We start from the raw sequence: 72,089 nt of genomic DNA on the forward strand, positions 1-72,089 counted from the left end.
TATGCAAACAGTGTACTGTATACAGGGTTAGCCTTCAAGGCTTCTATCTGGTACAGAATGTCACACAGGTCGTATAACCTTAAGGTGTCTCTAGGTGAAATCCTAGAGAAGTTGGCGAGCTTCTTTTTAATTGAAGTCTCAATGATCGAAGGGGCAGCAAACCTGTCATCCAAGCGCTCCCAAATTCTACTGCACGCCAGGTTTGGATTCTTGGCATTTGAGTTTCTGGTTGTACGGGCCCATTCTCTAGACTCAGGACCTAGGTACTTAACTAACAGGTCTATTTCCTCCTTACGTGAGGTGCCTAACTCTTGCACGACTTCCTTGAAACTCTCCTTCCAAACAGCATAGTCTTCCGCAGTATCATCAAACGTAGACAGCCTGCTAAGAAGTAAATCCTTCCGCAAGAAGAACTTGCTCAAATCAGCAGAATTGGAGGTTGTTCCCAATCTAGGAGATGCACTCCGAGGAGGTTTTACTACAGGTGGTGACGCATAAGAAACATGGTTAGCAACAGGTTGCTGCGCAGGTTGCACAGACCTCACCTTTACTTTTTCGATACGAGGTTCAAAACTGAATGGAACATTGTTAGCAGGCTGTGAGTTAACTCTGAAATCAGAACAGGGCTTGAAAACAGGGCTTTCAGGATTCAAGCCTACCGGATCCTTCTGACTAGCGGAAACTTCGACTATACCACCCTGTTGCTCCACATATAGTTGGGTGCGGGTAGCGACTGTACCTTTTAATTGGTCCCAGTCACTGCATGTTTCCCAATCATCGTCGGCTCCTAAGTGCCTAAGTTCGGCTTCGGCTTCTTCTAACTCCTTTTGCTGTGTCATAACTTTGAACTTGGTCTGCAATTCAGCCTTCTCTTGCATAAGCTGACCCTCCTGTTCGGCAAACTTGACTCTGATACGAGCGGTCTCCACCTTGGCTCGTTGCTTCCTTGCAACACTAACACTGGTGCTACTGGAACGACCTGACCTAACCGACCTTCTTGAACTGCCCTTCATGGAAGGGGGCATACAAAACTCAGAGTGGTCGACGAGGGATAAAGGAACTTGACTGGACTTCGGGTCATCTTGTAAAAACGGTTCAGTGTGGTGTTCCTCTTCCGTGACTTCAACTGAGGAAGAGGAAGCATAGTTACTGATTACCTGACGAAAAGATGCCTGAAAATCCCTGTCTTCGTGCTTCACTGATTCAGCACGAGCCAGACTTTCTGAAGTACGTTCACGCATTAAGAATTCCAGATACCTTTTTACAGTATCCTGGTACACAGCATGGGCCTTATACAACCAAGGACTATGATTCGGTTCTTCCAATAAGGCTTGTACTCCTTCTCTACTCGCCTTTACCCTCTCTTCATGCTGATCAGACGCTCTCTGAAAAGCCTCTTGCCCTTCAGCCGTGAGGACTCTGACCCTACCGGAGACGGGTCCTTCATCTATACTGTGGTTGGAAGACATATTGCCAAGCGAGAGAAACAGTGAGAGACAAGACAGTAATATGATAAAGAAGACAAGGAAAACTCGAACTTAATCGAAAACCACGGAGTACGTTACCACACTCCTAACTATACGACTATTGAGGTAGACAACAACAGATTAAACCCTACATTTGGTTCAATCTAAAAATGCACATTAGTCGCATGCTTATATTAACATATGACAGGATCTTAGGCAAGGTAGCTTGCCTTCAAAAGGAAAAACACATGCTTACATAAATACGATGGGTTTGTTATGTAAACATTAGAAACCGCAACCATACATTGTTGCCACATCACACTCGCGCGCCGATACGATTACTAAGACGACACAAGATCACTACACTTTCTACACTTAACTTGCGCCACTACACTTAACCTGCGCCACTACGCTTAAGCATACACACGCAACTTATGCCAGGAAGGCGGCACATCAAGTTCATGTGGTGACGACGAGGGGAATCTAGACGTGGCAACGGCGTGCAGGGCGTGGTCTGGCCATATCCTCAAGATGGACTTGGCATACTGCATGGCTAACTTTTAACTCCTTCGCAGCGGCTCTTTTCATTCACCTCTTCACGAAAGCGATTTTCTTGGCAGAGAGCGCCAATGGCCATCGTTTTTTCATTGTGGCTTAACAGATTACTCTGCTACGCATAGGGGGTTAGCGTAACGAGTGCCCTCTTTTCTGGCGTTACGTAACGTAAACAACGCGGGGTTAAGAATCCACGGAGTGCTCGTCGCTAACGTTTATTGGCAATAGAAAACACGACTTTCTCATCTTCACACAACAGGTGCTGCCATTGAAACTATGGCAGCAGACAGTAATTGGGAGGAAGAGTAGAAGTAGTAGATGAAAAAACTGTAAAACAATCCAGAGCGACGCTCGTTACTAACAGCTTTTATACAGAATTACAAATAATCTGAACATGAAATACGAGCAGCTTAAGGCTAAATTCATTATGACATACAAGAAACAATATACCAGATCTAAAACTAAATTCGGCTCAAAACTCACCGAGTAGGCCGCGAAGGGAGCGGGTATACAACTGAAGGCGTTTCAAACCACACTGGCTGGAGGTTGTGACGTGACATCACACCACCGCAACCGGTTCTTACACACCTTCTTAAGTCTAATTCTTAAAGTGAACATTGTACAAATAATGAGATGCTATCTTGCAGCACAGCTTGCAGACAACTTACAACGATAGTATTCTTAAGCAGACGAAGCTTCTGCTCGCAGCATACTTAAATTAAAGCATTAGAAAAAAAAAAAAAAACTTGAAACCTCTTCCGAGGGGAAACGAGCCTTACGACAAAAAGATATGTAAACATGGGGATACACGGACATATAAAAAAGCCCCGTTACCTCTCGTAACGGCACAGTTAAGTCCCACATTATTTATGTTACTCATAAACGATATTCTACCCGCTCCACCTCGGAACCTTAAATACTCATTATACGCTGACGACGTCGGAATCTGGCATTCCTCACCGAACGCCAAGTTTTCCGGCTCTCGCGTACAACTGGCCCTGGACTCGTTCCAGGACTGGTCTGACAAATGGGGATTTAAGTTTTCGGAATTAAAGTCAACAGTAATTGTATTTTTACGCAGAGCCCAGGCAGAAATAAATCTGCAATTACATGGTAATCCCATTCCAGTACAAAACTCAACCTTTTTCCTTGGCCTGAAACTGGCCTCCAGGCTAAACTGGAAGGCCCATGTAAAATATCTAGTTGATGCGTGCAACAAGAGAATTAATTTGCTACGTAAACTAACGGGCACAAATTGGGGAGCAGATAGGAAATCCCTGCTAATGATTTATAAGTCCCTAATTAGATCTAAATTAGACTATGGGTGTCAGATTTATGGTTCGGCAACACCAACCACGTTACAACCCCTGAACATCATCCAAAACAAAGGCCTATTACTCTCTCTTGGGTTCCCAGCCACATTGGGATCTTCGGGAATGAGAAAGCGTACACCTTAGCCAAATCTGCCTTAGAAAAAGACTCTATTACAGACATACCCCTGGATATAGGAACCTTCAATTCTATACTAAGAAAACAACTACACGCCCACTGGCAACTCCAGTGGGACAACCTTCACATCTCGTACAAACAAAAGGAACACATAACAGACTGGTCGACATCATACAGAAACAATAGACGGGAGGAAATCGCCATAGCAAGACTGAGGATGAACTCGACCCGCCTCACCCACCTAAACCCATACATAAACGGCGTATTTCCTCCCCAATGCAACACCTGCAACACTATACTATCCATAAGACACATACTCGTACACTGCCACGATATCATTATATTCATTTATTCTACCAACAGTAACCAATATTCATTTCATCTACCAACAGTAACCATGGGAGGGGTGAAGAAGAGGACATCAATGTTGAGAAAACATACGGAGTTGGCAAGGAAATGTAGAAGACGACGACGAGAAGATGCTACCTCTGCCACTCCCCCTACCCCTGCATCCAGCTCCTCGACCTCACTCCGAACACCCACCTCCTTGAACTCGCGCCGAACTACTGCACCTGGCACCTCCACTGCACCCCCCACAACCTCATCTGCTCCTTTTAAACTTTAAGTGCCTCTTCTGAAAAGTTTTTTATATATTTTTTTTTTTAAATAGCCATATCTCTGTTTCTTTTTGTCCGATTTTATTCTTTCGAATTTTGTAAAGAGAAATAGTAATTCTTTAATTTGGCAAGAAAAAATAAAGGAAACTGTAACTTGATTTTTTTTTTTTTTCATTTATCATAGCAGATTTTCACTGAAGTTTCTACTATTCGAAATTGAAAAAAAAATAATTAAAAAATAAAAGAGAGTAGGAAAAAAATTAATTTAGTTAAGGGACCGTCTGGGACCATCATAGGCGATTATTCGAAAAAATCTGGTACATGAACGAATTTTAGGAAAACATTTAAAAAGAATCTCTATGATGGGGGCAACACTCCTACAAAGTTATAGAGCTGTATTTCGTTTCTATTTTTTTTTTTTTTATACAGAATAAAATAGATAGAATATTGGCTACCTCTGGCAACCCCATTGCATAAACAAACATCCTGTATATTGAAATAGCGTCAATATTTCTAAAGCTATTTCGGTTTTTTTTTTTTTTTTGCTACGGAATTGTGTTTATGGAGATATTTGGCAACTCCTCCCACTAGCATAAGTCACAAAGGCAGAAACAGGGCATTAGTACACATTCAAACGTCAAAGTAAGGTAACGTTGCTCATAAGGGCCCCATTCACGACAACGATTTTCAACCCCAACCCAGATTTCGAACATGGTCGGGGTTGGAGTTGTGGTTGGCGGCTTCGCCACTCACTGCAACAACCAATTGTCCAATTTTTCGCAGTTGATCCGCAGTTCTATTGTGATAAGATGTCTGATCTCGACTCTGACGATCTTTTTAATATTGCTGTTTTTTTAGAGGCAGATAGAAAGCGCAAAAAAAAGTCAAAGTGGTGTAAGTCTTGGCTTCAAAAAAGAAACAAGCTATCCCATAATCAATTATTAGAGGAACTGAGACTAGAGCCTAAAGACTATATGAACTATTTAAGAATGGATGAATCCACATTTTTAGAACTTCTGTCCTTGGTAACACCAATCATAAAAAAAAACAGGATACGATAATGAGGAAGGCTATTACACCTCATGAACGTCTCGTATGTACATTACGATTCCTAGCAACAGGGAGGTCATATGAAGACCTCAAATTTTCCTCCATACAGTTCTTAACGAGCCAATTTTTTTAACTACATCATCACGCGTAGCTGCGGGGTTTACTTCCTTAAATTTTGAAACGAGTATTTCATAAGCATTGTTTTTCATTATTTTATTCGAGTATTCTTTACTTTTAACTTTCCATAGGCATGGATGTTGACGGTATATCTGTAGCCAAGCCCTTCCTTACTTAATTATTGTATATATTTATTGTATATGTATCTCCTTTATTGTATATGTCATACTTCATTATTATACATGAGTACTTAATATCAACATATATCTATTGTAAATGTTTTGTATAAGTAAGCCTATGTAGTCATTACAATATAAGTGCCCTATACATAATTATATAACCGAATATACATACGTCATTAGGCGTACGCTAAACGCGTATGCGTCTATGCCAATTGTACACGTCGTAGAATTAAGTTACTAAATATATGTTACCCTTAACCATTTTGCATGCATATTCATCATTATATATAATTGTTCTCTTGTTGCTGTATATTTCTATGTATATACCTAGATATGTTAGTATGTATTGTTTTGCCCAATCTTTTTCCCGCCTAGCAACAATGTAACAGAAAGTAGGCCACGGGCGCGTCTTATGCCCAGCTAGGCCCCCCAAGCATTCGCTTGTGACAGATCACTTCCTGTCTTACTTGTGTGTAGATCTCCGCAATAAACTCCTACCAAAATACTGCGTGTTTGGCACTTACCACAGTGGTGACCTCCCGGAGTGACAGTGCCCAAGTGACCCTAATACCCAGTGCTCCATACCTAAGTGATTTAGGGTCATACACATTACGTGGTTAAGTGCCTATGCGTATTCATAAACTGTGACTCGTCACGCGCATGGAACTACGCATTTACGAACTTCAAAGTGCGCAAGAAATAATCGGAGTGTGCGACATTGTTAACAGTCCTGATCTACACGCAATACGTATACGATACGCAACACGTATACTGGGAAACATCCGACAACAACAACATGAATTCCCCTACTCCGCCTACAACCACTGCAGCCACTTCAACGACGACAGCAGCAGCAGGAAGCACTTCTTCCTCTACGCATTCCACGACTTCCGCCGCCGTCGCTGTTCGACCCCCACCATTCGACGAAGCATCGCCGGCAAGATGGTTTTCGTTGCTAGAGGCGCAATTTGCATTAGCTAACATAACCGTCCCCCAAACTAAGTTCAACCATGCACTTGCGAACTTAACCATCCCTGTGCTCAACCAGCTCGACGACGATGTCGTTACTTCCGGTGACTACGACCGCTTGAAGAAGGCGCTAATCAACGTCCTTACCAGGTCTCCGCCGGAACTCTTCGATGCCTTGGTCCACCAGAACAATATCATGTATGATAAGCCAACGACCTTCCTACGAGAACTTCGCACCATAGGTAAGCAACTCGGTGTCGACGACGACTTCATCCGCTTAAAATTTTTACGTGCAGTGCCAAGTGACATACGACCACTACTTGTTACACATGCAGGTTCCCTTGATGAGTTGGCCCGTGTTGCTGACACTCTCATGGCCCATGGCCACGGAAACAAAGGGATAAGTGCGTCATCGGTGAACAAGCCTGTGCCAAGGGCTCCACGTAGTGATAGTGTGCCAGTGTTTCGTAGTGGTAACCCCACTACACGTGTTTCAACACCCACTACCTTTCCACTCGGATTAACTCCCTTCTATGACGGTCAAAGACCACGAGTGTGCCGTTACCACCTCTTCTACGGCAACAGTGCTAGAACTTGCAAACAATGGTGCATATTGTCCCACACTAGTGCTAACGTGTTGCCCAGTTCACGACCTAACTCACGTTCTTCATCTCCAGGACCTCAGCTTAACACGTCGGGAAACTTGATGGGCAGTCTGTAGAAGTATCCCTTGCAACCGCAGGACTGCCTCTCGTCATTAGTGCCACTATAGGTTGCAAGAACTATGAATTCCTTATAGATACCGGTTCTCAAGTCTCGCTCATTCCCTATGACCCAAGTTTAACTCCACTGCTCCGTTCCACGGTAGTACAACTTACTACTGCTTCCGGTACCCGTATTCGTACGTACGGCGAAGTCGACGTGGAACTTGGGATTCGACGTATCAGACGTTCTCTCCCATGGTCCTTCGTCGTTGCTGATGTTGTCCGCCCAATTCTTGGTACCGATTTTTTAACCCATAATTCACTAGTAGTTGATTGTAGAAATCGCCTCCTCTCTGATCCTTCCACTGCATGCACCATTCCCTTAAGGCTTCTCCTCTCCCTATCTCTTCACATGCGGTACATTATGGGGATATTGATTCAAGAGCCATTGCTCTTCTTTCAAAATTCCCCGTACTTACCGCGCCCCGACAACTGTCTGATCCTCCACCATTAGAAACTACAACCTATCATCATATTGATACAGGTGATTCTTCCCCTATATCCTTTAAAGTAAGGCCATTGACAGGTGAGAAGCTCAAAGCTGCCAAGGATGAGTTTCAATTTTTGCTTAATGCAGGGATCATACGACGCTCCAACTCACCTTGGGCGTCCCCACTTCATTTGGTTCCCAAGAAAGAACCACATTCCTGGAGACCTTGCGGAGATTACCGAGGTCTCAACAATATAACTGTAAATGACAAATATCCCATACCACACTTGCGCTCTCTCACCATGTCACTTAAGAATAAGGTTATATTCACTAAGTTAGACTTACAACGTGCATATCTGCAGATTCCTGTAGCTGAACAAGATATTCCTAAGACTGCGATATGCACGCCATTTGGTTTATTTGAATTTTTGTACATGCCCTTTGGATTGAAAAATGCTGGAGCCACATTTCAGCGCTTTATAGATACCCTCTTAGCTAACGTAAACAACACGTTTACGTACCTTGATGATGTACTGATTGCTAGTGAGACCCTTGAAGAACATATTTCAGATGTTCAAACTGTTCTTTCTATTTTGGCTCAGCATAACATGCGACTTTCTCTTGACAAATGTCAATTCTTCAAGTCAAATCTTACCTTTCTCGGTTACGAGATTAGCTCACAAGGGATTAAGCCACCTAAAGACCGTACCACGGCCATTTCCGATTTCCCTTTGCCTCAGACTTCACAGGCTTTGCGCCGTTTCATGGGTATGATAATTTTTTTTCGGCCCATGATTCCTAATTTTGCAACCGTAGCCTATTCCCTTACTGAGCTTCTTAAACAATATCCTTCTTCAAAGTGTCTCACTTGGACTGACGCAGCAAAGGACTCCTTCAATAATTTGAAGCAAGCCTTACTGGACTGTCCAACCTTAGCTTACCCTTCCCTATTACCGACAAACTACCAACTCGTGACTGACAGTTCAAGCCTAGCCGTTGGCGCCGCTCTCTATCAAGTTATAGACGGCGAGCCAACGCCCCTAGGATTCTACTCGAAGAAACTCTCTGACGCACAACGCATCTATTCCACCTACGACCGCGAGTTATTAGCTGCTTACCTCGCAGTTTTGCATTTCAGGACTCTCATTGACGGACATACAGTTACCCTATTTCTTGACCACAAACCCCTCGTAGCTGCCTTTTACTCTAAATCTCTTGCTAAAACTGACAGACAACAACGACAACTCTCTGTTCTTTCTGAATACGTTTCTTCAGTCGAGTACATTCGTGGCGACACTAACGTCATCGCTGATTGCTTATCTCGCACGTCATGCGCTGTTACACTCGACGCTTTTGACTTAAGTGGCATAGCTCAAAGTCAGACAACAGATGACGAACTGGAAACTTTCAAGCCTAGACTCTCTAAATTCACTTTACCCTCTGATTTAACACTCTGGTGTGATACCTCTACTAACACTCCTCGACCTTTTGTTCCATTACCCTTACGTAATGACGTAGTCTCTTCTTTGCATAACCTTTCTCATCCTGGTGTTCAGTCCACCTCTAAGTTGGTCAAACAACGTTACTTCTGGCCACACATTGACAGAGATGTAAAGACATTTGTAAGACAATGCCTTAGGTGTCAACAGTCTAAGACTACCCGCCACACTTCCTCTCCTGTTTCTCCTATATCTATTCCTACTGACCGCTTCCAATCGGTACACATCGACATTGTAGGACCGTTGCCCCCTGCTACTCTTCCTAACTATCCTTACCCTCTCCCATACAAATACTTGTTGACTTGCATTGACCGAGCTACTCGTTGGACTGAAGCAATTCCCCTCATTGACACTACTGCCACTTCTGTAGCAATCTCTTTTGTAAATGGCTGGATATGCCGTTTCGGTGTTCCACTTCATGTCATCACGGATAGAGGTTCCCAATTCGAGAGTGAACTTTTCTCTAAGCTTTCATCTATCATTGGTTTCCACCATATGCGTACTACTAGTTATCACCCTCAAGCTAACGGCATGATTGAACGTTTCCACCGTTCTCTGAAATCAGCTCTCCGCGCTAGGCAAGATAACTGGTTTTACTCCTTACCTATCGTCCTTCTTGGCTATCGCATGACACCTCACGTCACCAAATTTTCCCCATTTACCGCCGTTACTGGCGCTCATATGTTATGCCCTTCTGTCGCCATTACTCAGGAACACACCCACTCCTCGGATGACACAACCATCCTTCGTCTTATCAAGGAAATGCAGTCTGTCAATTTCCAAGATCTTGCATCCGGTGACTGCCATACACCACCTCCACCCTATCTCCCTCACGACCTTCACTCTTGCTCTAAAGTTTGGTTACGAGTCGACAGAATTCGTAAGAGTTTGGAGGCTCCGTACTCTGGCCCATATGACATCATTCGACGTGAACCTAAGTACTTCATCCTTAACCTACCTCAAGGCGAAACCTCAGTTTCCATTGATCGTTTGAAACCAGCTTTCCTCCCTGTTTCTCCTCGCCCTAAGACCCGTCTCCATGTAACCCCAGACATACCCTCAACACCTTCCACTCCTCCTGTTCCTACTTCATCCACTTCTGACACTTCAACTGTCATCCCACCGAATCCCATACCACCCACAAGTGCCAATGACCTTGGCCACCCTATCACCTCTTCCCATCCCTCCCACCCTCATACTTCCGCTCTCCCATACAAAAGTCGCTCAGGCAGGGCAGTCAGATTTCACAATAAATCTGATTTTTACTACTACTAAAGACTTTCTTTACTGACGCTACACTCTCAAGGGGGGAGTAATGTAGCCAAGCCCTTCCTTACTTAATTATTGTATATATTTATTGTATATGTATCTCCTTTATTGTATATGTCATACTTCATTATTATACATGAGTACTTAATATCAACATATATCTATTGTAAATGTTTTGTATAAGTAAGCCTATGTAGTCATTACAATATAAGTGCCCTATACATAATTATATAACCGAATATACATACGTCATTAGGCGTACGCTAAACGCGTATGCGTCTATGCCAATTGTACACGTCGTAGAATTAAGTTACTAAATATATGTTACCCTTAACCATTTTGCATGCATATTCATCATTATATATAATTGTTCTCTTGTTGCTGTATATTTCTATGTATATACCTAGATATGTTAGTATGTATTGTTTTGCCCAATCTTTTTCCCGCCTAGCAACAATGTAACAGAAAGTAGGCCACGGGCGCGTCTTATGCCCAGCTAGGCCCCCCAAGCATTCGCTTGTGACAGATCACTTCCTGTCTTACTTGTGTGTAGATCTCCGCAATAAACTTTTACCAAAATACTGCGTGTTTGGCACTTACCACATATCTCAATAATCTCTCTTACGAAATCTTTACTGTACGCTTCCATTTTTTTAGTTAGGCAGCACAACTATAGCTACAAACGCACGGTACGAAATTTTGGGCACAAGTGATAGATTTGATTGTCCGCACCCATCCACCACTCCAACCCCAACACAGACATAAAGCTCCGCCCACAAAATATCAGGAAAATCTGAACGACTCCAACCCCAACCGCGACCTGCAAATCGGGGTTGCGATGTAGGTTGTTGGAGCCTATCCACGAGAAAATTTAGTCTGGGTTGGGGTTGCAAATCTGGGTTGGGGTTGAAAATCGTTGTCGTCAATGGGGCCCTTTAGAGCTCTCACCGTGCGCCACAGTTTTGATTCCTCACCCTGTATTATTGCTATAGTCATGGGAAGATTGACGAAAAGCCAGCGAGCAAGGAGGAGGAATGTAGAGAAGGCCCTTGTGTACTGGCTAGAGAAACAAAGAGGTGGAAAAAAAAACGAAGAGGAAACCAGCCAACCCTCACGCAGCACTCCACAAGCTACCAGCTCCGCCCACCTTACACCTCCTCCACCCACACCGCAAGTTGGACCCTCACCTCACACCTCATCTGCAAAAAAAGGAAATTGGAAGTTTGCTATGCATTGCAACCTTCAGAGAAGACAACAGTTGATGACGAGAACTTAATTTTGAAAAAAAGTTATCTTCAAGAATTATTTACACATGTTGCGTGTGGTAAGTGCTTTGGGAAACTAAATGTCAGCTTTATAAATAAATACATGGATTATAAGATTGACTTAGAGTGTGTAGAGTGTGGCCAAAAGTGTGGTAATTTAGAAGTGAAAGACACTCCAGTGACGAACGCCTTAGTGTACAATAAAATGAATGTAGGTTTAGGCTATGCAGGGTTTCACAAATTGACTGAGAACATGAGTATGAAGCCTCTGTATAACAATTATGTAAATTTTCAGTCAGTTGCAATTGAGAAAACAAAAGCAAAGGCAAAGGAAATATTGAAAAACTGGTCAAGTGACCAAAAGCGGGGACTATGAGGCTGGGACCTTTTAAAAATGGTCACGCAAAATTTAAATGCCTTCTCCTGTCCATTTAATGTTTTTGTTCTTTTTGTTGTAATATCTTCGGTTGTTCTAGATGGATTTTTGTCATTTTTGTTTCATTTGAAAGATAACACTATGCTCTTTATTTCCTATGTTAAAAAATAAAAGATTTTTTTCATAAAACCTGAATTTTCCCTCACCCTTATCTTCATGCCGAACTCGTCGATTAACTCTCTCAGGATCCCGAGGCGGCGCTTCACAAGGATCTCTGCAGCCCCCTTCGTGCGTACTCTCTTCTCAGCCGTCAGCACCGAGTTCATCCACCCCGCTACCGTGGCTGAGTCTGTCCTGATCTCGATCTCACGCAGCCCCCATCTCAGCGCTAAATTATTTCTTTGACGCGGCTCGTGCCGCTTAAATTGTTCTTATCGGCTTAAGAAACCTGCACAGCGAAGCTATAGCGATAATCCCATACCACACTCCTGGTCATATGGCCATTTCCCGAAGGTTGAGTGTGGTTTGAATTTTCCGCCAAAATCATCGGAAATTTAAAATTCCCGGCTCTGTGCAGGCATGCGCATTGTCGACTCCACCTCCCCCTCCCTATCCCCACCCTTCTTAGCCGGCTAGCTCGAGCCGGGCGTCGAGTCACTTCAATGAGAAATGAAGGCTTCGCCTGTGGGAGGAGGGAGGGACCCTAAATCTGTGCAGGTTTCTTAAGCCGATAAGAAGAATTTAAGCGGCACGAGCCGCGACAAAGAAATATTATCGGCTGAAAGAAACCTGCACAGCGAAGCTATGCATGAGACGAGGACAGGTGGGAGGAGAGGTGAAGCCTGATTCAAACCGTTATTACGTGTGTCTTTCCTATGTGAGACTTATTAATTTTATCACTCAGTAGAGGAGAGAAAGAAACGTCAAGTACCCACGCTGAAAAATGTGACATGCACAACATTGCACTGTTCACACAATGCGTAAATTATACGAAATTTGTATCCTGTTCAGCGGTTCCTGGCCCCTCCCCACTCCTCGGTCGCCCTTTGCCCCCTCCACTCCCCCCCCCCCGGGGGGGGTTTTTTTTTTTTTTTTTTTTTTTTTTTTTTTTTTTTTTTTTTTTTTTTTTTTTTTTTTTTTTTTAGATGAGAGGGGTGGAGCCGTTTCCATGACGACACATGGGACAGGGGCGACCGAGTGGTAGAGACACCGTGTCCCCAAGGGAGTCGTCGATGTCCAGCCCCTAGGTCCCGCACCCGCTCCACAGAGTGGGTGCGGAGAAACGCCAGCGATGCCACAAAGTCCCTGATGCTGTGGGCGTGTGGGGCATGGCCCGGGTCGGCTCTCTCCCAAAAAGCGGAAAGGCAGGTGCGGCCGGGACCTCGGGGTTAGAGGAATCCTAAATTTCGAGTTGTAGAAGAGATGATCCTCAGAAATCTCTTCCGTGTGGTTCACGTAGTCTTGGAACGCACGGACCGGGCGCAGTGGATGTGGGCGTCCTCCCTCCCGGAAGGACTGTATTCTGAGAGGGCCAATCATGTCGTCCGCTCGGCCGTTCCTGGCCAGGAATGTTGGTGATGGAGAGAGGGTTAGGGCCGAGCTGTCCTCCTCCAGTTTGGAGACGGACGGGTGGCGGGTGGTTGCCTCCAGCTGTGAAGCCCTGTAGTCAGTAGTCAAGGCGAGCAGAAAGACGACACGTTGAGGGAAGTGTTCTTCCTCCATAATGGCCATTTCGAACGCCAGGTACTGCAGAACACAATGCAAGGACCAGGCCAGGACTGGTTGATGTCTCGGCTCTTTCGAGGCGCTGATCCCCTTCATTAGGAGGGTTCGCGCTCTCTGTGGCACTCGGATGTTCATGCCAAAGCGTAGCGGATCAGTGAGGGCTGTATAGTGAGGCAAGATAGTCGCCGGTGCCCTGTTGGTGGAGGTAACCAGCCAAGTCAGGAAGTCCGGAACCATGCTGGCGGAGATGGTCACCATCGCGCGTCTCCGAAGGCAGTTCCGGAATCTCCGTCAGCAGGACCCACACTGCCGCACTGAGGACGGAAGGTGAGCTCTGAGCATCTTGTCTGCTGCCTCTGTAGAGAAGAGTTGGCTGAGAGCTCCCCGTAGAAACTCCAAGCATCAAGTTGGAGTGACGCTTGGAGAGGCGCGGTAAGGCTGTTGGCTAGGCAGGCTGACCCCAGTAGAAGGGGAGAAGGGCCCCATCGCATTAGCTCCCCGAACCACGGCTGGGTTGGCCAGTAGGGAGCTATCAGGAGGACCTGACCCTTGAAGGACCTGAGGGTCTGCATCACCTTCAGGAGGACTAGTGTCGCTGGAGGAGGAAAATGAATACGTACCTCCAGCTATTCCAGTCCTCCGTGACGGAGTCTGGGCCTCCTGTGCGTGTCCTTTGGATGCAGGTGAGGTAGAGGGGGAGCTGGGTCGTGTTTGGGGAGGCAAACAGGTCCACCTCTGGGGTGCCGTAGTGGAGGGAGAGCGACTCGAACACTTGTGGGCGTAGTTGCTACACTACGAAGTTCTCTTGAAACCTGGATAGAGCGACCGGCGTAGGGGCCCCGACCGAAGCCCGGGACGCAACAAGCTGTGGAGTGCTAAGGGTATCGGCCCGGGCAGGTCACGCGGGAGAAGTAGTAGGTTCCTGTCGACCTCCCGTACCAGCCGTCGGCGCCCCAAGCGGCTCAGTGGAAGGGCCGAAGTCGCGAAGTTGAGGTACCCCCCCCCCCCGCCACTGAAGGAGGGAGAACGTGTGAGAGAAACACGCTTTCTTGGCGCAGGGGAGCACCCGAAGAGCGCTGACTGTGTCCTACTCAATCCTGAGCCAATGAAGTCCCTGTATGGGAGCAAGGGCAGACCCGTTCCAGTCCACCCCAAACTCCACGTCCGCCAACACTCTCAGAGCCACTGAGATGTCGGCCGATGCACCCTCCCCGTTGGGCAAATGCATCAACTAGCCGTCTAGGAACCTGAGTGTGGAGACGCTTGCTTCCGTCCAGCGTACGCCTACCACTCTCACTAGTTTCGTGAAGATCCTCGGGGTAAGCGAGAGACCGAAAGGGAGTATGCGAGGCCGAATTCGTTTCCGAGCGACCTCGTCCGTGGGCGTTAGTCAAGAGGCTTCGTCCTGGGTGAAGACGTTCCCTGAGCGTCTCCCACTAAGACGGGCCTGAACCCTCGGTATGTATCCAACTCACCCCAAGTCTTCCCGCGGGAAGTCCTCGAAGCCCGTGGCGAGCGTTCTCATCCAATAGTGTGTTATGGCAGTTTATGACGTCTCTTCACCCACAAGCGGACTTCTATATGTTTAATACCTAGTGACATCATGTGATTATACTGTGACGTCACCGGATTTAATCATGGCGCCATAGGATCGTCTCGTGACGTCACACACAAATTGACGTCATAGGACTACATGACGTCAATTTATCACATAATGACGTCATCTTATCATACCGTGACATCACTGAGTCACAGTGAGCGTTGAAATAAATTTTGACATGGTAAAATTCTGGACCATCATGACTGTAGATTGATTTAATTTGAATAGGAAAGTCATGTTCATTTCGACCTAAGTCACAGTGAACGTCGAAATTAATTTTAACATGGTAAAATTCTCGACGATCATGACTGTAGATTAGCTCAAGTTGAATAGGAAAGTCATGTTCACTTCATCCAGAGTCACAGTGAGTTTTGAAATTAATTAAACATGGTAAAGTTCTCGACCATCATGACTGTAGAATAGCTTAAGTTGAATAGGAAAAGTCATGTTTATGTCGATCTGAGTCACAGTGGGTGTTGAAATTAGTTTTGATATGGTAAAGTTCTTAACCATCATGACTATAGGTTAGCTCATGTTGAATAGGAAAAGTCATGTCCCTTTCGACCTGAGTCACAGTGAGCGTCGAAATTAATTTTAACATGGTAAAATTCTCGACCATCATGACTGTAGATTAGTTTAAGTTGAATAGGAAAAGCCATACCCATTTCGACCTGAGTCACAGTGAGCGTCGAAATTGATTTTAACATGGTAAAATTCTCGACCATCATGACTGTAGATTAGCTTAGGTTGAATAGGAAAAGTCATGTCCATTTCGACCTGAGTCACAGTGAGCGTCGAAATTAATTCTAACAATTTTAAAAGTCTCGACCATCATGACTGTAGATCAGCTCAAGTTGAATAGGAAAAGTCATGGTCCTTTCGACCTGAGTCCCAGTGAGCGTTGAAATTTATTTTAACATGGTAAAATTCTTGACCATCATGATTCTAGATTAGCTTAAGTTGAATAGGAAAAGTCATGTCCATTTCGACCTGAGTCACAGTGAGCGTCGAAATTAACTTTAACATGGTAAAATTCTCGACCATCATGACTGTAGATTAGCTTAAGTTAAATAGGAAAAGTCATGTCCATTTCGACCTGAGTTTTTTTTTATGGTCAAGGCATTTTATCTATACAATACCTAGCACTTTGCGTCAACCTAAACTGTACTATTTAAATAATTTTCCTCTTCTCATTACGCTAAATGTTTGTAGTTTATCTTTGAACCGATTTATACTAATTCTAACACTAGACTCCCTAAGCCTAAAGTTCTTTTGTGTTTTACTTCGGGGTGGAACATCAGGTAAGTCATCTTTAAACTCAAGCCAGGTGAAGTTGATCAGAGGTTGGCTGTGGCTCAAGAGAAGAGCTGTGTGGTAACATGGTATTTATTTATTTAAGAAACATGGAAGGAGGGTGGTGCCGTGAGGCGTTAGACCATTGAAGGTCGGAGGTATGGTGCTGCCGAGGCCTGATGATCCTCGGGGCGCCACCCTCCGTATCATAAGACACGTCCCCTCGTCTTCCGGGAAGCCCGGGTTCTTACCACGGATGACTCGATGACGTATGGGGAACGGATTACGAGTGGAAATGTCAGACTACGCCTAGGGCCTGACAGAGCAAGCCATAAGGCGTTAGAGGGTCATTACTGGTCGGAGGTATGGGGCTGCCAAGAGGCCTGATGATCCTCAGGAGCACCCCCCTCCGTACCATAGGACACGTTCCCACGTCTTCCGAGAGGCCCGGGTTCTACCACGGACGGCCTGAAGACGGGGACGGATTGCGATCGTACATGGTCAAAGTCTACGCCTAGGTCCTGATACAAACCGTGAGGCAATAGAGGACCGATGATAGTCGGAGGTATGGGGCTGCCGAGAGGCCTGAGGACCTTGGGGGGCGCCACCCTCCGTACCATAAGCCACGTTCCCACGTCTTCCGAGAGGCCCGGGTTCTTACCACGGACGGCCTGAAGACGGGGACGGATTGCGATCGTACATGGTCAAAGTCTACGCCTAGGGCTTGATACAAACCGTGAGGCAATAGAGGACCGATGATGGTCAGAGGTATGGGGCTACCGAGAGGCCTGAGGACCTTGGGGGGCGCCACCCTCCGTACCATAAGACACGTTCCCACGTCTTCCGAGAGGCCCGGGTTCTTACCACGGACGGCCTGAAGACGGGGACGGATTGCGATCGTATATGGTCAAAGTCTACGCCTAGGGCTTGAAACAAACCGTGAGGCAATAGAGGACCGATGATAGTCGGAGGTATGGGGCTGCCGAGAGGCCTGAGGACCTTGGGGGGCGCCACCCTCCGTACCATAAGACACGTTCCCACGTCTTCCGAGAGGCCCGGGTTCTTACCACGGACGGCCTGAAGACGGGGACGGATTGCGATCGTATATGGTCAAAGTCTACGCCTAGGGCTTGATACAAACCGTGAGGCAATAGAGGACCGATAATGGTCGGAGGTATGGGGCTGCCGAGAGGCCTGAGGACCTTGGGGGGCGCCACCCTCCGTACCATAAGACACGTTCCCACGTCTTCCGAGAGGCCCGGGTTCTTACCACGGACGGCCTGAAGACGGGGACGGATTGCGATTGTACATGGTCAAAGTCTACGCCTAGGCCTTGATACAAACCGTGAGGCAATAGAGGACCGATGATGGTCGGAGGTATGGGGCTGCCGAGAGGCCTGAGGACCTTGGGGGGCGCCACCCTCCGTACCATAAGACATGTTCCCATGTCTTCCGAGAGGCCCGGGTTCTTACCACGGACGGCTCGAAGACGGGAACGGATTGTGCTCGTATAATATCAAAGTCTACGCCTAGGTCCTGACAATCCAAGCTGTGGGACCGTAGAATTTAGGTAAGGGGCCGCCGACACCAGAAGCCCCCCTCCGCACTACCAGACTCGCAGCAACGGGCACAAGCCGGAGCACAAGAAAAAAGAAGGTAACATTTGGATCACTAAAAGGGTAGTCGAAGAATGGGACAAACCAGCAGCCAAGCGGAAAGCGATAAAACTAACAGACGATTAACCAGCAGGAAACGGGACCGCCTGCTCCCATGTGGGTAGCAAGTTGACCACTCTGTCCCGTTTCCGCGATGTAAGTGACTCGACGCCCGGCTCGAGCTAGCCGGCTAAGAAGGGAGGGGATAGGGAGGGGGAGGTGGAGTCGACAATGCGCATGCCTGCACAGAGCCGGGAATTTTAAATTTCCGATGATTTTGGCGGAAAATTCAAACCACACTCAACCTTCGGGAAATGGCCATATGACCAGGAGTGTGGTATGGGATTATCGCTATAGCTTCGCTGTGCAGGTTTCTTTCAGCCGATAATTACTTTATTTATATTTTAATTATTATCATCACATTCATTACTGTTATTACTGGCATCAAGTCGCATGAGCATACAACATAGCACTGTAGATGTTACTCCCCAAAGTCCTCCATCACGCATACAATAAATGTGACATGCCATGAATATCTGTGTTCAGAGGTTGAAATATGGCTGCAAAACGCAAGATGAAGAACGAGTGGCTGGCGAGTGATGAGTTCCAACCCTGGTTGACTCGTGTGGAAACTGACCCAACCCGAGCATATTGCACCACCTGCAGGAAGGAGTTTAATGCCGAGCTATCAACTATTAAGAGACACAAGGTTTGTGAGACTTGCTTATTGCTGCGCAATGTTGTGACTTAATAATTGATTAAGTTATCATAAACATGTATTTCATTCAAGGGGTCTCGCATGCATGTCCGCAACGAAGCCTGTCATCGGGGTGAAGGAGCAATGCCACAACACGATGTCCAGGGGGATCCCCCCCCCCCCGTCCTCGTAGAGGAGTGGTATTAGTGACCATTCTACTCGCATGCTTCATCGCCGAGCATAACCTTCCATTCAGTACAGCTGACCACTTAGTTGAATTAATGAAGATTATGTTTCCTGACTCTGCTATAGCTCAAGGAATGAGCATGGGAAGAACAAAATGTACTGATGTAATAAAAAATGCTTGGAAGGTGTGTAATGAATGACCTCGTAGAAAAGCTGCGTATTAACAAATTTTCCATCATGATAGATTAATCGACTGACATCGGTACATCAAAATCCATGGCAGTGATTGTCAGGTTTTTCGACAGGTCAGTAAACACTGTAAAGACAGGTATGTTGCAACTTGTCGACATGTATAACCCAGGTCAAGACATGCAAGGTTCCACGGGAGAAAACCTCTGCACACAGCTAATGGATACACTACGCACACACCAGATCCCTTTGGAAAATTTCATTGAGTTTGCAGCTGACGGGGCTTCTAATATCATGGGTGAACTAAATTCATTATCCAGCCGTTTAAGAAGCAATTAGCCTGGAATTACTATAATGAAGTGTGTGCCATTCACTTCACCTCTGCATCTGAGGCTGCAAAAACACTTCCTATACACTGCGAGGACCTGATACGTAATGTGTACACATACTTTTCTCACAGCGCAAAAAGGAAGGTCGAGTTTAAACAATTTCAGGATTTTTGTGAAGTAAAACCACACAAAATACTTCATCCATGTCAAACTGGCTGGCTTTCACTGCATGAAGCTGTAAGGAGAGTGATTGAACAGTGGCAGGCTCTCACAATGTATTTTGAAGCGAAAGATTCGGAGGAAAGACGGAGATCGGTTGAATTAATTGTAAAGGACCCACGCGACCCGTCTGTATATCTATAATTTCAGTTCTTTGATTTCATCTTGCTAGCAGTTAACAATATCAATCTACTGTTCCAAAGGCAAACCCCAACGATTCACTTACTTCACTTCACTGTAAGAAGGCTGTACAGGAATCTAGTAGGATATTTCTGCCGCCCAGAATGCATACACGCAACAGAATTATCTGAAGTGAATCCGTCTGACGAAAGAATTTTTCTCCCAACAAGTCAGATATATCTGGGATAAAAAATTCATGCACTGTTGCAAACTGAAGAATATAGACAAACATGCCATGCTAGAGTACGTGAGAACAAGGTGCCGCACATTCATGGTTACATTGTGCATGCAACTTAAAAAAAGATTCAACATGCAAGATGAACTTTTCCGCCTATGTTCATTTCTATCACCAAAAAATGTTTTAGATATAAACACAAGAACAGCCCTACCTTCTCTCACAAGTTTAGTTCAAGCAGTACCTCGCATTTACGATTTTGATGTCCAAATTCTAGACAATGAATGGAGGAACCTAGATTTCGTAACTTTGCCGCAAGACTTGGTACCCGACTGTAATATTTTAGAGTTCTATGAAAAACTATGGAAAGTAACAGACGACGATGGCACACATCATTTTCAGTATCTGTGTTCCTTTATAACGCAGGTCTTGTCTCTACCAACTTCAAATGCTGATGCTGAGAGACTGTTCTCAAAGTTGTCATTAATGAAAACAAAGACTAGGAACAGGCTGCAGCTACCATCAACAAATGCACTAATTTTAGTGTCAGAGGCTGTCAGGGAGAAAGGTACTTGTGTTAGCTTTAAGCCCTCTCAGTTAATGATAAACTCCATACATTCATCATGTAATCGCATGCGCTCTCTCTCTCTCTCTCTCTCTCTCTCTCTCTCTCTCTCTCTCTCTCTCTCTCTCTCTCTCTCTCTCTCAGGCCTATCTCTCTCACCTCCTGTTTTAGCAAAGTGTTTGAACGCATCCTTCTTGCCCGACTGATGCACCGACTATTGGATAAGCTCTCCCCCAGTCTTTATGGTTTCCTTTCCGCAACGGAGCACACACCACTGCCTTGTTTAACTCTACACACGTCTCTCCCCCACCAGTGTGGTTGCTTTCTTGGACCTCAAATCTGCCTTCGATATAGCCAACAGGGAAATTATTCTTGACCAACTGGTGGACTTTGGAGTTCGGGGGAACCTACTAAAATGGATTCGAGGTTACCTTTGTAATAGAACGTCACGTGTCTACTTCAAGGGGTCGTACAGTTCCTACGAACCGTTCGAACTGGGCACCCCGCAGGGAGGTGTGCTAAGTCCCTTCTTATTCAATATCCTGATGCATCGTCTACTCTCCCTCCTTCCTATCATCCCCGGTACTACTATCACCTGCTATGCGGATGACATTTGCATCCACTCCACCTCACCACATGACCTTCAGCGCATGCTCCGTGACTTCAACACGGCCGCTACCTCCTGTGGCCTCCTTTTCTCCCCAGAGAAAAGCAGGATTTTTACCTCACGCAATACCAGAGCTCTGCCTGCATTCACTATGGGTGGTCAAGACATCCCTCACTGCACACAGTATACATATCTGGGAGCACCAGTCCGAATCACCCCAGCTACACCTGCGCGTCATCGAATTCACCCCCTCGTGAAAAGCCTTCTTGGCCGTCTGGAGTCCCGCTTTGCACCTATCAAGTGGCTTGCCAACAATGCTGTAGGTATCTCCATCCCAGTGGCAAGGACTCTCTATATCCTACTGCTTCGGTCAATAGTCGACTATTTATCCCCTGCCTTGTGTCAACTTCCTAAACCAGCGCTCGAGCCACTTGAAAAATTCCAGAATCGAGTCATGAGGTTTATCCTTGGGTGCTCTCTCTCTACCAGTGTTGTGAACATGCAATTAGAACTCAACCTACCTCCTCTAGTGGAGAGGATTTATGCCATTGTGTCCTATTTCACTGTTAAGTGTCTCCACTACCCCAATCTTGCTCCACACTTCACTGATGTCATAAGTGCGTCACTGGGTCCGGACGCACCAAGACTCCCACTTCGAGCAGGCGGACATACCCTCATCAGGGTAGTGAGTGATATTCTTCGTGGCCTGGACATCGATGTGCCTGCGAGGGCGGAACCCCCTGATTTACCACCATGGCGTATCCCCCTCCCCACTGTCACATTTACACCAACCTCGAAAGATGCCTATCCCCCCCTACAGAAACAATTAGCTCTGAAGACTATTGCTGATATATCTACGTCTGTGCCCATGGCACACCACGTCTACGTAGATGGTTCTGTGCAAGCGGATGGAAGAGCAGCGTGTGCCATCTTCTCCCCAACCTTGGAGCCTCCTGTACCAGATAATTCATGGATTGGCCGCAGACTGCCCACCTCATCGAGCTCCACCTACTGTGAACTGAATGCAATCTTGGATGCTGTGACTCTCCTTATTCGACATCGTGTGAACGGGATAATTATTTGTGACTCCCAATCAGCCCTGCACGCCCTATCCTCGCCAAGACCTATCTGCAGCCGTGTTGTGAATGAAATCCTATGTCGACTTGCTGCTGCAAACGATGCATCTCTTACCATACCGTTTGTATGGATACCCTCCCATATTGGACTACATGGCAACGACACGGTGGATCGTATCGCTAAGGTGGCCTGTATAGCAGATGGACAAGTACGTGATGCCGAGCCCTCCCTCCGATGTCTACGAAACATCATCCACTCAGCTGGGTTTGACATGACGATGCAGAAATGCAGAGAGGGCCAACAGTGTGTCCATACAACATCATGATCACTTTCTCCACAGTCACTACAAGTATCGCAAACGCGGGTTAATTGTGCGAAAACACAATGTAATTAGTGCTCGACTCAGGATGGGGTATCGGTCTTTGTGGCAGGTCGCCCACACTCTTGACATGCCACAGTACACCACCTGTAAACTATGCGACACCCCAAATGCTAACAACCTAGAGCACTATTGTCTTCAGTGCCCCGCAGTAAGAGATCTTCTACCAAGAGGTCAGACCTTGATTCAAATCTGCACGTTCTTGCTCGAGGCTGACAACCTTGACATAATACTTACCCGTTTTCCTCACTTCGGTGGTTATTGACTGTATTATTGGTTAAGTCGAGGGGCACTGCAGAAGAGTGAGGTCCTGGGTCGATTACACTTTTCTTCTGCTTCCACAGCTTGTTCAGCCTGGAGAGGGAGGGCGTCGTTGTGTGATATTGGTTACGTCCTCCTGTGGTATTACACAGCCCATTCTGACAAATATTATTGCTGCTCATATCCATTACCATTTGTATTCCATTAGAATGTTTATGCATCCATACTCAATCTATAAATTGTTTAATGTATCTTTTTCTCTCCCACCCCTTTGCGCTCCTCACATCGGTGACCTTCAGTGATACTGTCAACTATATATGTTCCTTACGTATGTCTATGTACACTGCCATTATGACTTTTGTTTATCGAATGATCATGCCTGCTGTATTATTTGCTGAGTCGAGCAGCACCATAAGAGAATGAGGTCTTGAATCGACAGCATTCCTCTACTTCCTCAAGTTATTCAACCTGGGGGGGAAGGGGCGTCACGTGATGTCGAGTGCGTCCTCCCGTGATGTTACTCGGCACATTCTGTCTAGATTTGTTGCTTCCCACAACCATTATTATATGTATTCCAATTATATGTTTACGTACTCAGACTATACCAAAAGAAAGAAAAGGGAAGGGAGAAGGAAGGAAAAAGGGGAGGGGGGAGAGAATTTTTTTTTTTTCTTCCTTTCTCTCTTATCTTTTGCGCCCTCACATCGATGGCCTTAATGATATTGCGCACTATGTATGCCACTTAGGTCTGTGTATGCACACTACCATTATGTCCTATGTTTGTCAAATGTTTGTGATTGTACTGCGCTTGGTTGTGGGACTTATTGTCCTCACTTATTGTACTCAATGTTATGTTGCTATTACCGATATGATATTATTGAGGCTCTGACTCATATACACTGTACTACTATTGATTTTGTATCCATCTGATGCATTATATTAACATTTTGTACTTGTATACCCATGTACTGACTGACGCCTTGGCGTAATGAATTAATAAAATAAAATAAAATAATCTCTCTCTCTCTCTCTCTCTATGAGAAAGTATATGTTCTTGTACTTTATAGTATAGATATATGCGTACATTTTATTTTTTGTTGATTGAAAGCTTTATGATTCATCCCTCAAAGTATGTTCTAATACTTTGAGTATAAATATGTTGTGTGTATAATGTTTGTTGATTTGTGACTTGTGTATGTCCACTTGTGATTCCACCATCAGAAATTACGTGTATTGTTTCATGTATTATAACGTCACCTGCTTATAATATAAAGTCTATATTTATAGCTTTCTCTGCAAATTTCTTTAAATCATTGGAGGCATAGTGTTGGAGCTACTTTGTGGTGATATTGCAGAAAACTTCTGTGTGTGTGTGTGTCACCGATCTCTCTATGTATTATTTATTTATGTGTTTTCTTTCTCGTCTAATGTTTAGAGAACTCTGTTGGTGGCAACACTCCTACTCCACATTGTTGTGTATGTCCGTTATGCCGATAGAAATTCCGTCAATCACAAACATGGAATAGCTTAGTCACTGTTAAGTTTTCGATCAAAGAAAACGTGTGGAAAAGACAGGTGTGGGATTCTGGCAACTCTGCAGGCCATCAGTACCCATCCAAACGTCAAAGTAATGTTGCGTTGCCCTTAGAGCTCTCACCGTGCGCCATATTTTTTATTCCTCACCCTGTATTGTTGCTATAATCATGGCAAGATTGACGAAAAGCCAGCGAGCAAGGAGGAAGAATGTAGCGAAGGCCCTTGCGTGCCAGATGAAGAAACGAGAAGGAAAAAAAACAAACGAAGAGGACACCATCCAACCCTCTTCACGAGCTAGCGGCCCCGCCCACCTTTTAAATGCCTTCTCATGTACATTTAATGTTTTTGTTGTTATATCTTCGGTTGTTCTTGATGGATTTTTGTCATTTTTGTTTCATTTGAAAGATAAAATTATGCTCTTTATTTCCTATTCTAAAAATAAAAGAATTTTTTTTTTATATTTATGAAACGTGAATTTTGCAGCTTATTTGAAATGTTCAGAAAAGAAAATTCACAAAAAATCAGAGGTATGAGTTTGGTCAAATGTACAGTATAACTTATATTCCCCAGAATATAAGCTTTCATTTCATACCAAGCTTAATTATGTGGAAGGATTTCCATATGATTAATTACAGCTTCACTATATCTTCACTACACTTTATATATACATGTGAGGAATACAATACCCTGGGGAATTATAGACAAATGTAAATGGTAATTATACCTAAGTTCATTAAAGAGATTCAAAAAGTTTTAGGACATGCTCCCTTATAAAGCAACCTGACAGTCCCTAAAGTAAGTCCATTTTACAGTAATAATTTACACATTAATTTTTATCTCGTTTGTATTTTTATGTATCTTGCTGAAACTTTCTACACACGTGAGTAGGTACAAATCCTTTCATCTCATTAAAATTTCATAACAATCTGACCATTATTTAAATTTCCACCCAAATTTGGGCCTACAGTCCCTTAAAAAGATTAAAAAAGTTTTAGGATATGCAACCAGACGGTCCCTTAAGTTGTTCCCAAGACTCTAATCTTTCATTTCCTACATAGGCTGATTACCTATGCCTATGGATACTTCAATGATCACAGATACCATCATAAAAAAAATTAACTACATGTAATATACATGTTACTTAAACAATTTAGTATGCAATAATACTCTTTCCAATAAAGTAAGTATACATAAGTTCACCAGAGAAATTGAACAACTTTTATGACACATTCACCTTTAAGCACTTCCCTCGGTCCCTTAAGGTTAGGTTAGTTAAGGTATTTTTTGATTGTGAATATAAAAAACAAGTTTCAGAGAGGAAATAATTCTTTAACATTGTCTCCAAAATGATAATTCACTGTTTGACTGTGATCCTATTGCACAGGTGTAAACAGAGAACAGTGGCTACTGTTATCTGCATATTACACGAAATACTAAAGTAATCAATCAGATAATCACTTGACACCTGACTCATCACTGTGTCACTACTAAAATATATCTTACATTTATTTGGCTACATCTGTACTTGTCAACAGTTAACTATATGATCAAGCAAAACTAAAGATTAAATATTTTTTTAACTTTCGGCTTGATCACACATGTGATTAATACTTATATTCATATCTCTTACAGGTACTACAGTTCCTTATGAGAGCTGCAATGTTTGGGATGACCACACATATGGAGTTTCTACCCAAAGTGAAACTGTTGCAGAATCAGTATATGTAGCGGTGCAGACTGATCAGTGTAGAACACTTAAAAGAGCTTCACAAACTCATGAACAAGTACATGAGGTGAGTAAAGTATACCTAAGCTACATGTTCTTTTTTCTGTTGTAAAGAGCGCCAATAGTCCTTTCACTGTTGCAGAAAATAAATTACATTGATGTTTTTTGGGGGCTGCAATTTCTTGTCCTCAAGTCTAGCAACTAACAATATTACCAGTACTTGAAATTCAGGTGTAATGCAGTGAGATGGGAGATAAAGCATTAACAATAATGTAGCCTAGAAAAACGAGGATGGAGTGTAGATTGAAAGGAACAGTGACAATGTACTACCAAGTACATGTTTGCATAGTTTTCGAGCCCCCTATAGAAAATTGATTTAAGTACCTACTACAGATATGGCAGGAACTATATTTTCATTTTACATGCAATAATGTGTCCTCCACACTATCAGTCTTTCTTATCTCTTATTTCTGTGGCAATGTAACAATGTTGTAGAAGACGGAGCATTACACAACGCCTATATTCAGAAAATTCTAAGGAATACCAAAGTATTAAAAGATATATGGGCATGGAACAAAAGGATTTTTATGATTTGTTTGATTTGATAAAAGAAAATGTGACTCGCATACATTATTGGAGTGGGACATTTAGTGTCAAGAATGAGCATACACCACCAGGCATTATCAAAGCACATACAAATAGGAAGTTGTCACACTTGGATGAATATTTAATGACCCTAGTGCTTATAAGAAAAGGATATGATTTAGGAACTTTAGGAGATCTTTTTGAAGTAGCACGAAGTGTTGCAAGTAGTATCATCATAACTTGGATTAATGTACCGTATGTAGTACTTAAGGACTGGCTTATATGGCTGACTGCAGCACAGGTGCTTGCAAGTTTGCCAAAGATTTCCCTGAAGAGTATTCTGACACGCGAACAATCCTAGACTGTACAGAGATGTTCACAGTCAAACCATCAAATCCTTCAGCTCAGGCTGCCACATATTCTCAGTATAAACACCAAAACACACTAAAAGTGTGTATGGAGGTAACACGTCAGACCACTATACTGCAGAAGCTGAGCTCATTCATAAAGTTGACCCAGGTGATGCCATAATGGTGGATAGGGGCTTCAACATTGGTGATCTAATACTCCAGCATGGTGCAAAACTACAAATCCCACCATTTACAAGGAAAGCCAGTAAAGGCAGGATGCTCACACAAAGTGAAATTGCTAAAACAAGAAATATAGCAACAGTACGTATACATGTGGAGCAAGCCATTGGAAGAATGAAAACATTTAAACTATTAGGACAGATAGTTCACCAAACGATGTGGCCCCTCATGGATCATATTGTGGTAATAGTTGCAGTATTATGCAATATGATGCCTCCACCTGTGTAGATTTGACTGAGTACACAACCTAAGCATTTTTATTTGCAACTGAAGCAGTTCTTTGATCTTATTCAGAAACAAGCGAGGGTTTATAGAGTGGCAGCTATAAAAAGCTCATTATGACCCCATAAAGCTTATCTTTATTGTTATGTAAATAAAAATTGGGTGTTAAAGACCCATGTGTGAACATCTGTCTATCCCCACACTCTCTACCATGTAACTATTATCACCTATGTCATTTTAAAGGATATGTAAAAATAATAATTTCTGTATAACTATTTATTAATAGAAATGTATTAATCATTGTGGTATGGTAAATCATTATTGAAAATGAAGAACACAGACTTTATTGTTGAAAGAAAATTTACAATGTATATTTAACTAGTAGGATGAGGATAGACAACACAAATTTACTGAACAAAAGGGCCAGAACACAAGAAAAGCTGTTGCAGGACAATTACACAATACAAGTCTTGCTAATGCTTGCACTAACTACAAGAGAAGGATGAGGATAGACAACACAAATTTACTGAACAAAAGGGCCAGAACACAAGAAAAGCTGTTGCAGGACAATTACACAATACAAGTCTTGCTAATGCTTGCACCAACTACAAGAGGAAACATGAAGATATTTCAATTTTAAAGTGTAGGGTGAAATGTACATAGAAAGCAAAATGTAAGTAGCATTAAAAACACACACACACCATATGTAAATACAACACAACAATCAACTATATAGAAAACGAATATGCAGTCAATATGAAGAAAAAAAAGTCTGAATTATTACTTGCCTCTGGAGTTATTTTTGATCTGAGGAGATTTGGCAGGACAAATCTATTATAGAATTCCATGGCAATTTTTGTGTTGCTATCAAAGAAAGCTTTGTCAAAATATATCCTTTGCATTCTTAAATGTGGATTTTTTTGTGTGAACATCACAAAATCACACCAATCTAACTCAAAAACACCTAAATGGGCTTGAATTTGTGTGTACCAAGGAGAGGAATTTTCAAGTGCAATGTTATTATTTTCCCCAATGGTTACATGGTAGGTATTAGTACTAGCTATTTCCCTGCCACTAAGAAATCTATATTTATTACTATAGGGGCATTTTACCTCTAGTAAACCCTTGCCACAGAATTTGCAACTGACAATGCCATCAGGAGTTGCCCTGAGTAGTGGATTGTCTTTATTTATAAAAAGTCCACACTCTAGAAATTTGAATTGATTGTTTTTTTTTTTTTTTTTTTTTTTTTTTTTCCATTTCTTTGGTGTATAGTTTATTTGCTATTGGCTCTATTTCCTTACCATATTTGGTACTCAAATTTCCTTTAAAGCCTGAGAGTCCCATTATTTCTTTTACAATATAATTTTCACTATCACTGCCCTTGTAGCATATTGCCTTATGAAAAGTTGTAGATGTCAAGGCTCCAACTCTGATTTTTCCACTTAAAGGATTTGTACTGGGCATGTGTATTGGATGTATGAATTCAATATCTGCAACATCTTAATGCTGTTTAACAAAATCAACAAATGATATTGAAGATTTTGACTTGCTAAATGCCCCTGCAAGCTCAGTGAAGGTGGGTGGCTGTCTGTTCAATCTATCAGGGAAGAGCACTTCTCCATAACATGTTAGTGATGGATGCTGAGCCATAAATGCATGAAAACTTTCCCCTGGATTGAAGTTAGGTGCAAAGGTACAGGTCCTGTAATGTTCTGAACAAGGGGTTATTGAGCGTTCAGTTGAGGTGTCCATCCTGCAAATCATGAAATTCAATGAAATATTTATGCCAAGGCAAATAAGTTTTCTCCAGGGATGGAGAAGAAAATGTTGCCAACACACAGTAGAATTTATGTATGAAAGCTCACATTGCTGTTAACAAGATGCATGAATAAAAAAAGTAAGAAAGTGGATGTATTAAAATGCTTTTAGTGCTGAATGCCATAAAGATTCATTAGACTTATTACCAGAAACAAGTACCTTAGAATACTAAAGACATGCAGCAAACTGGTTTTCTAAACATTAAATGCAAACCACCTCCTTTCAGACCTCTATGCCTTTCATGCATTATAATAAACATTAGTTTGAGGGAAAGCCATCTGAATTCTGAAATATATTGTTATGTCCAAACCTGGGATGGATTACAGACTTGGTGCTGGGTTGACGACTTCAAAACAAAAAGTAAATCAGATTAAACTCTTACAACCTAGATAATATGAATATTGAGGACAAATTATATTTCAATGATACCAATGCCTAATTTAAAGGGCCTGGGCGTGGTTTGTTTACATACTGACCTTTAATTGTAGCATAACTGTTATTCTGTTTTTTACGCTGTCTTTTTACGATTTTTCGTTATTTTTTAATGATATTACTTAGTTCAACAGTCTGGCGCTATCTGGCATGTTTGTCTTTACCTGTCTGATCTGATTAGCCTCAAACAGACCCTTTAGTCACGTGTCATTTGTCCAGAGTGCATTCAAAGTTATTTATCGCGTGCTCTCACCCTTTATTTTGCCTTATCTATGTGAATACTTAGCTTCCAGTGATTGAAATAATTTAGAACAATGCCTAAAGTGAAGAAACATATACGCCAGAGACATAAAAATCTTGAAATAGCGAGAGAGAAGGCGAGAAAGCTAAAGAAAGTAAGTGTTGAAAGTGAGTGTGTTGCTGTGGATGTGGCCAAATCTGCTAAGTCAACTAGTGCACAAAAAAGAAAAAGTTTGGTTTTAGAGACTGATACAGTGAATCTAAATAGTGTAAAAAGAGAAAATATTATTACTTCTAAGGATGACATAACAGAATTAGTCAAGAATGTTGTGTGTAAGGGTTGTGGTGGCAGTGAAGGCAGTGAGGTGAACATAAAATTTACCCACCACCAGATAGATACCGGTCTCACTAAACGCCAACCAAAGCCGACCAAAATCACACAATGACGGTTTTTGCTCAAATGCACAATTTATATATAAAAAATAGCATATGGTTGCATAATTTGACCTATTTTCTTTAAAATGTGTGATTTCCATGTAAAATGATCAAAGAGAAGTTACGTTTTTATCCTCTGCAAAATTACTAACCGGCAACCAATGCCGACCAAACCCAAACAATGATGGCTTTTGCTCAAATGTATAATTTTAAATAAAAATTAGCATATGGTTGCATTATTTGACCTATTTTCTTTAAATGTGTGATTTCCATGTAAAACCATCAAAGAGAAGTTATGTTTTTATCCTCTGCAAAATTACCAACGTCAACCAAAACCACACAATGACGGTTTTTGCCCAAATGCATAATTTATATATAAAAAATAGCATATGGCTGCATTATTTGACCTATTTTTTTTTAAAATGTGTGACTTCCATGTAAAATCATCAAAGAGAAGTTACGTTTTTGTCATTTGAGCAAAAGCCTTCATTGTTTGGGTTTGGTCGGCATTGGTTGCCGGTTGGTAATTTTGCAGAGGATAAAAACGTAACTTCTCTTTGATCATTTTACATGGAAATCACACATTTTAAAGAAAATAGGTCAAATAATGCAACCATATGCTATTTTTTATATATAAATTATGCATTTGATCAAAAACCATCATTGTGTGGTTTTGGTCGGCGTTGGTCGACTTTGGTCGGCGTTTAGTGAGACCCATAGATACTTATTATACAGTAAAATGTGAATGTGGACATATCATATTTGACAATACTTGCAAAAAACCTGAAATGAAAAAAGGTGAAAAATATTATCCTCTAACCTGTATGCTCGTTTACTGTATGATGTTATTGGGAATAGGTTATGATAGAGCAGATAAACTTATTTCTTTTCTGAATCTTAGTACATTTACCCAAGCAACTTACATTCGTTATGCAAAATTTATTACGAAGATTGCTCTAGATAATACAGATAAGATTCTAAAAGTGTGTAGAAATAAAGTCTATGAACATAAATTGAAGAAAGAGGGTGGTTTGGTTGGTGAAAAAGTGAATGTGGATGTGACTTTTGATGGGTCCTGGCACAAGAGAGGCCATAAATCTAATTTTGGAGTAGGGGCTGCTATTGATGTGGATCTTGGGTATGTAATTAATTATCAAGTTTGTTCGAAACTGTGTGATATGTGTAAAAGTAAGCGCACCCAAATTAAAAATGTGAAAGAAGAAGAGAGAAAGGACAAGGAGGCAGACTATGAGACTTGGAAAGTTGAGCACAAGAATGTTTGTGATGTGAATTATGAAGGTGCCTCAGGTGGCATGGAGAAGAAAATTGCAATAGAAATGTGGCAAAGATCTGAAAATCTAAGGTATAGAACATTTGTGTCAGATGGTGACAGCACAGCTTATAAGGCTGTTTGTAGTCTAAATAATGAGAAAGGCCCATATGGAGAAGAGTGCAAAGTTGAGAAGCTAGAATGTGTAAATCATGTATCGAAAAGGTTGGGAACTGGTTTGAGGAATGCAAAACAGACAAGTAAAGGAAAAATGGGAGGGAAAAACAGACTAACAGATGTAGTGATTGGCAACCTGCAATTTTACTTTCAATTGTCCCTGAAGAGAAAACTAAACACAACACCTGAGGAGATGAGAAAGGAAATCTTGTCTACTTTTTATCATTGCTCATCAACAGATGACAACCCTCAGCATCATATGTCTCAACAAGGCTCTAGTAGTTGGTGTTTTTATAACAAGTCACTAGCCAATAATGAAAAACCAAAATCCCACAATGAAATGCTAGTCTATTTTCGCCTGGAAGAAAAGGAGTTGGCCCTTGTAAAGGCAGTATATGAGAGACTTACTACAGATGAAACGATGAAAAAGTGTCTGCCAGGTTTGACCCAAAATAGAAATGAACATCTTCATTCACGTATATGGCGAATCTGCCCCAAACATAGACCTGCCTCGGCTAGGATGGTTAAATTTGCATCTGCAGTTGCAATATCAGTCTACAATGTGGGTTACCTCAAGAGTAACATTGTCAGCTTACTTGGGGCAGAATTCACTACTTCCATAGAGAAATATCTTATAAAGAAGGACAAATATATGGACTCCATGGTTGCAAAGTATACTGACACCAACGCAGACTAGGAAAGTATAGGATAGGTAGCAGCAGTCCCATGGGCAGCTTTGAGACTAATTTTTTTAAACCTGTGTTTTTTACTGTACCCAGATCTATAAGTTACACAGAAGATATATAACCATATCTTAGAAAAGTTTCATTGATATAAATCCATATTAGGTGAATGAAAATCATATGTTAGTATAGAGTCCAATGATCTCTATGGCCCATTGTATGAAGGAGTGCCTTGCAATAGAATTTTTCACCAAGTGATTTTGTCTAACCAGTATGATGCTACCTCTCCTATACCTTCCTTGAACCCAAATCCTTCAGGATCTGTGCTCATGAACCAACCTTAGCAAACTGTTGCCATTAAAACATACCTGGGATCTAGATTGACTGCCTTCACTTGTTTGGTGTTGCAATGAGGCTTGTTCCACATACATGGTAGATCAGTGTAGGTTGGTCCTGAAGCATGATCCCCTCTATGTGACACAAAGTCTTCTATGCTAAACATTAGTGCCACAACATGCTTGCAGCTCCTCCCATCATCTCTACAAAGTAACAATAAAAAACAAAGTGAAATAGCTCTAATCAACAGTGAAGTTCCAATTTCTGAAAAAAGTAATAATTCTCATGCACTGTCTACTAAATCCAAAATTCATTAAAAGTACCTAATCATTGGGTGTTTTGGGTTTAGTGCGTCTTGCTTTTCATTATGAAGTTTGCCTTAGGCATCCATTTGGTGCAGGAAAGATGTTACAATTAATCTCAGCCTTGTACAGAGGTTTGGTTAGGTTCTATTTGGTTTTGTTAGGTTGGGTTTGGTTAGGTCTCCATGGTTGTTGAAGGGAAGGTTTGTGGGAAAGATATGTGAATAACTAGTGGTGTTTCTTAAGGTATGTAATGAGATACTTTATGGCACATTGTTATAACAAATCTTTACTGGCTGTTTCATATGAAATCTGAGAGATTAAGTTTTCCAAGTAAGAACTTCCTACTGAATCATATCAGCCTACATTATTACTACATACATTAATGGAAAGCTACTATGTTCACAAACACATCATATGTAATGTCCATTGTACTTTCCCTATGCACTGGCAGCCAGCAGCCTCAATCGTTCCTGTGTTGTTCATTGAAAGCCACACTCGGTATGGCTTTTCAGACTGTGCAGTCTGCCTCCTGCACAAGGCCTGTACATAGGTCATGTTGTGGTCCTGTTGCCTCAGTTCCACTTTATCATTGTGCTTCTCCATGAACAGTTGATACCCCCTTTCTTTTTCATAAGATATAGCCCGTTCTGAGGACCAACCTCCCTTGGAAAGGAGATAAACCAGACATTTGGCTGATGTAAGGTGAGGTAGAGATGTTAAGTCTGCATCCCACGAGGTTATGGCAAGTGGGTCTGGAAATAATAATGAATTGCCGTTTATGGAAATTGTTCTTCTTGAGGTAGTAGCTGTCTCATGGTCACTCACCTCAGAGGTTCTCAAAGTGGGGGGGGGGTCGTGAAATAATTTTGAGGGGTCGCGATCGAGATCGTGCAACCCCTCCTCCTCCTCTTCCTCCCACTACCCATCCTAACGCGTCTATAACTCGCTGCAGCAAGAAATGGCCGTTAAGGCAGAGCCACCACCCAATGTTGCCACATCTCCCTCTTACTGTTCTTTCACTTGTATGCGACCCCAAGAATTCCTCCACTGACGGTGTGGTGCAGGAAACGGCAACCTCACGCTCCCTCGCTCATATGCCAAGTTTACAACTGGGAGAAACGAAAACTTCGGAAATACACCAATTTTGTATAGAAACACAAAGAGAGAAAGAAAGACAGAGGTACGGTGATAATGGCAACACTGGGGATTTCATAAACCACGCCCTAAAGGCCATCTTTCGATGCTTTAAGCATAGTACTTGTCAGTAGTGGTCGATGTGCCCGATGTTCGATAATACATCATAAAACCACGTTATGTATGCATGGATGCTTTCTTTGCTGTATTAAGTACGCCTTACTAATAATCTTGTACATACATACATACATATACCAAGGCTTTTTCCCCCTTACAAGGGGGGTAGCCAAAAAAAAAAGTCATAAAGTCATCCCACCCATTCCATCCCTGAATACACTCCACACCCCTCCACCCTCCCTCTTATCTTAGCACCTCCTGAATGACGGGTCATCCCTGCACCTTGTCCACTGCCCTGGGTCAGAAGCAGTGTCGCAAGACACAGCACATCCACAGCAAGGCCGCTTCATCAAATCGGCGACCCCCACTCTCCGTCCCCCCATTGCATAAAATGAGAGGACGGGGAGAAATCCCTTCGGGCTGTGTCAAATTTTGCTCACACATACTACCTCACCCCCCATGCCCCTGCCCATTCCACCTCATGCAATCACATCATCATCCATATACAATCATTCTCCATTCACCCCTGTCTTCTGTCCTCTCCCGTTCTTCCTCAACAGACATTCCCCTCTTCCCCAAAGCCCCCTTCACCCCATCCATCCACCTCATCCTAGGACGTCCCCTCATGTTCACTCCCTCCACATCTGCCTTCCACACCTCTTTTACTAGTCTTTCTTCACTCATTCTTTCCATGTGTCCAAACCATCCTAATATTCTTTCATCAACCCTATCTCCCAGCTCCTTTTCCACCCCTGTTCTCCTCCTCACCTCCCCATTTCTCACTCTATCTAGCCTAGTAACCCCCATCATACTTCTCAGACACCTCATCTCAAACACATTAAAACTGCTTCTCTCTTCTTCTCTTATGTTTCATGTTTCTGCCCCCATACAGTGCTGTTGGCACAATCACTCCATCATACAGTCTCCTCTTAGCATCCATTCCCAAATGTCTATTCCTCATTACACTCTTTAATCCACCAAGGCATTTACTCACTTCTCTCAACCTACATTCTACCTCCACTTTCACTCCACCTTTCCCTGCCACATTTGCACCCAAGTATCTAAAACTATCCACTTCCTCCAGTCGCTCTCCCTTAATGCTCTCTTCCTAAATAATCTTGTAATATTGATAATAGTTACCGCTTTGTAATGTGCGGCCTCACTTCAAAAAGTTTTATTTTAGAATTATTTGTGTAGTTACAGGTGGAATATGCACTCAGTAAAGGCGTGTATTTTGTGAGAAGGCCGTTAGTATCGTTTCGAAAGGTTCGTGTAACTCTACTCTCGTGACATCGCTACTCTTTAGCCTGCGCCATGGAACGGTGGCTAATTCGTAGATCTACAAGCAAGGACACATCAACAGATATCACTGAAGCATCTGATCATGATAATTCCAAGCAACCAAGAACGTCAAGTGGGAATAGAGGCCATGATGGTCATAACGCAAAAACATACCAGTGTGATCGACCATCCAAGTGCCAAAAATATCAGGAAGAATTCATACACTATGGATTTACTTGCTGTACAGTTAATGATATTCATTGTCCTTAGTGTGTTCTGTGCTTTGAGGTTCTTGCACTCGAAAGCCTGAAACCAGCAAAAAAGAAAAGACACTTGCAAACCAAACATCCAGATCATGCTCAAAAGACAAAAGACTTTTTCCAACGAAAGGAAAAAGATCTACAAGGACAAAAGCAGGTGATAACACAGAGAACTACAACTCCTGCCAAAGCTCAAACGGCATCATATGCGGTTGCATACCTAATTGCATAGAGGAAAGAGGCACACACAATTGGTGAAGACCTCATAAAGCCTGCTGCAGTGGCAATGTGTCAAGCTATGCACGGAGAAAAAGTGGCCGGTGACCTTGATACCATCCCTTTGTCAAACGACACCGTAAGGCGGTGTATTCATGACATTGCAGATGATATTCGGTGTCAACTGATTGAAAGAGTGAAGAATGTGAAGTATGCTTTGCAGATTGATGAGTCGACTGACATCTCAAATTCTGCTCAGTTACTCGGTTTTATAAGATACAGTTTTGATGGAAGACTTCATGAAGACATGCTATTTTGCTCTACTCTGGAAGGAGCATGCACAGGGGATGCTATTTTCACAGAGTTAGACAGCAAGCTACATGAGATGGGATTGCCGTGGGACCAGTGTGTCAGTGTATGCACAGACAGGGCTGGGGCAATGCTAGGTAAAAGGAAAGGATTAAGAGGAAAAATTATGCAAGTGGCTCCTAATGTAAATTTCACTCATTATTATTCATCGGGAAGCTCTTGCCAGTAAGGCTCTTGTTCCAGAGCTAAACAGTGTTCTTGAAACTGCAATTAAAATAGTCAATTTCATAAAGTCACGGCCACAGAAGGCCAGATTGTTTGCCATACTTTGTAAGGACATGGGTTCAGACTATGAGGCTTTATTGCTCCACACTCTCACGAGGCAAAGTTCTCACACGCCTGTATCAGGTGAGGGATGAAGTTCGCCTCTTTCTTCTTGAATGTGGGTCCACACTCAGTGTTCATTTGTGTGACTCCATATGGCTAGCAAAACTTGCATATCTTGCAAGCATATATGAAAAACTGAATGAGCTGAACTTGTCAATACAAGGCCCAAACACAAACATTTTGACAATGTCCGACAAAGTAAATGCATTCAGAAGGAAGCTAGAATGAAGGGCTGTGAGATTTGAAGAGGGAAATGTTGAAATGTTTCCCTTGCTGGAAGAATTCGTTGAAGAGAATGAATTACATGCATGTTTGGATAACATGAGAGGAGCCATCGCCACTCACCTTCGAAGCCTCTTTGACCACTTCAAAAAGTACTTCAAGAAAGAGACAACTCTACAACAACATGACTGGATTCGACAGCTGTTCACTGCTACCGGGAGTCACTTACTATCAGATCTGGAGGATGCCCTGCTTGAACTTTCGTGTGATGGAACCTTACGGATGAAGTTTCAGTCGACAACGCTGGACAAGTTTTGGATATCAGTGGCAGAAGAATATCCAGGATTATCCAAGACCGCAGTGAATGTACTGACACCTTTCAGATCGACCTACCTTTGTGAAGTTACATTTTCCACACTAAAGTACATAAAAAAATAAGTACCGATCACAACTCCGTGTTGAGGGTGATCTCCATGTTGTGGTTTCCAGCATCGCCCCAAGGCTGGAGATGCTGTGCTCCCTCCAAGAAGCAAGCCCATACTTCCCATTAATAAACTTACATACGTACATGCATATATGCATACATACGTGCGCACGCACATAAGCTACATGCATACATACATAGAAGGCAAGCAGATATACGGAGACAGGGAAATGCGTTATAGTGATTGTCAGAAATTCGTTGTTGTTGGGGAAGTGGGTCGCGACTCTATTGAAGTAAATTGTAGGGGGTCGCAGCCAAAAAAGTTTGAGAACCCCTGATTCACCTGTGTAATTTCTGTTATGCCTGGGTTAGCAATGGCTTTCTCGACCATATAAGCCAGTTCTACTTTACTGTACCCAGAATAGGGTAGCTCTTGTTTTCAGGAATGTTCTCAATTCTGCTGCAGTCCAAGATAGTGGCGGCAAAAAACTCATTTTTGCCAAAAATGAGTTTTTTGAGCAGTGGTGGGCAGCTACCGGTAAAGTTACTGGTTTTATCGGTAACAATCTTAACAGTAGCTTACAGGCAAAAATTCTGCTACCGTTAAGGCTCTGTTAACCGATAACTCGATAAGCTATACCATAACACTCAGAGAGCGGTAAGCACATCTCGGCTTAGTCGTACTGAGTGACGGTAGTGGTGGGCAGCTACTGGTAAAGTTACTGGTTTTATCATTAACAACCTTGACGGTAGCTTACCGGCAAAAATTGTGCTACCGTTAAGGCTCCGTTAACCGATAACTCGATAAGCTATACAAAAACACTCAGAGAGCGGTAAGCACGTCTCGGCTTGGTGGTACTGAATGACGGTACTGAAGGGCCCAGTGTCCCGCTAATTTTATCAGTTAAACTTTTACCATCAGGCAAGTATGTACCGCTAAGGTCTCAGTAATGTTTTACCATTAAAACCATTTTTTCGGCACTTTTGTTAATTTCTCAATAGAATTAATGTTATATCTGTGATCAGCTTGCGAAACTATATTAATTGTGAAAGTTTCATCGAAAAATTCCGCATGTCGCCAAACAAAGACCCATATATGTATAAATGTGTGTATATATATATATATATATATATATATATATATATATATATATATATATACAGGTAAACGTCGACTTACGATGGCCGCGACTTACGATTGTTCGACTTTACGATGACGACGACGATATGATAATTTAACCCCTTCCATACGGTGCCGCACACGTATGCGTCATGAGGAGCAAGTGGATTCGCGACGCTGCCATATCGGCGTCTTGATTATATTTATTGTAGTCGCCCCTGTGTTTTTACATTCTCTCAAATGATTCATTCTCTGTGGTTTTCAAAATTCGCGGGTGAAAGAGAGAACGATCAATATAAGCGGTGACTATATTTTATGATGCGAGTATTATTACGTCACGTCGTACGGCTGGCATTGGCTGCTGCCCGCGAGATTTAAGTCCCGTACTGAAAATACATATTATAGTGTTTGAATATGGTAAAAAGGATAAAAATGATTAAATAAACTACTGTACATGTTTAATAGGCTATATTCAGTATCTCTGGTGGTTAATATACAGGTAGGCTAGGTACAGTGACCACGGAACAGAGTGGGGATCGACTTACGATGAGATCGTCTTACGATGGCTCTATCGAAACCTAATGCCATCGTAAGTCGACGTTTACCTGTATATGGAAACTAGTATGTTCTAACACATTTGTAAAAGATCACTGTTAACCCACTATCGGAGAAATACTACTTTCCGTTATTATTTCTCCGATAGTGGGTTAACATTGATCATATGTATATATATATGTATATGTGTATATATATATATATATATATATATATATATATATATATATGTATATATATGTATATATATGCTGAAATACTTTCCGTTATTATTTCTCCGATAGTGGGTTAACAGTGATCATATGTATATATATATATATATATATATATGTATATATTATATATATATATACAGTATATGTATATATATATATATATATGCTGTGATGAAAATGCCAATATGCTTCTGTTTCTAAGTAAGAATATGAACTAAATTGTATGAAAAAATAATTGAGGATATAAATAAAAAACATGCTGACAATGAAATCTAGCATATCCTTGAGTATTCACCTTGGTCTTTGGATCACGTGCTGGGCTAATTTGTATGAAATAAGTATTAAAACAAGGGAGCATAAAAAACAGTTTTTAGGAAAACATTAATTACAAATTAGTCAGGTTAGGTTAGTTTTTAGGAAAACATTTATTACAAATTAGTCAAAGCTCATTATATGTGTATGTGTGTGAGTGTGTGTGTGTATTAACAAAACTCCCACTCCCACATGCACCCTTCAAACATGAACCCATGCATGCAGACAGACGCGGACGAAAGTTTATACACTACACCCACCATCAGACACCCTCCATTCACTCACTCGCGCAGTAGATAGTATACTATAGTAGCACCAATTAAAGTATGACTTTTTCCCATTACAATGACATAACAATAAAAATAATATATAAAATAGAACCAGAGATATAGCTTATTAAAGGACAAAAACATTGATTTTTCGAACTCGACTCAAACTTGGGATGTCACTACTACCTCACGAGTCTTTTTACCGGTAAATTGCCGGTAATTTCGGTAATGGTATTGTTGTTCACCGGTATTGAAATTAGCAGTATTTGCCCAGCACTAATTTTTGGTCTGAAGTTATTTTCAAAGACTATATAGGAAAGATGGGAAAGCTTCCATTTCTACTAAGAAGAAATGTCCTCCATCCAGCGTGAATGCGCGCCATCTATCAACAGAGCCGCAAACTATAAATCGGAAGTGGCATAGCGCGGCTTTCAAATCATACTAAACTTGTATTACACAGGTACTCCTCATTTAACGATCTACTCGGTTAACGACAACTCGGAGTAACGACGGGCTTTATGACGTCGTTTAACGTAAATCTCCCGAAGTTACGACGTCGTGTACGATAATTAAGTTGGCTGAGGCAAATTTGTATGATGTTATAAATGAACTCGTACAGTGGATATTAGCTGTGAGATAAAGTGTTCTGAAGCTTAGGTCTACATTACCATCCTGCAAGCTGCAAAAACTACCTGGGGTACAGTGTACTGTATACCGTTAGTGGTAAAAAAAAATTCGACCATGGGCGCAATATAACAATAGAAAATTAATTATTAATTTTGTAAATTATAATGTATCAACGTAATATGCAATTTTGTGAGCGGAAATGAAAAAAAAATGCTAAAACAGATTTCGTAAGTAACGAAGTCATGTCGGACGAATGGTACACCATGTTTGTTATGATAGATGCCGATGCCGAAGAAATGAAAGGATAAATTCATTCGTCTAACCTAAACTAACCTAACCTGTGTTTAATTTATCATTACTTGCAAATTAAATGTCATCCTGCTCGTCCTCGTTGTCGTCGTCGTGAGAGACGTTGGCAGACGACAAGATGGCGTCCCGAGCCTATGCTACCAACTTCGTTCTTTAGCATATTTTCATGTAGCAAGGAATTTTTACTTTCATTTCCGCCCACAAAAATTGCATATTACGTTGATACATTTTAATTTACAAAATTAATAATTAATTTTCTATTGCTATATTGCGCCCATGGTCGAAACTAAAAAAATACCCCGGTATTCAATATGGAATGTCAGCATACGCGGATTTGGTCATATACGGTAATTTTAGGAACCTAACCACCGTAAATAAACAGTAAATAAAGCTTTAATGTACTGTATACAAGAGGGAAAATACACGAAAATAAAGATACATGTATTGCTGGACATTGTACATACAGTACATGTACGTATATGTATACACTTTCGCTTAACGACCAATTCGGTTAACGACGGCGCGCTGGTCCCAATTGTCGTCGTTAAACGAGGAGTACCTGTATATAGTGTTTTTGGACATTTTAAAACTGATCATTTCACTAAAATAATCAACATTTTGAAAAAGTTTTACTTTCTCTTTATAAAACAATGGGTAGTAATTTTTATGACTTGCATGCAAACAAGACTAACATATGCTTTACACATTTGATCATATTTATAAAATCAAAAGTTGGTAAAATACTTCTGCACAATGCATCATTCATTACTAAATATTTGAAATTGAGTAAACAGTTAAAATTTTAAAGGTTATTTTAGTTATATTTATTTTATTATTTCTGTAATATCATGTTTTTCTTGTTTGTGCTTGTGCTTATGTTTGACCTTTGTATACTTATTCAAGTGTCAGTACACAAATTATACAAACAAGGATAGTAAAAGTTAGGTTTACATGAGATTCTTTTATTTGCAACAAAGCAATACTGTCCTGTAAAGAACATATACAAAACAAACTAAAAGAAATAACATTATTCAACTTCAAAAATGAAACATACATCAGGCAAGTAAACATGCAATCAGATATTAAATACCAAACAAAACATAGGAAAATCAGTAATCAAAAACGATAATATGAAACAAAAATAAACAAAGAAGCAGACATAACATGCATATTGATTAAGCAAAAATAAAGCAAAAAATTTTAACAGAACAAAGGAAAATCCCAAAAGCAAACTAACAAAAATATATACATATGTAGCAAGACAGGTACTGTATTGTAAAAAACATAGACGAAAATAAAAGGATGAACATGCAAGAAATAAGTCACAAAATCAAACAAACAAGATTTGCAATCATACATAAAATAAAAAGTATAACACAGAAATATCATTCAACAAAAACAGTTAAATTTTAAAACTACCAAAGAAGTAGTCACAGCCTGCCAAAAAAAGAAGAAACATACATATACCAAGGCCTCCTCCCCCTTACAAGGGGGGTAGCCAAAAAGAAGAAGGCACAAAACCACTACCACCCCCTCCATCCCCACACTCGACACCCCTCCACCCTCCCTCTCATCTTAGCACCTCCTGGATGACGGGCCATCCCTGCACCCTGTCCACTGCCCTGGGTCAGAGGCAGTACAGGCAAGGCACAGCACATCCACAGCAAGGCCGCTTCATTAAATCGGCGACCCCCCTCTCCGTCCCCCCATGCATAAAAGGAGAAGACGGGGAGAAATCCCTTTGGGCTGCATCAAATTTTGCTCACACATACTACCTCACCTCCCATCCCCCCACCCATTTCACCTCATGCATCACAACATCATCCATATACAATCATTCTCCATTCACCCCTGTCTTCTGTCCTCTCCTGTCCTTCCTCAACAGACATTCCCCTCTTCACCAAAGCCCCCTTCGCCCCATCCATCCATCTCATCCTAGGACGTCCCTTCATGTTCACTCCCTCCACATCTGCCCTCCACACCTCTTTTACTAGTCTTTCCTCTCTCATTCTTTCCATGTGTCCAAACCATCCTAATCTTTCATCAACCCTATCTCCCAGCTCCTTTTCCACCCCTGTTCTCCTCCTCACCTCCTCATTTCTCACTCTATCTAGCCTAGTAACCCCCATCATACTTCTCAGACACCTCATCTCAAACACATTCAAACTCCTTCTCTCTTCTTCTCTTATGTTCCATGTTTCTGCCCCATACAGTGCTGTTGGCACAATCACTCCTTCATACAGTCTCCTCTTAGCATCCATTCCCAAATGTCTATTCCTCATTACACTCTTTAATCCACCAAGGCATTTACTCGCTTCTCTCAATCTACATTCTATCTCCACTTTCACTCCACCTTTCCCTGCCACATTTGCACCCAAGTATCTAAAACTATCCAATTCCTCCAGTCGCTCTCCCTTAATGCTCACTTCCAGTCTACTGCCACTTTCACCCCTTGTACATCTCATCACCTTACTTTTACCCACATTTATCTTTAGCTTTCTTCTATCACATACTCTCCCAAACTCTGCCACCAACTTCCTCAATCCCTCCTCCGATCCTGCCACAAGCGCAGAGTCGTCCGCAAACAACAGCTGGCTCACCTCCCACTTTTCTCCATTTTCTTTAACCATCTCCAATCCTTTGCCCACTAAGTTGAACAGCCAGGGCGACATAACGCATCCTTGACGAAGTCCCACCTTTACCTCGAACCACTCACTCTCTCCATTTCCAATCCTGACACAAGCTCTACTATTCTCATAAAAACTCTTGACAGCTCCCAGAAGCTTTCCTACTATCCCGTATATCTGCATAACCTCCCACAGTGCCTTCCTGTCTACCCTATCATAAGCCTTTTCCAGATCCATAAAAGCCCAAAAAAAAAACATCCTTCCCCTTTCCTATAGCTTTCTCACATATCTGTCTTACCACAAAGATCTGATCTACACAACCTCTACCTGTCCTAAATCCACACTGTTCCTCACCAATTACTCCTGTTCCTCTCCTAATCCTCTCAATCAAGATCCTCCCATAAGCCTTCTCAACTACACTCAACAAGCTAATCCCTCTGAAACTACTACATTCACACTTGTCCCCTTTTCCCTTGTAAAGAGGAACTATACAGGCACTCCTCCAGTCCTCCGGCACTCTACCCTCTCTCCAACAAACATTAAATAACCTCACCAACCAGTCCACCATCACTGTACCTCCCTTTTTCAGACATTCCGCATGGCATCCATCCAGACCAGGTGCCTTACCTGCTCTCATCATCTTAACAACTGCCTTCACCTCATCCTTCCTTATTTCTCCTCCATTCTCCTCATTCATCACTCTCATTTTCTTCGCACTTCCCACTGCAGCAATCTTTCCTTCCCTATCCTCCTTCACATTTAGCAACTCCCTAAAATATTCTGCCCATCTTCCCCTTACTGCTTTCTCTTCCATTATCATCTCTCCATCTGCACCTTTTACCTTTTCTTCTCTACTTGATTCGCCTCCTCTTCCTCTCTTAATTTCTTTCCAAAACATCTTTTTATTACTTGCAAAATTTTCTGTCAAACTCTTACCCCAATTCACATCTGCTCTCCTCTTTGCAACCTTTACCTTTTGCTTTACTTCTCTTTTCTTTTCTTTGTACCTCTCATATGACTCCCTCGTCATATTTTGTTACCAATCTGTGAAAACTCGCTTCTTCTCTTCTACAACCTTCTTTCTTTCCTCATCCCACCATTCACTACCCTTTCTTCTATTTCCCCCTGTCCTTCTTGTTCCACACACCATCCTTGCACACTTTATGACTCCCTCCTTGAACCATCCCCATTCCTCCTCCACACCCAGCTCTACTCTACCCTTTACTCCCTCCCACTCCTTCAGCTTCTTTCCATACTCCTCCTTTTCCTTCTCATTCAAAGAGTTCACTCTAAGAACCTCCCTACCTTTTGTCCCTTTCCTCTTCCTCCATCTATCCTCCACTTTCAACTTACCTTCCACCAAAAAATGATCTGATATTCCCCCACCCTCTCCCCTTAGCACATGTACACCCTTAACTCTTCCTATCATAATCCTATTTACCACTACATAATCCATTAGCGCTCTATCTACCACCCTTCCCTCCACCACCCTCTCCCATGTGTACTTATGCTTGACTTTCTTCCGAAACACTGTATTTGCTATCATCAACTCTCTAGTCACATTTCCACCATCAACTCTCCACTACGATTCTTTCCTGGAACTCCACATTTCCCAACCACTCCATCGATTGGACCATTTCCCACCCTAGCATTAAGGTCTCCCAGTACTATCACATTGACATTTCTTCCCAAATCCTCTATGCACTCGTTTAGATCTATCCAAAAGGCCTCCCTTTCTTTTACACTCTTCTCACTGCCAGGCCCATATGCACTTACAAAGACCCACATCTCCTTCCCCAGTTTCACCTTCATCCATATTATCCTTGAGGAAACCTCCTTCCACTCCACTACCCGTTTACCTATCTCTTCACTTACTAGAATAGCCACCCCTTCCCTCCCTCGCCCTCTCTTCACTCCTGATAACCTCCCACTTACACTCCCAAACTTACATTCACCCTTCCCTTTCAACTTAGTTTTACTCAAAGCCAACACATCCATCTTTCTTCTCACAAACATACTACCTATCTCTTCCCTTTTACTCTCATCTGTACCACATGCACGCACATTAAAAGACCCATATATATACATATACATATATATATATTATAGAGAGAGAGAGAGAGAGAAATGAATAAATATATAGATAGCTTGAATCCTAAATCTTGCGCAATTATGAGCGTACATTGCAGAAATATACATGCTATTCAACTTTTTTTTGCTGTGTATTTGGCTATTTATTCAAAATTAAGTAAGTTTATAACTTTACCACTTAAGCTAAGAACATGACATAACTATATCAAGGCTCGGGTTCCGAATAGCGACTGTAATAACAGCGACTGTCAATAGAGCGACTTTACAACCGCGACTCTTTTAAAACAGCGACTGTCACAACAGCGACCACATGATAGCGATTGTATTATAAGAACGATTGTCATAACAGCGACATCATCGCACCAACTGCATGAAACTGCTCAGTAATAAAAAGTTGAAACCTAAAGGGAATCAAAAACATTTTATTTGGACTAGCTATAGAAGTCACATGATTTAAAAAGAAAAAGGCTAGTCTAGCCAAACAACAGAAAGTCATATAGTCAGCCGGAGGGACCGCAGAGGAAGATCTCGAGCAAAGGAGGGGTGGGGTGGGTAAGGGGCGGGGGAAGAACACCAACCCACGGAGGGAGGAAGGATTGGATTTGCCCCAACTTGCGTCCTTTTTGTCCTGCTGTTTTGTCAGATCCTTGATGGTCCTGCTAGAATGCCCCACTACTTGAATATTACTCGGCTCAAGTGTCCGGGTGAGGAGGGAGGTGACGTTGCTGGTTGGTAGGATTAGTCTTCTTGTTGGTTCCTTTTGTTGTTGCCGACCTTCCATTATTTTAATTAAGTAATATTCAAGTAGTGGGACATTCTGTGAGCACCAATGTCAGTGTTCTTGATAAAGCTCTAACGAGCGAAACGTACTACCAATATAGGCTTCGACCTCACATGGTGTTGTTCTTCACATTCTTGTCGGCTTTTGCTATTTGTTGTTGGTTATTGATATCCCCGTCTGGCGACATGTGGCAACTCGCATGCCCGGGGTAGGCATGCATAGGTGCTTAGCAACAGTGCTTGAGTGAGAGACCGTAGAGGGGACGCGGAGTTACGCATGGGCGCTATCTTTGACTCTGTTATTATATTGTATCTTCTTGTAACTGTGTTAGTGTTTAAGGCTGAATGTACTTAAGAACCTACAGTGTGTATTATTAGCCCTCGACCAACACACACATGGCGCAGTGATATATAACAGTCAGTGCATACAGGGCAGTGCAACGCAATGAACTCAGCCTATACCTGCATTATTTTGATGTACCGTGACCCACATATCGTAATTGTGTGCGACAAGGGCTCACGAATGTGTGCAGTCCCAGTGACAGAGTTACACGCTCGTACGTACAACATAAGTGTTTCAAACGACGGCATCATATGCACGTGTTCGTTAGTGACTGGCAGTGCTCCGCCGCCATATTGCGCTCATCTACTTCACGCATTCTGCGTATATGCTTGGAGCCTCTTCGTATGGTGTCTAGTGCTTACACGTGTGGTTTATAGTGCCTCCCCGTATAGTGTCGCAGTGCATTGTGAGTGGTGTTTGTGAAAATCTTGCTGCCTCTTTGTCGGAGAGACGCTTGTATTTGAACATTGGCAGGACGTGTGCGCGATACTTTCCCTCGCTTACACGCCCGCAGGCCTACTGGGCCCCAGGTACCCGCCAGCTTACATACTCACCCGCTCATTACGGGTACTACTAGCTTTATTCTAGCGAAATGCCTAATACTCGTTCAGGAGCAGTCGAGCAAGAGGAGGAAGAATTGCAGCCAGATGTTTCCAATGAGCAACAGGCCACATCCTTCCCACCAACCACACCGACCGACATGCTTTCCCTCGTGAAATGGATTGAAGAGACGAGATTAGCAGAAGACGAACGCAGACGACGAGAAGACCAGGCTAGATTTGACGCCCTGCTCAAATTGATAAACCCGCAACGGCAACCCGCTCACTCTCCCCCAGAGCACCATGCGGCCTCCGATGACAGCCGTCATCGTCAGGCCCCGCTTCCTCCACCCACTCAAAAGGCCACTGCTCAGACGCCACCTCCACTTAAACCAGATGCCACCTACCAATTGTTCCGCGAATGGAAGCGACGTTGGCAAGATTACGCTACCATGGTCGACCTGTATAGCTTACCCCATGAGAAGCAGCTCATACAATTACGTATGTGTCTCACCCTTGAAACACAACGTGTCCTAGAGCATACCCTGCAAATACCTCCCTCTACAGACAAGACCGTCGATGAGGTGGTCGCTGCTCTGGAAGTACACATCAAGGGCTTGCGGAACGAGGCAATACGCAGGAGGGGATTGCTTAGCTGCAGGCAGATGGAAGGCGAAACATTTGCAGATTTCTACGTAAGGTTGCGTCGCAGTGCCGAGGAGATCGACATATGCCCTGGTAAATCGCCAATTTGCGAAGAGACTCAGTTGAAGTCGGTGATTATTATGGGCGTTCGGGATGATGAGTTGATTCAGCGACTCATATCCTTGGACGACAAGTGCTCACTGCAGGACATGGTCAATACATGCCTCTCCTATGAAGCAGCCAGGTGTGCTACGTCTGATATTCGTGCCCATCCTGCACAAGTAAGAGCATTGACCCACCACCAAAGAAGGAAGAAGCAGAAAAGTTTCCTCAGGCAAACCCCTAAGCAACCGACATCGAAGGCAACGGACCCATGCTAGTGCTGTGCTAGGCACCATGAGCCAGGAGCATGCCCTGCGGCTCAGGCTACCTGCCGCAACTGTGGTCGGCAGGGACACTTTCCTTCCACGATCAAATGTCCCGCTAGCAAGACCCAGTGCCGCCTCTGTTCCCGTATCGGTCACTTCGACACTTATTGCAAGCAGGAGACTCGTCAGAAACACAAGCGAGGTGTTTCAGTCTCTGGCGGTGGACATGTTTCGGAACACCCGCCAACCCCACAGCCGTCGTGCCGTCGAGTGATGTCTCCTAGCCCCAGCCCTGCGGTGCCTCAACACGTCAGCGTCCTTATCACACACGGTGGTAAATCGTCATACTTGCAGATGATCCCAGACACCGGTGCGGATATCACTGTGATAGGACCACAGCACTTGAGAAACCTTTCCATTTCAACAAGGACACTACACGTTTCCCCGCAAACCACCACACTCACAGCCGACGGATCTGAAATGACTCCTGCCCTTGGCACGCTCACGGCTACCCTTACTTTAGGTAAGCGGTCGTGCTCTGCTCAGATCCGAGTACACAAGGACATCCAGACCCCACTCCTCTCCTTCAGCCACTGCAAGGCATTGGCCATCATTCCCTAGGAATTCCCTAAGCCAATATTGGAGGTGAAGCACGTTAAGAAGTGTGTGGAACTCCCATTCTCTGCCTCCACACCACCCTCAGACGTGAAGGAGTACTTCTTAAAGGAGTTTAAGGACGTTCTGGTGGCTAAAGCAGCTCTTCAGTCCACACCACTTAAGCCCATGGTGGGATCACCAATGCGAATCCACCTGAAGGATAATGCTGTGCCTTTTGCAATCCATACACCCCGGCAAATTCCCCTGGCTTTCAGAGACCACGTCAAGGACGAGCTCGAGTCCATGGTCTCTCAAGGGATTATTCGACCGGCTGGCGACGAACCTTCAGAATGGTGCCACCCACTTGTCGCCGTAGCTAAACCAAATGGAGGTGTGAGGATCACGACGGATCTGTCCAAACTTAACGCCCAGGTGGCTCGCCCACCCCATCCGTCGCCCACACCCTTTGATGCAGTACGTAGCGTACCGACCTCAGCTCGTTACTTCACGACCATGGACGCTCTCTGCGGCTACTGGCAGATCGAACTCGCCGAAGAGGATAGACACCTTACCACCTTTATAACTCCACATGGTAGATTCCAATATTGCAGAGGACCAATGGGATTTGCAGCAACTGGCGATGCCTATTGCCTACGAGGTGACATTGCACTGCAAGGTGTCAAGAATTGTGTCAAAGTGGTGGACGACATCCTCCTTTACGATGCCGACTACACCACTCACCTTACCCGCATCCACCAAGTCCTCACCAGATGTCGTGAATTTGGCATCACCATTAATAAGGAAAAATTTGAGGTCGCCGCCCCTAAAGTGGATTTCTGCGGATTCACATTGTCAGTGGCAGGTATCGCTGCTGACCAAGACAAAGTGATTGCTATCAGGGACTTTCCAACTCCTGCAAATTTAACAGACCTTAGGTCCTTTATGGGTCTCGTTAACCAGTTGGCTGAATTCACCCCGGAGATATCCGCAGCTGCCCAACCTCTCCGGCCCCTGATGAGCCCTAAGAGACAATTTCTCTGGACACCGGATCATGACGAGGCATTCCGAAGGGTGAAAGCCGCCCTCATCGACCCCCCAGTTCTCGCCTCATTTGATCCAACCCTGCCAACTATCCTCCAGACGGATGCATCTCGGCTTAACGGCATTGGTTTTGCATTACTACAGGACCACGGCAGCGGACGCCTACGCCTAATCCAATGCGGTTCCCGTTTCTTGACGGAGGCGGAGACTAGATATGCCACCATCGAGTTAGAATTACTCGCCGCCGTCTGGGCGATGTTCAAATGCAAATATTACTTGATGGGACTTCAGAATTTTACGTTGATGACCGACCATCGCCCCCTGGTTCCCATCCTGAACAGCTACACTTTGGACGCAGTGGAGAACCCACGTCTCCAGCGCCTGAAGGAGAAGGTGTCCCCATACATCTTCACAGCGGTATGGCGTGCCGGAAAGGATCTTCGCATCCCGGACGCCCTGTCCCGCGCCCCAGTGAGCTACCCAGCGCCGGAAGACTACACACTCTGCACCGACTCCATTGCATCCCTCCATACGATAGCCACGGTGAGAGCTGTGACAGAGTCCCACGTAGATGAAGATAGGACTCTGGAGGAGTTACGTGACTCAGCTAGGACCGACCCAGACTCCGTCCAATTGCATCGCTGTGTGACGTCCGGATTCCCCTCGGACCGCTATGCCCTTCCTAGGCCCTTGCTCCCATACTGGAAAATTCGGGATAACCTCCATGCCGATGGTGACCTCGTCCTCTACGGCATGAGAATTGTGGTTCCTAACGCCCTTCGCCGCCGCATCCTGGCCCGTCTTCATGATAGCCACAGGGGCGTGGAGGCGACAAAACGCCGGGCAGGTCAAACTGTCTTCTGGCCAGGCATCAATTCGTACATTGCAAACACGGTCCAGTCGTGTGAACCCTGCCAGTATCTCCCACCTAGCCAGCAGAAGGAACCCATACTCAGCGACGACCACCCAACAAGGCCCTTTGAGTCGGTCTCAGCGGACTTCTTCTCCGTTGCAGGCAAGTCATTCCTCTTGTCATCGCTGACAGACTCTCCGGCTGGCCTGTGGTCGTCCCTTGCAAAGGCGATACGACGTCGTCCAACACCATCCGCATGTTCTGCAACTACTTCCGGGAGGTTGGTGTCCCCCTCCGCTTGCGAACAGACGGAGGCCCCCAGTTCACCAGCCAGGAGTTCAGGAGCTTTGCAGCACGATGGGGTGTGCGACACATTGTCACATCACCTCACTACCCGCAATCCAATGGCCATGCCGAGGCCGCCGTGAAGGCCATCAAGCACCTCATCCTCAAGGTGGCCCCTTCAGGCAACATAGATTGCGAGGAATTCGACCGAGGCCTCCTGGAACTTCGGAATACTCCCAACTTCAGTGGTCGCTCCCCAGCTCAGGTGTTGTATGGCCACCCCCTTCGCTCCTGCGTTCCGGCCCACCCAGATGCTTTCTCCACAGAGTGGCAGACCAAAGCGGAGGAATGCGACCGCCGCGCAGCAACCCAGGCCAAGGATGCTGCAGCTCGGTATGACAGCCATGCACGTGAACTCTCCAGGCTGCACGTCGGCCAGCACGTTCGGATCCAGAACCCGAAGACCCACCGCTGGGACAAGGTCGGCATTGTCATGCGCGTTGGCAAAGCCAGGACCTATGAAATACGCACCACAAGTGGCCGCGTGTTGCAGCGTAACCGCCACTTCTTGCGACCTGTCACCTGCACCCCTTCCCATCCACACGAGGCCCATAGCGAGGACCCACCTGCTGATTTGCGTCGCTCCAAGAGACTTCAGCGCAGATTGTCCGCCCGTGACTAAAGTCTGCGGGCGCGAAAGGGGGAAGGGAGGTGTGGGTTATTGATATCCCCGTCTGGCAACATGTGGCAACTCGCATGCCCGGGGTAGGCATGCATAGATGCTTAGCAACAGTGCTTGAGTGAGAGACCGTAGAGGGGACGCGGAGTTACGCATGGGCGCTATCTTTGACTCTCTTATTATATTGTATCTTCTTGTAACTGTGTTAGTGTTTAAGGCTGAATGTACTTAAGAACCTACAGTGTGTATTATTAGCCCTCGACCAACACACACATTTGTATTCAAGTCTTAACAACCCAAACATAACTATGACCGACAACCGAGCTACCGACCAGTAAATTCACTTCAGTGAACTTATCTCACAAAGTGAACATAAACATGTAAACATGAGCGATAGAAACATAAGTCTGCGACTTTTTTTAGCATATTTCATTCTGAACCTATCTCACAAAGTAAACACAACTGAACACGTAAATACAAACACGAAAACACAAGCAATTGAAACATAAGTCTGCGACCATTCTGACCGGTTGATAGTAAAGTCGCTATTGTTACAGTCGCTGTTATAATGCGGTCGCCATTATGACAGTCGCTGTTTTGAAAGTCGCTCACCTGATTACGTCGCCCTTATGAAGCCGCTATTATGACTGTCGCTGTTTTGACAGTCGCTATCCGGCCCGGATCCCCTATATCAAAGTTGCTGTGCCTGCCTGGGACTGCCATAAAGATATGGTATGAATTTGACATGATCAATTCATATTTCTAGATATTTGTAAGGTATTCATCTATAATTTTTATTTCCAAGCTAAGTGACACTGCACTGACATAAAGATAAAGAAGATTTTAACTATATTCTATTTTATTCCTCCATTTTCTGTTAAAGTTTCCATGCACTGTGTATGTTGAATCTCTTACCTTTCTATATCTTTAGGAAAAACGTGAAAAATCAGATGGGGAAAGTCATTTTTCTTCTTTTTGCACACCACACATGGATGATAGTTCCGCCCACTCATGATTGAATGTCCCGCTTAATTGTAAACAAACAGATGATGCAGTAAAACTGGTGATTGACGTAAACGCCATCTAGTGAGAGAGCCGCACACTAAAATGTATGTGGACAATGGGGCTCTCCGTGAGCTTTCCCATCTTCCCTATATAATCTTTGGTTGTTTTGTTGTAGTTTGTTGGCAGCAGTTGAGGGTTAGTAATCATACCGGAAAAATTAAGTCTTCGATATAAAATTATATTTTCTATACATTGCATGGATTTGCCTATTGCGTGGTGCATTCAAATGAAAGTATATACAGTCGAACCTCGAAAGCCCGGACCCGGAATGCCCGGACCCTCGTATGACCGGTCGAAATGAACAAAGGGCGGACTTTTCAAGCAAAGTTCCCTATTTGTCCAGTAGGTGGCAGTGACGGCCGTACACGTGTACTCAAGCCCGGCCCAGTCAAGCCGCCAGTACTGTCCCGCGTGCATACCTTCCGATATTTACAGTGTTATAGTGCTATTGTGCATCCATAACCATGCCTCCCAAGCTACTAAAGCCTCACAAAACTACTAAGGTGATGCTGAACCTCCAGCAGAAGCTACAAATATTTAAAAAAAAATTGAAAAGGGAACTACTGTGGCGCAAGTGTGTGAGGAATATGGGTGTAAGAAGCAGACCGTGTCGGACATCAAAAAGGCCAAAGAAAAATTACAATCTTATGCCACTAAATTCAGCATTGACAGTTGAGCCAGCAAAAGTGGGAAGGTAGCTGCAAGAAAATATATGAAAACTGGAAAGATAAACCTATTAGATGTGGGAGTTATTAAGTGGTATCTTTCGCAAAAATATGGGGTTAAATATTAGGGGAGTGGAGATCATAGCCGCAGCACAACAAATTGCCGAAAATCTAAGCATAACGGATTTCAACGGAAGTGATGGGTGGTTGTGGCGCTTTAGAAACCGACATGGCCTTTTTGTAACAACACATGGGGAGAGTGGAAGTGCCAACAGTGAGAGTGTGGAGCCATTTAAATACCCTGTACATAGTGTAAGTGTAAATACATCGTAGGATAAGTTAAATGTAAACTTTTACTTTTTAGTAATACATACATACATATACCAAGGCTTTTTCCCCCTTTCAAGGGAGGTAGCCAAAAAGGGAAAGGCATAAAAACACCCCCACCCATTTCATCCCCAAATACACTCCACACCCCTCCCACCCTCCCTCTCATCTGAGCACCTCCTGGATGACGGGTCATCCCTGCACCTTGCCCACCGCCCTGGGTCAGAAGCAGTGTCGCAAGACACAGCACATCCACAGCAAGGCCGCTTCATTTAGTCGGCGACCCCCCCTCTCCGAGAGGGGGGGGGTCGCCGATTTTTAGTAATACACTAAATGTAAATGTACTGTACCATATCCTATCATTTCAAAAAACAAAAGATTGAGCCCAGTAGTTAGTACCTAACGTAATAAAGATACAGTATAATACACTGTATGTACAGTATATTTACATGACTGTATTAGTCATTATTACAGAATTATTAGTATTATAGTATTATTACAGTATTGTTATTATTATAGTGTTAGAGTATTATTCTTATGTGTTTCTATGCCATATCATACATTACCTATACGTATACCACTACGCAAATCTACGGGTGTTAGGGCGACATTTTCGATTACCTTTTGGCATGACCAGACCGCCCTTCCCCTCAATTAGTCTGGGCTTTCGAGGTTCGACTGTAATAATCAGGCCATCAGCATCCATGACGACGACGACCTGGATGATCTTTAGAATTTGAGGTACTTAATTACTAAATATAGGGTTAGGTGATGTAGATTAGTTACGTTAGGTAGGTTAGGTCAGAGTCGACGAATTTATCATCCTTTCCTTTCTTCAACCTCTTTATCTATCAGAACAAACATGGCTTATCATTCAACTACCGCAACTTCATTCTACACAGTTTCTCACATTAACACTGGGTAAGAATCATGGTTAAAGGGAGGTACAGTGGTACCTCTATTTACATGGAAATTTTCTATTTATGCAGGCACATTGGTGTCCATTACTGTGTGGAGAATCAAATCCTGCACTGCCATCTTGTTGATGTCACCATTCACACACTGTGTTGTGTGCATGACTGGTCCTTCTTTCAGTGCAGTGGTAACAGGCTGGTACCAATGACTAGCTTACACCACCTTCAGTGCCCTTTACAGCCAGTAGGGGGTGGTTTGAGAAGTTTTGGCAATGTACGGGCATCCTCCTTCAGGGGGCAGGGGGTCAGTAAGCCTCCATCACTGCACCACGTCCTCACTCCCATCCCCCTTCACCAAATGCAAGCCTTACCATCATTAGGTACAAAAGATTGCTTTTTTCATTATATTTTTTACCATGTTGGTGGTCTTTAACATTGATTTTTTTACATTAATGTTGCAGGAACATCATAATCATACCTATTTATCTCTGTTTGGTGACAGGCTTCATCATATCAAAGGGAAAAAGGTAGACTTTTTTGAGGTTAGGAGTGGATTGATTGAATTAATATCGATTTCAATGGGAAATAGAGATTACATTTACGCAAATTTCTATTTACACGGAGATGTACAGAACAGATTAATCGCATAAATAGAGGTGCCACTGTAGTCCGTCAAAGCATGTATCCATGCCCACCCATTCCATTCTCATTTTAGCTCCTTGTGGATGAAGGGTCATCCCTGTCTCCTGCCAGCAGCCCTGGTCATAAGCAATGCAGCTTATGACCTGGGCTGCCAGCGGGAGACAGGGATGACCCTTCATCCACAAGGAGCTAAAATGAGAATGGAATGGGTGGGGGTGGATACATGTTTTGACAGACTACAGTGGCACCTCTATTTATGCAGGGCTGCTTAACTGGCTACCTCGCTTTTAACCTCTTCGATACAATGACACCCACGTAGGCGTCATGAGGAGCAAGTAGGTACGCAAGGATGCAGATGTCGGCGTCTTGATTGTATTTATTGTAGTTGTACCTGCATGACCCTTATACTCTGTAAACGGGCTTCATCATATTTTCTATTGTTATCAAAATTGACGGGTGAAAGAAAGAACGAGCAATACAGTGGTGACTTTATTTTTTATAATGCGAGTATTATGACGCAACATCGCACGTCTGGCAGCTGATGCTGCCCGCGAGATTTTGGCTCGGAGTGAAGGGGTTAAGAGGGAAAAAGCCCTTGGTATATGGAAAAATCATGGTATTTGCATTCAAACATCTACACTGCCACTTGGCAGGAATATTGTTCTATATGGAGAAATTTAATCTATATGCAATTTCCATTTGCATAAGATTTTTTAGTAACGCATCCCTCACATAACTGGCGAGTTTCCTGTATGATTATTCAAAGTGCTATTTTCTTTTCCAGGATCAAATAGCTTATGTAGACATGGATGACCCATTGAAAATTGCTGCACCAACATTAAAGGAAGAAATTGAAATCAAGGTGGAACCACTTGATGAAAGTGAAATGTTCATTGGTCCTGATGCATTCTGGGTACCAACAGAAACAGTAGGGGTCAAAAGAGAGAGAGATTCAAATAATGAAACAGAAACAGCAGCAGAAGGTTTGTGTCACAGGGTAGGTTATAAAATAAATTGTAGGCATTAGATTGACCCATTGAAGTAGCAAATGTTTTGGTATTTAGAGTACTCTGTACAATCAGTTTAGATATTTTCATATAATGTTAATTTTGTTTTAGTTAAGTAATTCATTATGCTTATTTTAGAGGGACATCAGCCCTTGTTTCTTTAATAATAGTAATAATAATAATTTTATTTGGCATTGAATAAAGTGCTGTATGAGTGGTTCTGCCTAAAACGGTCTGAAGGAGCTTCTCTAACAGGCCCCATGCTGCAAGAAAAGGGACGTGAACTCGCTAGCAAGATGTCGAAAGCAGAATCCTGCCAGTTCTCTGATGGTTGGCTACACCGATTCAAGACTCGCCATGGAATTCGTCGGCTTGATATCTCTGGTGAAGCAAAATCTGATGATCTACCTTCAGCTGAGGAGTTTATCGACAGGTAAGGATGGCTAAATACGTTCTCTCTCTCTCTCTCTCTCTCTCTCTCTCTCTCTCTCTCTCTCTCTCTCTCTCTCTCTCTCTCTCTCTCTCTCTCTCTCTCTCTCTCTCTCATAGTCTACCTTTATTAGAAAAAAAGATGATGTTAGATGTTAGAGTGTTTCTCTACTCTTATCTTTTTTCTCTTTTCTTATTCTTGTCAACTCTTATCTTTTCTTTCTCTTTTTGTTACTCTTATTCTCTATTCTTGTCTTTTTTTTTCTATAGGTTTGCTAAGTTGGTAAACGAGCATGGTCTGACGCCGGACACGATCTACAACGCGGACGAGACTGGCCTCTTCTACCGTTGTCTTCCCACAACAACACTTGCAAGCGAGGCAGAGGGGCCTGCCACAGGATTCAAGAATAGCAAGGATCGGCTGACTGTGCTAGTTTGTGCAAATATGGCAGGAACGCATAAAATTAAATTGTGTGTGGTAGGAAAGTACCGAAAGCCAAGGTGTTTTAAGAACGTCACGTACTTGCCTGTTGATTATCGTGCACAACATAGCGCTTGGATGAACTCAGATATTTTCTTAGACTGGTTTAAACATGTGTTCATTCCCTCAGTGAAAGAGAATTTGAAAAAGAAAGGACTCCCAGAGGATAGAAAAGTAGTGTTGTTGCTTGATAACTGCAAGGCACATCCACCAGCTGAGGAACTGGTGGTGGGTAACATTTTTGTTGTGTACCTACCACCAAATGTTACAAGCCTGATCCAACCCATGGATCAGGGCATAATCCAGAACTTTAAAATGAATTATAGAAAAAGTTTCATGCGTAAACTTATAAATTATGATGATGGCTCTATCCCTGATTTCCAGAAACAATTCAACATAAAAGACGCTATCTTTATGGCTTCCCTTGCTTGGCAGGATGTCAAACAACAAACTTTAATGCGATGTTGGCGAAAACTGTATCCACTGATAATGTTCGAAGAGGAAGGGGATGAGGACTTTGAAGGTTTTCAATGTGCCAGGAAAAAGGCTGTGGTGACAGAGTTAAAAGAGATGGGTGAGTGTGCTAAACTTAACGTAACTGATGCGGCGCTACAAGAGTGGGTGGATGTTGACAAAAGTGAAGCAGTAACATTCACACTGTCTGATGAGGAGCTTATCAATGCAGTAGTTCAGGAAAGGCAGGAGAAAATGACAGAGGCAGACAGTGAAGAAGAGGATGACCCTGAGCCCAAAGTTTCATGGAAAGATGCAGCAAAAGGTCTAGCAGTGTTTGTAAAGTTTGCTGAACAGTGCACTTACATGAACACCAGTGATGTTATGTCTCTTCACTGTATTCAGAATGAGTTTTTGTTACAAAAAGGCAAGAGTTGTAGGCAGATGGACATAAGGGAGTTTATGAAAGTAGGATGTAAGGCTAAGAAATTAGCAGATGTACACGAAATTCAGACTCACAGCCAGTCACTGAACGCGGCCATTCAGAATGCCAGTGTACAACTGACTCGTGTAAACAATGTTGTTTTATCAGATGACGAGCTCAGTGGTGACTGTTGATGCTGTGATGTTGGTGTAAATTGATAAGGTCAGTGAATAAAGTGAGTGAATATAGGTGTATTTTCTTAAACCTTCAAATATCCGGAATTTTCAAGTATCCGGTATGCCTATGGTCCCAATGGTTCCGGATACAAGGGCTTTCACTGTACATTAAGTGCAGCTAATGAAAAAAAAAACAGTTCAAAATAACAATTACAAATGCCAAGGATAACACAAAAAAGCATGTAAGCTTATTTCCATTGTGGTCCTCAATAGACTGATTTTCTACACTAAGTTACACAGACATCATGCATAGGGGTTAAGGGGACCAGAGACAGTCATGAGTAATACCAATTAGTACATATATGACACAAACATTATTATAGATTTGCTAATACTACTAAAATGTTCGTAACACAGGATATCGAAACCAAAACTTGAGCGCCATCACAATAAGGAACATTGCATTATATGACACATAAACATTATTATAGATTTGCTAATACTACAAAAATGTTCGTAACACATAAGATATTGAGACCAAAACTTCAAAATTTGAGCACCATCACAATAAGAAACATTGCATTATGCATCAGGAACAACAAAATAATGCTAAAAGGTACCAAAACAGTATGAGTGAGTACCATATCAGTGTTGTACCATTAATGATATACAGTACTACATTATTCTACAGCTCTATCAGCATTATGCATCAGGAACAACAAAATAATGCTAAAAGGTACCACAACAGTATGAGTGAGTACTATATCAGTGTAGTACCATTAATGATATACAGTACTACATTATTCTACAGCTGTATCAGCATTATGCATCAGGAACAAAATAATACTAAAAGGTACCAAAACAGTATGAGTGAGTACCATATCAGTGTAGTACCATTAATGATATACAGTACTACATTATTCTACAGCTGTATCAGCATTATGCATCAGGAACAACAAAATAATGCTAAATGGTATCAAAACAGTACGAGTGAGTACCATATCAGTGTAGTACCATTAATGATATACAGTACTACATTATTCTACAGCTGTATCAGCAAGTGTAGGACAATGAAGGGGGAGTCCAACCCAGGGTAAGAGTAAATATTAAATTTTCATGAAAGCAGCAGTTGTTGACAAGACTGATGAGTTAAACATCATATGAGGACAGAGCCTTTATTTGTATGACGTTTCACTTGTTCCAGCTTTTTCAAGTACAAGTAGAGATACACATGCTTGAGGTTAAATAAGAGGAATGGAGGGAACGGGGAAAGAAAGAAGTAGGGGGAGGGGAAGGAAGAGGAGGAGGAGAAGGGGGATTGAATATTGGGAGAGGTTTAGAAGGCTGGCACAAACATCCGTGGGCAAATTGCTCACAAAGGGTGGTTTGAAATTGTTTTAATTTTTTAAATAGGGGCATGTTCAACATCTCGCCCCACATAATTCCTCTAATACCCATGGCCAACAAAATTTTAAACCACCCTTTGTGAGCAATTTGCCCGTGGATGTTTGGGCCAGCCTTCTCAACCTCTCCCAGTATTCAATCCCCCTTCTCCTCCTCTCCTATCATCTCTTCCAATCCTCCTCCTCCTCTTCCTCTTCCTCTTCCTCTTCCTTTCCCCCCTACTTCTTCCTTTCCCCGTTCCCTCCATTCCTCTTATTTAATCTCAAGTATATGTATCTCAACTTGTACTTGAAAAAGCTGTAATAAGTGAAATGTCATACAAATAAAGGCTCCGTCCTCATATGGTGTTTAAATATTAAATACCATGGGATAGAAGGTAGCAGGCCATCAACATGTTGTTATAGTGAATGCTATATTGCAGCTATTAATTAATTCCAAAATTTACCTGTACCTCAGGATGGAGTGGGCAATTACACATTAGTATGAGCACTAGGAAGTTGTACATTATAACCTGAAACATCAGAAGTAGTGTACAGGGGACCAGTACTTGTATGAGTAAAACAACAAGGAGATCAAGGGAAAGGTCCAATTACCTTGTTGCCTGGTGCCCTGATTCACCAGGCTTGTATTATGATCAGATCATATCTGTTCTCAGACCATACCTGAGACATATACCATACTATGACAAGCAAAACAAAGGTGGAAACCAGTTTTGAACATCAAACATTGTTATACTAAGCTAAAGCTCAGAGGGACAAAAGGGGAGGTCAGAACAGTTATGAGTGAATGCAGAATTGGATGGCATTACTCATGGAGGCTGGTACTAGTAGTACATAAAATCAAGGCTGTTCTCGGTCCATAGCTGAGACATAGTAGTTCTTGACTTTTTTGTTGAAAGTAACCTTGCGATTTGACTGCTTAATGGACACAGGTAGTGAGTTCCATAGTTGAACACCTGTTAAGTGTAAGCTGTTTTTGGTGAAGGAACCTGCATGGGTTACAGTAAAAGACCCTTTATTGTTCCGGGTTTGGTTTTCAGCAGATATTTGGTCTTAAAGCTGCTGATGATAACATATGAAATAGGAAGACATAGAGTTATGACAGAAGTTTGTATCATAATTGCATATTACAGGATGGGGCAAAGAGGACAGAGGCTTTTAAAATGGCTATTAATCAGCCCCAAGGGGAGGGACATATATCAGAAAGGTACCATTTGATCCATTGAGTCAGTTTTTTTTTTTTTTTTTTTTTTGTCTCTCTCTTCTCTCTCTGGCCTACCGGCTCCGGCACTTGGTCTTCAAGCCAAAAATTTCATAAATCAATCAATCATCTCTCCTCCAGATGAAGACATGGCACTGTGGACCATAGAGCATCGAGTGTTTGCCTATGACAGTTATGTGAAGAATAATGAGTCTGTTGCAGCAGTTCAGTGTGAGTTCCGGCGCCACTTCAACATTCACCAAAATGAGGCTGTTCCAACCCATAACACAATCTTATGTTGGGTGAATGCACTTCGTACACAAGGCACACAAATGGTAAGGACCCTGGAAAATGTACATGTATACACCTAGATCTTTTAATCCAACACTCACCAACTGCCACTTGTGCAGACATTTGGCCTAGGACATAAACTCACTTCAGGAATTGGCCCAAGATATAAAACATCAATTCCCAAAGTGGGTTTATGTCCTGGCCCCAAACATCCAAACAAATGGTAAATGGTAATTGGTGAATATTGGATTAACCCAAGAACACGGTCGTGGGTAAAATTTACCCCAAGCCCTTTGTTTCATGGGGGCACAGCCCGCGTGGGTTGAGGCAATCACGTGGGTCTTAGTGTAGCTTCATTTGGCTGTGAGCTCTCCTGGTGGAAGGTAGTGTGTCTGCACTAACACCTTTGTGGGGTGCGTTGGGTAAATTTTACCCCAGTGCCGTGATAACGTACAAACTTGTGTGGGTAATATTTATCCCAGAACCATGTTACAATTTTAATATACTTGGGTAATGTTTACCCCATAACCATGATAACATGTAAGCATACATTGCTTACATCTGCCCCACATAGTGATAAGCCATTTTTTTCTATGCTTTTCATGTATTTTCTTCTTTACAGGCTTTGCAATGATATGGCTAGTGACAAATCTCAGAAGCTTTATACTGACAAGCAACTGGAGGATATACTGAATAGGTCTGGATTGTCAGAAGTAAGTTCTTTGTTGCCAAGTGAAAGTGAAAATGAAAATGATGATATTGAAAGCAAGACTTTGCACGACTGATAGTGACAAAGATTATGAGCAATCAACACCTCAAAAGCGTGTAGGCCTACCATGCCTACCTGCTAGAAAACCTGCCACTAGTTCTGGCCGTGCTGTCTCTCCATCAAACTCTGATGACATTGATGACCCTGCTGTGCCTACTACTGCGAGGGGAAAACGAATGCTTGCTGCTGCTGATGATGACGATGATGTTCCACGAAGGGTGGAATTTGGAACCAGCACTTTGACAACCTGATCCGGCTTTAGGTGGAACTGTCGTCCACAGACATCAAGAGCAGTAAGGACAGCAGCATGTAACATTGTGCCTCCCTACACCCCAGGACCTGCACTGGAGGCAAGAAGTGCAGACACATCAGAGAAAGCCATGAACTTGTTGTTCGATGATGAAATTTTAAATGAAGTTATGCAGTGGACAAATCACATCATTCCAACAGAGGCAGCCAAGTCAGACCATCACAGGGCAAAGATGTCCCTGATAGAAGCAGCAGAGCTGCGAGCTCTGTTGGGGGTGCTGATCTTCAGTGGTTGCCAGAGAGACAACCACCTGTCAATAAGAGAGATGTTTAGCCCTAAAACTGGTCCAGCAATCAACCGAGCAGCCATGTCAGAAGATTGCTTCTTTTTCCTGGTCAGCTGTCTGCGGTTCGATGATAAAAACACAAGGGAGGAGAGGCGGCAGACTGACAAATTTGCAGCGATCCGGAAGATCTGGGACGTGTTTATCGAGAACTGTGGGAAAATTTATGTCCCACATGAGACACTTACAGTTGATGAGCAGCTGTTGGGGTTCCATAGGAACTGACCATTTCGTATGTATATTCCCAACAAACCAGCAAAATACAGAATGAAGCTGTTCCTCATCAATGACAGCAACAGCAAGTACATGTTGGGTGCAATTCCCTACCTGGGGAAACAGGGCGCAAGACCCCACGATGGCATAAACCTTGGTCATCATTTCACCAAAGAACTCACTAAACCTTACCATAAAACCAACAGGAATGTTACCTCAGTGGCCCTATCAACAGATCTCCTGACCAACTGTGGCATGACCCACATTGGTACTGTGCGTAGTAACAAGGAGATACCTTGGGAAATAAAGGACACAGCAAATCAGAGGCCAGGTTCAATTGCCTTCTTATTCACCAAGGACAGAACTTCAGTGTCCTACTGCAAAGAAACATGGTCATTCTTTCTTCATAGACATTGATCAGAAAATGTAAAGGATTTTTTTTACTTCCAATTAGTTTATTTTTTCACTAACGAAAAACCCTTTTTTATGTTCTCCTGTATAGTGTGTGTTGCTACCAGGAGGCTGTGTTTCCCAGACCTGAGGCTCCTGTGACCTGGGTGTGGTGGGATCATCACTCAAGACTTCAGTTCTAATATTAGAATTTTTATATATATTTTATTTCCCCATGTAGTAAATTTTCATAATTCTAGTACTTCTTTTTAATTGCCCCTAAAAGATTCACTTTGCCTTAGTAATAAGTTAAATATCAGGGAAATTGAAAGTATAGACAATGTATTTTGTGCCAATTATTTAAGATATATTAAATTTTGATTACAACTGGTTTTTTTTTATTTTCCAAAATGGGGTGAAATTTACCCCACAACCCTGTTAACATAAGTATTGCCCACGACCGTGTTCTAGGGTTAAGAGACCTTGGTGTAATTGTGTAAACAAAAAACTTTGAGTGATTTGGTAGTACAGTACTGAAAGGTATGGTGTCTTCACACTGAATTTCATAAGTTCCCTACACCAAAATCTCATTATAACTTTAAAGCTCCCACATATGTAAGTAAACTAATAGTAATAGTCAAATAACACAATTACAAAAAATAGCCAAAAACATAAACTCGTCTCAATATGATGGAGCTATGGTAAGGATTGTTTGTATTCTCTCAGAAGTCCTCATTGACTACTATGAATCTAAGAAGTACCCAATAGCTACATTAATGAGCCTCCCCTATTAAACAGAAACCCTAAAATATTTGGGCTTACATATGATAAGTGGGAAATAAGCCAGTTTTTGTTTGCTGACGACACTGCACTTGTAGCAGGATCAGAGAAGGGATTGAGGAAGTTAGTGACAGAGTTTGGGAGGGTGTGCAAAAGAAGGAAGTTGAAGATAAATGTGGGTGATGAGATGTACAAGGGGAGAAAGTGGAAGTGAGTATTAAGGGAGAGAGACTGGAAGAAGTAGATAGTTTTAGGTACTTGGGAGCAAATGTGGTGGGAAAGGGAGGAGTGGAGGTAGAATGTAGACTGAGAGAAGCAAGTAAATGCCTTGGGGGATTGAAAAGTGTAATGAGAAATAGACATTTGGGAATGGATGCTAAGAGGAGATTGCAGAGGAGTGATTTTGCCGACAGCATTGTATGGGCCAGAAACATGGAAAATAAGAGAGGAAAAGTTTGAATGTGTTTGAAATGAGGTGCCTGTGTTGGATGCCCATTTCAGGATGGCTAAAGTCAGAATGACTGTAATTCAAAGGATTACAAAGGCGGAGCATACCGACAGGAGACCTTTTGGTCCATATCTAGGTCGGATGCAAAAAAAAAATCATAAGATAGAATAATAAATAACTATATTATTTGACATTTTACACTGTCAAATAATAATAAATTGACATGTAACTAATAATAAATGAAAAACAGACATGATAACAAAACAAAAACAAAGAATATAAAATATATGATAATCATTACAACATCCTGCTTAGGTGTTTATCTAAATGATTCTTAAAGCTTCGAACTGAACCACATTGCACTACCTGTGCAGGAAGTTTATTCCATTCATTAACTACACAATTGGCAAAGTTGTTTCTACCTACTTCCAAATTAAATCTATTTCCGGACAGTTTGAGACCATTGTTTCTTGTCTGATTCTCATTCAATGTGAAAATTTTGTCACTTTTGATGTCTGTAAGAGCCCATCCCCCTTCCCCCTGCTACAAGTCAATTCATCATGGCTGCACTGATGGTCGTTCTGCTCCCCACTTCGACGAATGGGCTTGTTTGCACACCAATGGGACCTTTCGCAGTCAGGCTCGTAGATTCCTATTAGCGCTAGAATTTTCAATTGTCTCGGATTTCACGACTCTTAATGTCATAATTCTTATTCACTGGTGTGTGATAAGGCTTTGTTAATTCAATTTTAAGGTAAAACTAAAAGTAGGTAATTATTTTTACTGAAGTAATTATGAGCAGTAAAAATGAGAGGTTGATTTCGGTTTGCGCATTTTATCTGAGAGTGTTGTAAAATAATGGATATCACTGTCACGTCCTGTATATAAAGATAATCAGCGAGATAAAAAAAAAAAATAACAGTGGTGGCGGACGTACGAAGTTAACAGCATTTTTTTGTAAAGAATAGCCTCTTAGATCTGCTGGGAGCTATTTTCAAACAAATATGACTAATTTTACGTGTGCCGTGGTAAACTGCACGTCAGATTCAAGAAAAAATAAGAGAAAGACAGTTTATCGTACCGAAAAAATTAAGTCTTCGATGCAAAATTATATTTTCGATACATTACCGTACATGGATTTCCCTATTGCTTGGTGTATTCAAATGAAAGTATATATCAGTATATGTCCATTGAAGTCGGTAGAAAATGACAAATTGCTTGGCTTGATACAATTATAGGCTGTTTTACGAATATCATCTGTAATTATAAATAGAGGCTCAAACAATGCTATATGCCGTTTGCAATCATGAAATTAATTGACTTAAATTTCAGACACAATAATGTACAACGGTACACCTCTGTAAGCTTATAAAACTTGCCCAAAAAAGTATTTTCCGGCAAGAATTACAAAATCTGGCGGTGTCTGGTATCAATTTGCTCACTGCGAAAGATCCCATTCAACGAGCGAGTCTGCCTCAAGCTTCGAAGCCCTAGAAGACTGCGCGGAGCGGCCACGTCAGCAGTTTTTGGGGGTATATATATCCCTCTTCCCCCAACATCGATTCGCCATCCACAGCATCGCATCTGAAGAGATAAGATAAATTCATGGAGATCATCCCCGCTCGATCGCTCATCTCCACGATTACGCCCTGTATGTCGTCACTCACCCTAGATTCTAGCTCTATTTGACGTGCTACGACCACTACTAATTCGGAAACGTACTGCTACCCGAGACAATTCCCCCTTCTTTGTGGAATCTCGCTCTGACAGGATTATGCCCAGCATAACTCTCCCTGCACGATCGGCATAGCCCTTGTGGTTCTGTCAAAAATTGCCTTACGGCGGGAGAGGTGGGAATCCTTACGTCGAGACAAGACCGGTCTCGCACGCTCTAGGTGCACTCGGGCCTCGTATTTTATCGACTGCTTGCGAGGTAGACAGGATACGTTAAGCAAATTAGCACCAACGCGTTAGTACACGCCCGCCCCCCTCCCCCTGCCCCTTAGATTTCCGCCCTTTTTCACGAAATACCGCTGCGTTTCAACTCGTAATTTTCTCGTTGTCAGTGCCGCCATGGCGGCTACTGACACTTCGACTGGCGTGTCGAAGAAGCGTCGTTGCGCTCCAGGTTCGGCGGCTCCATCGGATGATGAAGCTGCTGTAGTGATGGCCCCAACTAGTGCAAAGGGTGCCAAGCTCCCCTTCTTCAAGGTCGTACCCTCGGCGGGGTACGACACCGCTTTTGAGGTGGTGAGAGCTCTCGAAAAGGGCCTTCTCCGCGGCAAGCTTCTATCCCTCCGGCCCCTCGGCGATAGTAACGTGCTACTGTTACCAAGCACTTACGAACTCGTCGAGGAGCTGGACGGGATCAAGTCGTTCGGTGGTAAGCCGGTGAACTTGGAGCGTCTCAACCCGGAAGACAGGCAGCATCGACTCGTGGTACACGATTACCCGACCACCTACATGACTGAGGCCATCGAAGACCACAGTCAGGTAATCGCGGCCACGAGGATGCGACGCTGGGACAAAACGCCTACACGCCAGGTACTTATAACTATTAAAGGCGAACCCTTCAGTAAGATCGACCTGGGTTGGTATGGCAGGAATGATGTAGGAATGTACATGCCAGATCCTCTTCGTTGCTTCAGGTGTCAGCGCTATGGTCACCACCAGGGGAGGTGCACTCTAAGCAGCCCAAGTGCGACATTTGCAGCATGCCTCATGCCACCGAGACTTGTCTCAACAAGTTCAAGGCCGGCACTGAGACTGTTGCAAAGTGTCCCGATTGTGGAAAGAAGCACCACGCCTGGAACACCTCATGCGCAGTGCGTAAAGTTCAGGCCATTGCCTCAAAGGAGAGGACTGAGAAGCGATAGGACTTCATACCTGCTTCCCCCCCCCCCAGGAACATTTGTATGGGGCAGCAGGAAGCACTCTCCCACCACAGTACCACAACCACCTACACATAGCGCTCCTGATTTGAACAACCAAGTGCAATTTCCGTCACTTAACCCAGCCCCCACACAGACACAACCAGCTCCCAAGAAAGTTAGCGCACCCAAACCCACGTCAACCTCCAAACCCGCACCCACTTCCAAACCCGCACCCACTTCCAAACCCGCACCCACTTCCAAATCCGCACCCACTTCCAAAACCACGCCCGCCTCCAAACCCACCTCCAAACCTAAAGCCAAACCCACGCCCTCGGTACCAACCCCACGAGCACAGGAACGGCAGCCCCCTCCACCTCAGTATCCGTCTGATGTCATCCCCCTCAGGGAGGATGACATCGACTTGATTGTGACTGGTGTCGTCTCTGCAGTTGCTACTACCCCCTTCCATACGTAGGCGTCATGAGGAGCAAGTGGATTCGCGACGCTGCCATATCGGCGTCTTGATTATATTTATTGTAGTCGCCCCTGTGTTTTTACATTCTCCCAAATGCACCCTGAATCCCATTCTCTGTGGTTTTCAAAATTCGCGGGTGAAAGAGAGAACGATCGATATAAGCGGTGACTATATTTTATGATGCGAATATTATTACGACACGTCATACGGCTGGCATTGGCTGCTGCCCGCGAGATTTAAGTGCCGTACTGAAGTGGCTACCCTCGGGGAAAGCGATCCGGAGAAGATGCTAGTCATGGTGGATAGGGCCGTCAAGAACGTGCTCAAGCTCCTTAAAGAGAAGAGGAACCCTAGGCGAAAGGAGAGGACTCCCTCCCCCTCTACCTCCTCATCCTCCGCCTCCTCCCCTGCCTCTTCCTCTGCCTCCTCCTCCTCCCCTCCCACTTCCCCCAAGCCCGCCATGCCCACTTTCACTATTGGGAAAGCAACACCAACAACGACAAAGACGAGGAAAGTGCTTTCTGCCAGGCCCCAACGTCAATGTGCACTTAGGCTTGAAGACTCCTCTTCTGATGAGGAGGAAAATGTCCCCACTGTAACAAAGACGCAACCCATCTTGTCTTCTGACCGGGGAGGACAAGATGAGACCGAAATGGAAACTGACAGGGAAGACGATCGCCCCGTTCAATAATCACTTAAGGTTGCTACAGTGGAACATAAACGGGTTCCGCAGCAAAAGCTCGTATCTCCTTGCGCTTGCACAAGAGCATGATTACGATATCATGCTTCTTCAGGAGACATTGGTGAGCGACGAGGTGCGATTTCCGGGATATCGCATCTTCTCCCTCCCTCGCTCACTCACTGCTAGAGGGTGCATGATCTTAGTCAAATTATCCATCCCCTGCAGTGAGATCGTGGACCCTGTATCATGTGGGGATGGTGTGGAAGTTCTTGCGGATCAACTCCATCGAGCCCATGAAACGTACACCATCTGCAACATATACGGGGGCCAGAGAGCGGAACTGGATCTTGGAGAAGTGTGTGCTCTTGCTGCGCACAGGCTCCTCATCATAGGAGGGGACTTCAACGCCCATCATGAAATTTTGATGTCGCCCCATGGGCCCAATGTCGCTGGGCGCCACTTAAATTACGTATTAGATGAATGCCCTGACATTGCCTTGTTGAATGATGGAAATCCGACGCACGTACAAGGTGGACGACTTGATCTGACCTTGGCGACGGCCACTCTCCTCCCTAGGGTAACCTGGGAGGTGCATCCTATTGTCACTAGCGATCACTTCGGTGTCTCTGTGCACATACGGGATGCACCACCCATACCAGCTGTATTACCTGTTCCCAGGTGGAAGACAGCTTTGTCAAACTGGCCAGTGTTTGAGAGGTCTGTTGAAGAATGGGCAGCGTCCTACGTTCCACCACAGGACGTGGAAACGTTAGAAGCTGACTTTTCTGCAGCCCTTCAGGTGGCTGCCAACAGAGCCATCACAAAGACTCGCCAGTCCCCAAGAGAACATAAGAACAGCTGGTATTATATCCCCGAGGTGAGAAAGGCCAACCATCGGGTGAACATGCTCCGGCGTGTCTTCCGACGGCACCGAACTCAGACCAATTTGGCCAACTTGCGCGCTGCAGTTCATGACGCTCACGTCATAGCTGCAAATGCCAGAAGAGCTAAATTTCTTGAATGGTGTGAGGGCTTTAACGCTCACACCTCCCTAGCAGAGCTATGGTCTAAGCTCCGTAAAGCTACTGGCAGGACTCAACCACGACGCACTCATCATGCCCCTGATGCTGAGGCGCAGCGGCTGGTGCAGGAGTTTGTCTCTCGCTCCAGCAGCACCTCACTCCCGCAGTGTGTTCAAGACACACTGCAGGACCTCCAAGGAGTGAGGCGTCATAGTGTTGAGGACATGATGAGTCGATCGGATGATACTGACGCTAGCTTTACGCTTCAGGAGCTACGGGTCACGCACAAGACCAGCTCAGACACGGCACCTGGAGAGGACCTCATCACCTATTCCATGCTGACCCACCTTGGGCCAGCGGGTGACGAGGCACTTCTAAGGGTGATAAACGCGTCTTGGAGGACTGGCAAGCTACCAACAGCCTAGAAGACGGGAATCATAACGCCAATTCCAAAGCCAAAGGAACCTAGTGCTTATCGCCCCATTAACCTGACAAGCTGCATGGGAAAGACAGCGGAGATGATGGTGCAGAACAGGCTGCTTTGGAAACTGGGCCCAATGCATGAGCATATCCATGCTTACTGCAAGGGCACTGGCACAGTAAACAGTATAGCAACACTCCTCAATGCTGTCAGTGGCACACCGTCCATCGTGGTCTTTTTGGATTTGGAAAAGGCGTTTGAGCTGGCCAGTCCACTTGTGATATTAGACACCCTTGCTCGCAAGGGCGTAAAAGGCAAGCTGCTTTCTTGGATTGCTGACTATCTCAGTCACCGGTCTGCGAAAGTACGCTTTCAGGGTCATATATCAGAGGCCAGAATGCTGAAGAATGGCACTCCACAGGGGGGGGGGGTCCTCAGCCCCACTCTGTTCAATGTGCTCGTCTCCAACATTCTGAAACTACCTCTACCCAATGGGTGCAAGGTCATCTGCTATGCAGATGACATTGCGCTCATAATTACTGGGAAACGGCAGTGCTTCAACAGGGCTCAACGCTGTTTAAGCGCTGTAGCGACAGAATGTTGCAGGTTAGGGTTAAAGATCTCCCCTACAAAATCGAAGGCCATGGCATTGAGACTCTGGAAAGAGGGGGAGCACTTCACAATCCAGGACCTTAGGCTGGACTGGGTTCACCAGTTTCAGTACCTGGGGGTCTGGATTGATGAGAGGCTCACCTTTCAGAAGGAACTAGCCTATCTCAAGGAGAGACTGAAGGCAAGAACCACAGTTATGAGAGCAATGACGGGGAAGGCACTTGGTACCACGCATCAGGTCCTTCGCACATTTTATGTGCAAGCAGTCCGCAGCTTGGCGGACTACGCTGCCCCAGCTCATATAAATGTGGCAACTGCCAAGCTTGAAGACCTGGAGTCTTGCCAAAATGCCGCAGCAAAGATTATCCTGGGAGCTCAACCTTGGACTAAGATTGTTAACCTCCAGATGGAGGCTTCATTGCCTTCATTAACATCACGGGTCAGAAGGCTGGAGGTCGACTTTCTTGCCAAGATAGTCCAGAGCCCCAGGATAACTGAACTGAGTCAGAGCCTTGTGACAGCTCTGGGACGAGTGGGTACTCTTATCTACTCCGGTACCTGGCTATCACAGGCGGCTGGGCTCCTGGACTCCTTCAGGCTCACCAGCACTCTTCTTGAGAAGGGTAGGGACTCTCCACACCCAGAGTTCAAGCCCCCACCACCATGGCTGTCGATACCTGCAACCTTCGTTGTCACAAAGCTTCCCAGTAAGAAGAAGTTATGTGATCAGGAAAGAGTACGAGCGCAAGCCCTACAAGGCATCCGCGCACTGTCGGAACCTGGAATGGCGGTCTATTACACAGATGGCTCCGTAGACCCCAACAGGCCTCGTAGTGCGGGGGCTGCCTTCGTGACGGATGGTTTGACCTTCGGCAGGAGAGTATCTGATCATGCGTCCACTCTCCAAGCTGAGGCCGTAGCGGTCCAAGGAGCGTTAGAGCATGCTCTAATATCTCGAGCTGGTCCTGTGGTGATCCACACGGATTCACAGTCTCTGCTAGGCAGCTTGGAATCGACACAGCCCAGCGACAATGTACGCCTACTGACCTCCATTCTAACACTCCTGCTGAAGCTACATCAGCAAGGCAGGAGTGTTACGCTCAACTGGGTGCCAAGCCACGTGGGCGTCCCAGGCAACGAGCTAGCCGACGCCGCAGCTGAAGCGGCGCGCCAAAGACCCGAAGTCGATGTTGTCGTCCCTCTCAGCAGAAATCAGTTGCGCCTA

The 72,089-nt window shown here is 43.6% G+C and overlaps 1 pseudogene; it reads right to left on the reverse strand.

Moving 5' to 3' along the window:
- Positions 1–29,028: 29,028 nt before the first annotated feature.
- LOC143035235 (uncharacterized) lies at positions 29,029–38,347 on the reverse strand (annotated as a pseudogene).
- Between the last annotated feature and the right edge of the window lie 33,742 nt (positions 38,348–72,089).

This window comes from Oratosquilla oratoria, chromosome 18, assembly GCF_046742065.1.
Source record: "Oratosquilla oratoria isolate Oo_2021 chromosome 18, ASM4674206v1, whole genome shotgun sequence".
NCBI classification, from domain to species: domain Eukaryota; kingdom Metazoa; phylum Arthropoda; class Malacostraca; order Stomatopoda; family Squillidae; genus Oratosquilla; species Oratosquilla oratoria.